The sequence below is a fragment of the Lycorma delicatula genome, chromosome 1 (genome assembly GCF_047948215.1).
Source record: "Lycorma delicatula isolate Av1 chromosome 1, ASM4794821v1, whole genome shotgun sequence".
Classification (NCBI taxonomy): Eukaryota; Metazoa; Arthropoda; class Insecta; order Hemiptera; family Fulgoridae; genus Lycorma; species Lycorma delicatula.
The window spans coordinates 67,419,223-67,491,311 of NC_134455.1; the positions used below are offsets into that span (position 1 = coordinate 67,419,223).

At 33.1% G+C, this 72,089-nt stretch overlaps 1 protein-coding gene across 1 annotated transcript; it reads right to left on the bottom strand.

Moving 5' to 3' along the window:
* Window positions 1-486: 486 nt before the first annotated feature.
* Window positions 487-35,429, bottom strand: LOC142318122 (DNA (cytosine-5)-methyltransferase 3A-like). Its single transcript, XM_075354663.1, has 6 exons — window positions 35,321-35,429; window positions 21,204-21,300; window positions 17,474-17,710; window positions 12,299-12,440; window positions 5,779-6,005; window positions 487-804 (listed from the first exon to the last, which is right to left on the bottom strand). Exons 2-6 carry the CDS (start codon window positions 21,298-21,300, stop codon window positions 575-577), a joined length of 933 nt encoding a protein of 310 aa, XP_075210778.1. The 5' UTR covers window positions 35,321-35,429; the 3' UTR covers window positions 487-574.
* Window positions 35,430-72,089: the final 36,660 nt, after the last annotated feature.

Here is a 72,089-nt window from a genome sequence, read left to right on the forward strand (position 1 = left end):
TAATAAAATTACAATTTTGTACGAATGAAGTTATAATTTCAGAGTTAAGCTTCACCATTGTACACAATATAATATAATTATTACATTGAATATTTATTAGTTATTATAATAACTAATAAAATGAACTAGTTTATGGATTACATTTATTAAAAATTCATTAAAAAATTGTTTTAATATCTAAAGTATAATTTTTTATCTTCTGAGATACCATCTTATTACTTCTTGCTCAGTTGTTCATAAAATGTATCACAAACAGGAAAATTAATCATTTTGTAAAGGTTATAGTTTTATTGAGGGGTAAATTAATTTTACATCAAGTGTATCATGTACACATTTGTCTGGTTAATTGTTTTGATTAAATATTTAGTAAATCTGTATTAAATATTTATGTGTTCTGATTCAGATCAGAATTACATAATTCTGAAATTGAAAGATAATTTTGTGTTAAAATCACACCAGAAAGAGATAAAATAATATGAAATTTATTCTTATTTTAAAAAAATACACTTCTGTAACCAGAACTCAAAACCAAAAGAACTGTCGAGAACATGTTAATCTAAATCCGCAAAAATAATCAATTCTTTTCACTATCAAGTTCATTACTGAAGTACTCAAGCAATGGCTTAAAAATAGATTCAACTACAGGAACACTCCATGATTTTCCAATCAACCGCTGGCGTCTACAAATTGAAAGATCTCCAACATCAGTATAATGAGATTTAAAACCAAAGATACTTTCCAATTCTGTAACCCATGGAACATCTCCTTCACCATCCATAAGAATAGGATCTTCTCGAGTCGGTCCTGAAATAATAATAAATTACAAATAGAAGAGATAAAAAGTTATGTAAAAGTGGCCTTTTACAAAAGAATTTTCATATATGTTCCTCAACTGTAGAGTTATAATTCAGTGATACCATATAAATTCTAAGCTCCTTTGATTTATTCTCCTGTAATACATGAAATGTTCTATCTTGATTAGTAACCCATTACCAGAAGCATTTCTCTAAGTCCACATAAACTGAATTATTTATAGATACTTTCTTAAATAGACTTCTGTTCTATTACATCTGATTAGTACAGTAATCCTTGTGTCAGTGTATGCAGGTTATATGCTTCAATACTTCCCAGACACATTAAAAACAACAAATAGCAGCAAGATTCTAAATGGTTGTAAAAATTATACTATGTGTCAGTAATAAAGTTTAATGGAATCTTACTGTAAAACATAATAAGAGACTGAATATTAAACATAGATTATTTAATAAAATATTAAAGGATTAGTCAAAATTTGTAGGTGACCTGTCAAAAAATTATTTTTTTCTTACTGCTTAAAACTAATACTTTTCCAGAAGGCATGGTCCCTGGAGATATTGTTTTTAAGTAGGAGGCCTCAAAGTAAAGAATTCAGGACATTTTTGATGAATATTACAGGATGTTAATAAGACACGCCTTTTCCATAACAAATAGCAAGTAGGAAGCCTAGGATCACAAAACTGATGAGAATCTTTTGTGTTTAACTGGAAAGAAAAACTAGACACTCAATATTTAACACTTTTCAGAATGCTACCTCAAAAAAACCTAAAAAAATGTGATTGTATTTAAGAATATACTGAAATATCAGAAAAAGTAAGAACCACTCCTACTAAAATAGGAAGGACAATTCAGAAATTTGGAATATGAGCTCAGACACACTATTTAATATGTAAAATAATAACGACTCTGGAGTGAAAAATAGCAAGGAAATAGTTTGGTTAACTAGTGAAATTTATGTAAACCAGTTGGGCAAAACCCTTAACATTAAAGACTTTTCGTTAAAACCTCATTTATTAATTAAATGAATGAACCTAACAAAAAAGATGTTATGAAGTTCTAAAATAAAGTTATTAAATTAAAGAGTTTGAAACTTTGGGAAGAATCTCTCCCAAAACTATTCTGTAGAAAGATGAGGCATTGATAAACAAAAATGATACACATCTTCTTTATTAATGTGGTCAGGACTGATGATAAACAAAAAAAAATTCATATAACCGAGATATAACCTTATCCAGGGAGTAAAATCTCAAAACATTTGCTGATAAAGTACATTAAAATTTACAAAAGGAAATAGGTTGTGGACCCAAAAAATATGGTTTTTTAATGTATATTAAATTATATAATTCAGGTTTAAAGCCCTAGAAATTCAAAACAAATTCTAAGAAACCTTACTAAGGCACACACTTTCCAAGGAGTATATTCCTGAATGTTGTTTATTCATAAAAGGAATGAACCGGTGAAAAAATTGCAGGAAACCATTGTTTACAGATTTTTGTAAAATGGTGATAAACTTTTGGTTTGAACAATTGAGGGTGGGAATGCAATCCCACCAAAACGTTTTATATATAATGACTGAGCCCTTGATTGGGCCATGATTAGAAATAAAAAAATAAAAGTAGAAGATAAAAACTAACTATTCTGGCTGGAGCACAGTCCAAAAAATTCCTGTAGTTCCCTCAGGTAATTTTTGATATGTAGAACTGTAAAAAAAAAGAATTGCAACAACTGTACATATCTGATGTTCTTGAAATCACTAAATCATTCTTTGTCCCTCTTATCAGATGGGCTTAAACAACCAAAAACCGATCTTTCACTAAAGAAACAGCTCTACACTTTATCACAAATGATGGAATGAACAATGCCAGAACTTAGACTATGAATTTCAACAAATGCCCAAATTTTTTTACATCTATCCTTGCTAATAAGATTAATGCCATTTTGTACAGTGTTAGTTAAAAGTTACATCAATCTTCTACTATGATAAAAATCTATACAGTTGTTCTGTCAGATTTAAACTGTGCTATCATCTGCTTATAAAGATTTGCATAATACACCCCTTTTTACCCATGAGTGAGTTCAGCCAATTTTACCTTCAAATATAATAAAAATACAATTATTTTTATAAAAATACAAGACACTTCAAATATAATAATCAGAAATCAAGTAGGGGCCTGAATTTTCTAATACAGAGGTTACATCAACTGATACTTTCTATATTAGGGCTGTCAACTTTAACATCAGACAGTTTCAGATTATTCTATTAAGTAGATAATGAAGAAAATATCAAAATTTCAGAATTTAATGTTATTAGCAAAATTGAAAAGTTATTAAAATATTTGTATTTTTATAATCAAAAACAAACTTGAACAACCCAAGTACAGAATTACAAAGTAAATGAAATGATATCTACCTAATTTTTTTTATTTCAAAAGCAGTTGTTATTTCTTATCAGTTGTATATAAGATATATTTATATAAAATTACATATCAGAGATAAAAATTTTTAAATTAAAATTAAAATTACAATCATATATACAAAAACATATGAAGTCAATTAAATAAAATATATATATATATATATATTTAAATATGAAATCATAATTAAAAAAATTAAAATTAAATATATATATATATATATATATATATATAGGTAAATCTAACAGATCTTTTAAAACTAGATTTTTAGAACACATTAGAAATTATAAAAATGGTATTTTGGGTGTATCTAATGTTGCTGACCACCTTATTAATAACAAACATACTGTAACTGATATTCGGACAAATTTGGAAATCAAGAAATTTAATTTGAATAATAATAGTAAAAGTTTGCAGATTTTGGAGAGATTTTATATACATAAATACAAAAGAATTTCCAAGTTGATCAACTTTCATATAGTATATGAAGGTGACACTCTTGTAAAAGCAGCAACAAATGGCAGCACGTTTTTAAGATAAATAGATATAATCATAATGTATATAAATAATTTAATTCAAATCCACTCAGTAATGTAACATTGGCTGGCCATGTTACATGGTATAAATTTTTTGTTTATTTAATTTTAATTTTTTAAATTATAATGTCATATATGTATATATAGTTATTTTATTTGACTTCATATGTTTTTGTATATATGATTGTAATTTTAATATTTTTATTTTATATAAATACGAGGGTAAGTCAATTATTATCCATAATTTAGTTATATTTTTGTTTATGTTGGTAGTACTGTCGTGTTGTATAGATAACGCATGTGTAGTTTAATTGTTGTTATTTCTGTCCAGGTTTGATGCTGCTAGGTTAGTTCTATTATTGCTACCCTTGCCATTAACCATGGCTGCTCTGCTTTCGGTTTGCACCAAAGAAGAGCAATGTTCAGTGATCTGTTTTTTGTGGTTGGAAGGTGTATCAGGGGCCGAAATTCATTAAATACTTTCGGTACAGTACGGAAACAGACTTTTGATGAAGTGGCACATTGTCTGCAAATTAGTCACGGTTCCGCCTATGAAATCATCCACAACAGATTTGGGTTTCATATAGTCTGTGCAAGATGGGTCCCAAAACAACTTGCACAGTTGCATAAACTAACATGCTTGGACATCTGCCAAAAACATTTGGATTGCTATGGTAATGAATGGGAATCTTCTTAGACAGAATCATCATTGGTGACGAAACATGGATCCATCATTACAAGCCAGAGAGTAAACAGCAGAGTATGGAATGCAACATCAAAATTCACCCTACAAAAAAAAGTTCAAGACCCAACCATCTGCAGGAAAACTGATGCTTACGGTTTTTGGGGACTCACAAGGCCCAGTACTGGAACATTATGAGGGAAGGGGCACGACAATAAACAGTGCGCATTACAGTGAGATGCTTACTGCCAAGCTGAAGCCTGCAATTTGAAGCAAACGCCAAGGACTGCTGTCAAAAGGTGTTGTGTTTTTGCACGACAATGCCCGTCCATATACTGCTGCACACATTGCTGAAACACTCCAGAAACTCATCTTTGAAGTTTACTGGCTCATCCTCCATATAGTCCTGATCTTGCCCCTTCTGACTACCACTTGTTTGGTCCACTCAAAGAGCCATTAAATGGCCGTCAATTTACCTTGGACAAAACAGTGAAAGAAGCGGTGCATTCCTGGGTCGCAGCTCAACTGAAAACCTTCTTTATGAGGGCATCAGGACGCTTGTGCAACGATGGACCAAGTGCGTTGAAATGCAAGGGGACTATGGTGAAAAATGATGTACATGTAAGTCTCCTATTGTATTGCAATAAAATTTATAACTACATTGCGGAAAATAATTGACTTGCCCTCGTATATCTTATATACAACTGATGTGAGATCCCAACAAAGTGATTTTGGAATAAAAAAAATAAGGTATGTATCATTTCATTCACTTTGTAATTCTGTACTTGGGTTGTTCAAGTTGGTTTTTGATTATAAAAACACAATATACTGATACAGAGGAAATGGGTCTTATAAGTATTGCCTTAAAAAAAAAAAAAAATATGTATATAAATTGGGTAATAAACACGTGAAAGATTCACAGGCAGGCTACAAAGAGATTATTTTAAATTAGCAAAAAAGAAAAAACAAAGCTTATCAGGCTTGTTACATTCACCATTACAAATAATGTAATTTATGAATCAATAATTCAAATACATTGTTCAATCACGTGAATAAATTTAATAGTAAAATTTTTTTTTTTAAAATATATCACTGTGAACAGATTGTAACCACCTGGTGTAAAGTTCAAAATTACTCTAATATTTCTTACTTAAAATGCTAATACATACTACTTAAAATATTGAAATGTTAAGCAAAAAGGTGCATACAGAATTTCTGACACCAATCAGCAACAAAATACAAAAAGTACTATGTCCTGCTTCCATAAAGTAATTAGGTCATGCAACAAAAGTTTATAGTAATGATAAGAAAAAAAACCTTAAAAAATTACCCTGTTTTAAAGAATTACGATTAGCTGTTACAGTTCTCAGTTTCCTGACAGCAGCAACTCTATTTAGATTTGATGTAAGATGATCATTCAAAGATGAAGAAAGATTGGAGTGTTTTAACACATCTGCTATCTTCTGAAGATTAGGTATATTGCCCCAAAAAAATCTTTGACGTTCTTGAGGTGAAATGTACTTTGCATTCAATATAACTGGAGGCATATTAAAAAATCTGAAAAATTTAATGTTAAGAAAAATTTACAAAGAATACTGTAACTTAAATATTAATACACTTAAATAACTTTTAGTTATAGTAAATAACTTAGTATTTATAAAGTAATTTGAAATTTTAAAATATATATTTAGCTCATTAAGTGCAATTCTATTTGAGGACGTTTACTCTTTGAATTGTGGAAACCAAATTCAATACTGTGGACAGTTTCAGCAGTTTCTAGCAGACAGTTCTGACTACATTTTGGACTATGTTTTTTTATATAAATAAGGCAAGGTACCATTTATCAGGGTATGTGCATGCATGGAACTTGTACATTTATGGTCTGCCAACAACCCAAATGCCATATATGAATTCCTCTACATGACGGGAAGATTGAGGTGTGGATTGCAATATCCAGAAGAAGAACAGTCGGCCCAATATTCTGTGCAGAAGCAATAAATTCAGCTTATTCCTGCAAAATTATTCACTAGTTCAAAACTATCCAAGGACAAAATTATTAATGCTTGGATTCAAAAAGTGCGACTGTGCATAGAGCTAGGCAGTCCTTGAAGTTATTACAAGAGGTTTTCAGAGGTTAAATCACTTCGATGGGCTTGTGACCAGTTCTATGTACTCAAGCCCACCAGATTTTTAGTTCTGAGATTATGTAAAAAGAAATGTTTATTGAGGAAGCCCCCTCAGCCTCCATATACTTCAAACTGTTATTCATGATTTCACCAGGAATATTCTAGATGAACAACTTGTGAGTGTTTTTGAGAGCAAGAAGAAACGTGTCTGGATGTTCATGGGACAACTTCAAACAACAACTGTACAGTAAGTCGATGATACATAGTGTTGTACTAGCGCATAACAGGGGTAGAGTTACTTAGTTACTTTTCAGATATATTGTTTTATAATGTACTAGCTGGGGAACAGAGCTCGCTTTGCTTGCCCTTCCTCTTTAGCCCTGGATCCTGCTGTGTTCATTATCCTCATGGTTGTGAGAATAATAGATAAATAACAATTAAAGCCTGAAAAGTTCTCTTTCCTCCCACGTTTTCCTTGTCCCTGACGTAAAAGCTCCTGCTGTAGGTGAACATCTTTAGGTTCCCACTTTTCTTTACCCTATATCCTGGGAAGGGATCAAAGGTAAAGAGCTGAAAATCTGATATTTTTTAAAACAGTCTATTTTCTTTACATAAAAAAAAATGAATCAAAAACTGTATTAAGTTGACATCAAAGATGAAAAAATCAAAACTTCATCCCCAAGGGGGCTAGAGCCTTTATCTCCAGCTTAAAATCTTCCTCGGGATAACACAAATGTATCCTGAAAATTTGAATACAATCTGTTGGTTGGTTCTTGCACGATGCTGTTACATACAAACAGAACTGCCACAAATTTCCACAATTATGTATTAGATGTATATTTTGAAGAAAAGTTGCTACAGAAATAATAATTATTTTAACTCTTAAAGCAATAGTTAGTTAATCTTTTTTTTGTTTTAGTAAAATTGGGTTATAAGAATTCCTCAAATTTTGAAAGAGGAAGGTCTGTCAGACGGATGGGTAACTGTCAATAAGATATATAAAACCATTAACCAAATTTTTCAATCTATACAGAATATCATAATAAGACTTCATTGGATAAATATATATTTAATGCAAAAATACAAACTACTCAAGTGCCCAGGAAGGCATCTTAGAGGTTTCCAATGCAAGCATTGGAAAAGGCAAGGAAGGAAATACAGTGGGTGAATACGGGCTGGGCAAAAGGAATGAAAGAGGGGACAAAAGAATGAAAGGAATGAAAGAGGGGACAAAGAGGGGACAAAGAGGGGACAAGAGGGGACAAATGGTAGAGTTTTGGCCGAAGGATAATTTATTAATTGCCAACACCCGGTTTAAAAATCATAATAGAAGAATATACATATGGAAAAAGCCAGGCGATACTGCAAGGAATCAGATAGATTATATCATGGTTAAGCAAAGATTTAGAAATCAACTCGTTGACTGCAAAACTTACCCTGGAGCAGACATTGATACCAATCATAATTTAGTGATAATGAAATGTAGATTGGGATTTAAAAACCTGAAGAAAACGTGTCAGATGAATCAGTGGAATTTAGAGAAGCTTGAGGAAGAGGAAGTAAAGAAGATTTTTTGAGGAGGCCATCCCAAGAGGTCTGAGTAAAAAAGATAAGGTAGAAAATGTAGAACGGGAGAATGTTAAAAAGGAAATTCTTAAATCACCAGAAGCGAACTTAGGCGGAGCAAAGAGAACTGGTAAAAAACCTTGGATTTCAGACGATATACTGCAGCTGATGGATGAACGTAGAAAATATAAGAATGCTAGTGATGAAGAAAGTAAAAGGAACTATCGACAATTAAGAAACAGGACGTGCAAAGTAGCCAAAGAAGAGTGGATTAAAGAAAAGTGTTCAGAAGTGGAAAGAGAAATGAACATTTGTAAAATAGACTGGGCATAGAGGAGAGTTAAGAAAAATTCTGGGATGCATAAATTAAAATCTAATAATGTGTTAAACAAAGATGGTACACCGATATATAATAGGAAAGACAAAGTCAATAGGTGGGTGGAATATATTGAAGAAAATGGGTGGAATACGAAGGCAATGAATTAGAAAATGGTGTAATAGAAGAAGAAGATGAAGTTGAAGAGAATGAAAGGAAAGAAACAATACAGAGATCTGAATTTAAGAGAGCATTAAAAGATTTGAATGGCAGAAAGGCTCCTGGAATAGACAGAATACCTTCAGAATTACTGCGCAGTGCAGGTGAGGAAGCAATAGATAGATTATATAAACTGGTGTGTAATACTTACGAAAAACGGGTAGTTCTGTCAGACTTCAAAAAGAGTGTTGTAGTTATGATACCAAAGAAAGCAGGGGCAGACAAATGTGAAGAATTCTGAACAATTAGCTTAACTAGTCTTGCACCAAAATTCTTAACTAGAATTCTGTACAGAAGAATTGATAGGAGAGTGGAAGAAGTGTTAGGAGAAGACCATTTTGGTTTCAGAAAAAGTATAGGGACACGGGAAGCAATTTTAGGCCTTAGATTAATAGTAGAAGGAAGATTAAAGAAAAACAAACCAACATACTTGGCATTTATAGACCTAGAAAAGGCATTCAATAACATAGACTGGAATAAAATGTTCAGAATTTTAAAACAATTAGGGTTCAAATACAGAGATAGAAGAACAATTGCTAACATTTACAGGAACCAAACAGCGTCAGTAATAATTGAAGAACATAAGAAAGAAACCGTAATAAGAAAGGAGTCTTGACAAGGATGTTCCCTATCCCCATTACTTTTTAATCCTTGCATAGAACTAGCACTTAATGATGTTAAACAACAATTTAGTTCCAGAGTAATAGTACAAGGTGAAAACATAAAGATGCTACGATTTGCTAATGATATAGTAATTCTAGCTGCGAGTAAAAAGGATTTAGAAAGAACAATGAACGGCATGGATGAAGTCCTACGCAAGAACTACTACATAAAAATAAACAAGAACAAAATGAAAATAATGAAATGTTGTAGAAACAACGAAGATGGAACACTGTGTGTGAAAATAGGAGGAGAAAAGATTATGGAGGAAGAAGAATTTTGTTATTTGGGAAGTGGAATTACTAAATATGGTCGAAGCAGGAGCAATATAAAATGCAGAATAGCACAGGAGAAACGAGTCTTCAGTCAGAAATATAATTTGTTTACGTCAAAAATTAATTTAAACATCAGGAAAAGATGTTTGAAAGTATATATTTGGAACATTGCTTTATATGGAAGTGAAACTTGGACAATTGGAATACCTGAGAAGAAAAGATTAGAAGCTTTTGAAATGTGGTGCTATAGGAGAATGTTAACTTGGACAATTGGAATACCTGAGAAGAAAAGATTAGAAGCTTTTGAAATGTGGTGCTATAGGAGAATGTTAAAACTGAGACGGGTGGATAAAGTGACAAATGAAGAGCTGTTGCGGCAAATTGAAGAAGAAAGAAGCATCTGGAAAAATATAGTTAAAAGAAGAGACAGATTTATAGGCCACATATTAAGGCATCCTGGAATAGTCGCTTTAATATTGGAGGGACAGGTAGAAGGAAAAAATTGTACAGGCAGGCAACGTTTGGAATATGTAAAACAAATTTTTAGGAATTTAGGATGTAGGGGGTATACTGAAATGAAACGACTAGCATTAGATAGGGAATTTTGGAGAGTTGCATCAATCCAGTCAAATGACTGAAGAAAAAAAAAACTTAAATTTCAGTTACATCTATTATGTAGAGTTATTGTAATTGCCTGTTTATAAATAAACTTCTGTCATGAGCATTTATACTTTTATTTTGCCTTTTTATTATTATCTCCATATTTCTGGTTATTGTAGCATTTGTTACTTTTTCATCATCCTATATTTTTATATAAGACACAAGTTGTCTCAACTAACTCGCCAGGTTGGTATAGTTGTAAACGCATCTTCCCAAATCATCTGATTTGGAAGTTGAGAGTTCCATCATACAAGGTAAAAGAAGTTACTCTTATACGGATTTGAATACTAGATTGTGGATACCGGTTTCCTTTGGTGGTTGGGTTTCAATTAACCACACATCTCAGGAATGGTCGAACTGAGACTGTACAAGACTACACTTCATTTACACTCATACATATCATCCTCATTCATCCTCTGAAGTAATACCTGAACGGTAATTCCCAGAAGCTAAACAAAAAAAATGACAAGTTATCTCAACTAAATACATAAAATAATATTTATTTTGTTTGTCAAGTGAAGGTGGATACTAAGTGTTCAGTTTACACTAAATTTTTCCAGTTTGTACTTTAAGTAAGTTAATAAAACTGAGTTCTGTAAAATCTTTGCATTCATTTACAGTCTGTGAAAAATGAAAAGTTATTTGCTTAGCTGAGGAAAACTGTAATCATACAGGTTACAAATATAAGAAATTATATGATATGGAGATACGGTATAAGAGAATGGAAGAAAAAAGAAGTTTATGGACAGTAGTAAATGTAGAAGAGCATTTCGCCATGAAATTTAGAAAAATTCTAATTTTAAATTTTAAATTCTAAATAGAAGAGCAGTTGTTTTCTTACATTCAAGACACATGAGCAAGGATTTGCTGTTTCAACAGATATGGCACAATTAAAAGCCTCACAAATCATGAGGGAACTTAAAATACTGAATTTAAAAAAAATTCTAGAATGGTTAAATCATTTTATTTATAGATATGAACTATCAATAAGAAAACTTACCTAATTTGTCAATATTTGCTGGACGTCTTAAAGAAAATTGGCGATTCAAAGACATGTAATTCAGTTAACGACAAGAAAATAACCTTTGGATGTGACAGTTAGGAAATACAGATTGAATACCATTTACCTTGACAAACCAACAGATTCAACAATTAATGCTATGGGAGATAAAGCTGTTTGCATGCGTACTTGTGATTATGAAAAATAGCGATGTATATCATGTTGAAAGTACTTGCAGATTGCAAAAAATTTTTATAATTTATTGTATTTAAAAGAAAAACCCTTCCAAAGAGTAAAAAATGCTGGCTAGTGTCATTGTTAGGTGCCAAGAAAAAGGATGAATGGATAACGTGCTAGTTTTAGAAAGGGTAAAATGTACATGGGAGTGGTGACCAGGTGTTCTTTTTAAATTGAAAAGTATGTTGGTAATGGCAGTTTCTTTGGACATTAGAAAAAAAACTTGAAAAAGATTGGAGAAAGTAAAACAATGCAAGCTTGTATCCCTACTGGAAAGATGTCATTACTCCACCCACTCAATGCTTGTTCAATTTAAAATGTGTTTTTCAAAAAAACTACACCATTATCTTTCGGGTGCATATCTTACAAGAGGAATTATAAATTATAGGACTTTAGGATTGGTACAAAAAATAACAGCATGAAAGTGATATTATTAAATTACATTTGAAAATAAAAAAATCTGATATTATTCAGGTATTACCTATTGGTCGCTAATTTTCAAATTAAGAAATATAGATTGAAGAAAAGAATAAATAAAAATATTTTATAACTTAGAACTGTTTTCCAAACACCCAGGAGAAGGCTTTCTACACAGAGTATACTTCATTTTTTGGTTGAATTTATAATATAGTGTGGAGTATTTATTGATTCTTTTAAACAAATAAACTACTTAGCGTGCTATTTCCAGGAAAACAAACCATACATAAAAGACAAATATTTACCCAAGGATTTGTTTTTAGATAAAAAAGTATATACGAACATAAATATCTAACCACATAAGTATAACTAACCTTGAAATGATTGATCTTGATGAGATATCCATGCTAGCAACATTTTCGAATAACCAAAATACATGATGATCTGGTTGTAATATCTGTATTTCTTTCAGTATTCTATAAAAGTCAAAGAATAGTATACCTGTTCCAGTAAAATCTAAACAAATAAAATATAAACATTATGCTACATGCAAACTGCATGATATATATATGTGTGCGTGTGTGTGTATGCTACATCAAATTTTAATCCTCTTTGCAGAGCTAGCCAATATACTGCTAAGGATTGACATTTCCAATGATGGTGTAGCACTTGTAACCAAAACAGACATTCTGTTAAGTAAGGGAATGGCCATAGCTTTTTTGCCAGTTTTTTCTATATACTGCAGCAGTATCATTTTTTATCATTGAAATTAGTTGCATCACATACTTTTTTTTCTTTTCTGAAATTAGTATATAGACATAAATTTTTATTTATGCATACATTTGTTTTCATTGATCTAACACTAATTATGTGTTTAGGATGATAACTTAAATCTAGATGAAAATGTTTGCTGTATTACATCCAGTGTTATGTTACTAGTGCATTCCATTTGTATCATCTTTAAGGCATATTCAGAAAATAAGTACCATTAATATTACAGCAAAAATAAGATTTATTTTTATTACATCAGCCATACATTAATTAAATTATTTTTCTAAATATCTGCCACATTACAAAAGTATTTATCATAATAGGATACCATTTTTTTATAGCTTCATTGCACAACAAACACCTGTAAAACAATAGAGTTCACATTGTTCTCTTACATTACAATCATTTCTGAAATACTGGATTAAAAGAAGCCTCTTCAGGCAGAAAAACAGATTGAAATTATTTGGGTGTAGTATAGGGATTATCAATTTGTTTCTAGCTATGTGATGAAGTGGTGCAAAAGAAACAGCTATGCATAATTTTTGAAATATTCAGCACCTAACATAAGCACAAACTTCCAATAGTTGGAATTGTCTATTATAATTTCATAATTCTTTGAAATTTATAAGAAAATACAAGGCATAGTATAAAATTAATCATCTGCTCTCATGAAGTTTTTAGTTGATTGAAAGCACTACATCATCGCTGCTGTGTATGACATCATGCACATTCTCAGAACATTTACTGAACTTTGAACCTATGTTTTCATCATTCCATCACGCATTCTGTTTTGATCATACACTTCAATTAAATGGCAATGAATTACAGTTAGGTTCATGTCGCATTTAACAAATTGATAATCTGTATTACTCAGTCTGCAGGTTCAATCAATTTCAATATTTTCAACCTGTAGAAGAATGTTTTACTCTAGTAATAATGTTAAAATTTTGCTAAATCATGAGGTACACTATGCAAGAGTAAAATTCTAACTGCGGAGTATTGATGAGCAAACACAAATAACATTTACTTTCAGAATAAGAATCATATTGTATTTCTACTATTATATGTCTGCTAGTTCGCTTTAAAAAATATCTTTTAAGCACTGATCACATTAAAAAAGTAGAAACAGGAAAAATTAGCTTTTATATCTCAAAATGACAGTCTGCTTTGATTTTCCCAATGCAGTAAACAGCCAGTTTTTTTTTTTTTCAGCGAACAGAAATATTTTAGTCAAGATAAAACCAGGTTTTACCTAAACGTTTTTCATACATTATAAGAAAATTTCAGTAATTCTAAAAATTCATCCATAAAATGGCTGGTTTTACATCTACTTAAACAGTTTTCATAAACAAAAACTTTTACTGTTGTATTTTATAATAAACAATGAGAAAAAATTTATATATATATATATATATATATAGACCAGATCATATGCAACATAAAACACTTGAAATATGCATGAAAAATGCTTAAAATATGCAACTTTAAATAATAAAAAAAATTGTAATTTTTAGTGTTTTTTAATTTCAAAATCAGCATACAATTAGTAATTAGTTGAATAACATATCGATAAATTCGATAATTAAAAATTATTTAACATTTTGTTACTTTTGTAAACATAAGCAATCAGAGGTACTGTTCTGCGGCTGCTAAGTGCGCTCCAAGAGCCATGCAGCTAATCTGTTTGGCCGGCTACAAAGTATGATTTCATTTATTAACAAGGTACCTTACTGAAAAATATTGTAAATATAGCAAAAATATGCATCATCACTAAGGAAAATATGCAATAACCGGTGAGAATGGGCTTAATATGTAAATATGCAATGCATATAATCCGGGGTCTCTCTCTCTCTATATCTATATATATATATATATAATATAATATAATGTACAGATAGAGAACTTTCCAGAAAGAAAAATGAAGAGAAAAGAAAAATCTAGAAGGAACAACAAAGGGATTCGTTCTAAAAAAGAAAAGTATAAAATGTACAGACAATAAAAATTATTACGCTTGATCAAGGGAAGGGGTTTGGTACTAGTGCTGCAAGTCAGGTGATATAAATATTGCCAGGGACCAGTGAATTGGCCATTAGCAGTTTTTCAAGTTTTAGTTCGTTGTAATTTGTAATGAAAGTTATATTTGGTAACACAACACGTGAAGAGTGTGTCATGAGTATTCCATTTTAGACAGTGGTTGAAAACAAGAAGCTGTTTGACAAGTTATTTATGAACAGGAGTGAAAGTGACAGTATTCTATTCATTCACAAAGTGCAGGGTAGTTCTTTTGTAAACACTAAAAGTAGATAATACTTGCAGAAAGTGAATTGTATGAACTTTTCTACTGATTGTTATCTTATTGTTAATTATTTTACATTACATAATAAAACATGAAATAAGTCACTATGCAAGAGTAAAATTCTAACTGCAGTAGTATTGATGAGCAAATATTCACAAATAACATTTACTTTCAGAATAAGAATGGTTCATATCAAATAATATTGATATTTTTAATTGGAGCCCAATTTCATTTATATCCTATTTTACCTCATAGTTATTAAAGAAACTAAGCTAAGATATATTCTAGCAGTTGTCTTCCTACTAAAGATAAGAATTACTAAAGATAAAGATAAGATTACTAAAGATAAGATTACTAAAGATAAGATTACTAAAGATTAATTAAAGATAAGAATACTAAACCATCCCTTTTTAAAAGTGACAATAATAACTCAAATCTCTCAACTATACATGAAAATTTTTGAAAATTGACAAAATTGATTCTGATGTTTTAGTTAATAAAACTTCTACAGGTGAAACACATTTCCAACTTAATAACCACTAGGAATAATCAAGGCAGACTTATAGTTTCGTTATCACGTAAATCTAACAAACTGCAGCTAGGTGATTCTTTCATCAATGCTAAAAATAGGTTCTTTTATCTGGAATGATGATTATGCAATAATTCTAATCTTAAAAGGGAATATTCTTGCCTTTATGCAAGAATACTTTGTTTAGGTCATATGTCATCACTCAATTCTGACGATTTATTAATGAATTAGACATATATTACTTACCTCACACCCAATATTTAAGCATACAAGTTTGATTAAAATGCAAGTTGTCCTCAACAACTGAGCTGAGACCTCTAATGGTTTATCTCCTAATGATGTACTATTGCACCTGTTGCACTATTGTTGGACCTGTTGTCCAACAGAATCTATTCTCTATAATCCTTAGATTTAAATTTTATTACTCCAGACAAAAATGTATCATCAAATATAAGTTAAACCTAATGATTCTAATTTACAATGCATACTGTGACGTGAATCTCCAGATCATGAATTAAAATATTTTGCACTTATTATAACCCCTGAATCCACTTGTGCATCATACTTAGGCACTAAATGCCTAGTTCAAACATCAAATGAAAATCAAAGGGATTTCCCATTAGCATGCATTAGGTCTCGATCGATCCTATTGTTTTCTATCATAAATACTTTACACAATCTTTATGGCAACTTAAAATTAGTTGGGATGAAAGATTACCCACAACAGTAATAACACAATGATATAAGTTATACAATTAGTTGCACTTAATCAAATTAAGAAAGTTGACCAATTAAATTTAACAATGGCGCTAAGGTTAACTCAATCCAAATACACAGATTTTCAGATGTCTCTATAAAAGGTTGTGGCTGTTGTATCTAAACTTGAACTTTATTTTTGAATCAAAAAATTTCTTATAACTTACTTTGTTCCAAATCAAGACATGCTTCTTTAAATAAAATAACACTACCAGCTTAAAATATCTGGTTATTTATTACTTGCATGTTTATTAGTGAAGGTAATCAATCAATGCTCTGAATATACATATTGATGAAATATATTTGTATTCAGATTCGACAATAGCATTGTCGAATGCTACAACTAGATCACTTACAATTTGTCATGGCAGGCAGAGGTTCAAAGCCTTAAGTGAATTTTATATTGTACTTTTTATATGCCTCAGTACTAAGGTGATTCATTTAGAATGTCCCTGATTTGACTAAAGTGCAACACTGCATTTCACGAAGAGGTATTTTTTCTACCCAATTTTTTTCCAATAATGGTTTCAACTTCCATTCAGCCAAGAATATTCTTTATGACTTATTTAAATTCTTAAATTCAGAAAATTTAAAATCAAACACTCATATGTCTTTTCATCCAAAAAAAATATCATCTACATCGTGTAATAGGACAAACGATCCTAAACTCTGAAGAATTGTATATGGTTTTGACAAAAGGTTGAAGCCTGTCTTAATCCTCATTCCACTTTCACAGTTTTTACGGATCATAAGGAACCAAAACCTCTATCGTCTGGACACTTATCGGCTGTCCACTTATGGGCTGTCCACTTATGTTGGTGCCTGAACCAGATTACCAAAAGATTTAAATTAATTGCCTAGGGCATTGGCATTTATCCAGAAATTCTTCCAATCCATTTGAAAACGATTGTCTAAGGGCTATGTTCATTATCTCCAGCGGAGAAATAAATGGCATTTTCCTTTGCATAATCTGTCTATTGAAAAACTCTTCACAAAAATTAAATCAATAGTCTCCATTCAGAAACCCGGTAGTCAATGTGGACAGAACAAAAAATTACAAATGGTGAAAAAATCTTAGAATCATTAGATTCCAGACAATTTTGCATTACAGACCTGTGTAATTAGTAAAAATTACAAAATTATTTTTAAAAATGAAAAATTAATATTAGGTAATTAAAATCATAAAAGTATATTTACCCAACAATCCTTTGCGAGCAGGATTGACCTTACTTAAATCAGTGCATGGTGAACCTCCAATAATCAAGTCAATAGGCAGTAAACTTTCTAAGTAATCTTTATTAAGTTTAGTAATATCACCAATCTGTATAATTTTATCACCAAAATTGAACTTTGAGACTCTAATAGCATCATCTTCTACTTCAGATGCATAATATGCATCGACCAAAAATTTTAATTTCCTCAGCACATATAATCCTGAAAACAAAGAAAGTACTTAAAAGCAGCAAAATTCTTCTATTAGGCAATTTCTATGATGGTGGTTAAATACTTTTCAGGGCCAGCCCTAGCATTTTAGCCACTGTAGGCAAACCCAAAAATGCTGCCTCGAAAGCTTTAAAAAAACTAAAATTAAAAAAAAAAACAGAATTATAAAAGAACCATGTTAACCAAAAAAAAGACAATTGAATTAAGATAGTAATACTAATACAGATTTACAGAAAATTTTATTGAAAAACAAAATTTACATTTTTAACGAGCTGATTACAACGAACTTACAAACTAAAACTAGTACCTACTATTTTTAGAGAAAATTTAAATATACTTTTAAAACAATAAACAAAACTAGTACAATAATATTATTATACTAACATACAGTAAATAATATTTTCTAGATTGAAGTAATCAAAATATATTTTTATGGGTTGTTTATTTTTTTTGTACTCTAGTTCAGGCGGTTTGACATTCCTAAATTTTGCCGCCATAGGCAGTTGCCTACCTTACCTTACTGCCTAGAGCTGGCCCTGTATTTTTATTAAAAAAGTGTAAAAGAAATAAAATTATTTACAGCTACACAAAGATTTTATTTTATTACTACAAGCTTATTCGCACTCCTATGCATATCAATCAGTTCATAAATACCTCTTCTGAAGTCAGTTAGTTTAAACTTTCATCATTCTCAATTATCTGCTCTATATAGAGTTTTATTATCTTTTTACATTATATATGGAGGTGGTAACTGAATTTTCTCTAACTGTACTTCCAACAACTGTAGATTGTAACAATACTATGTGCCACATTGGAAATTTATTACTTCCAAGCTATTTCTCTCAGTTTTCCAAGTACTCCCGCAAGTTTTCATCACAACTTTGTGACAATCTGATCAGCTGGGCTGCATAAAATTTATGTGAAACTTTGTAAATTGGCTATCAATACTGTCAGAATGGTTCATAGGGCTTTTATAGATTTGGTCAAATACAGGGTTTTTTTTTATAGATTTGTTTCGTTAAACACAGGTTTTTTTAAATGGAATGTTTTTTTTCAAGTCTGGTAGAATTTCATTCAAGAGATGACAGTTTGGGGGTTTAGCAAAACACTAGAAAATGTAGAAAAAATCATCCACGAGTCCCTCATCAATCCATAAATTGTGTAATATGGCTGGAACTGATTATAAGACCTGCCAAGAAATTTACTGAAAATTTAATGTCATGTTGCTGCAAAATTTTCGCTCTTCTCTTGACACTGAAAAATGCAGTGGTGTGTTGTGTTATAAGCTTCATGCCACAGCTAACAACAATCTTACTTTCACCTCTAGGGTCACAGAATCATAACCAGAGACAAAAATTTATGGCTACAATCCAGAGACAAAATAATAAATGTAACAGATTAGCTTACAGTCATTCAGACCAAATTCTTTGGTCTGCTACACCTGCTACATTTTTATTGTGTTTCCATAGGCAGAAGCACAATAAAATGCATACTGATCATTATTTTTGATATCAAAGGTATTATTCACTGACAATTTATTCCTGATATTATGTTGAATTCTAACTTTTATTTTACTATTTTAAGGTGGTTAAAATGTTTAGTGGAGTGGGGGAAAACAAATGTACTCATTAAACCTGACCTATATGTCAATATAAAATTTCTGACAGGCATCATTCGTCATGGTGAACCATATTTTTTTAGTTTACTTCTCTATCATATTGTAATAGTTTTTTACATTTACTTGAAGCAAAAATAAAATAATAAACTTAGCAAAGTAAAAAAAAATATTTTTTGTCAATACAGTGTTAGTGTGATTACTTTCCATTTGGTAATTATATTTTTGTTCATTATTTGATCAGCATAATCAAAATATTTTATAAATATTGGAGTATTTTAATATTTATATCAAAGAAACAAAGATAAACTTTAATAATCATAAGAAACATGGAAACCACAAGGATGAAATGAGTGAGCATTTTGAAATAACTAAGTTAAAAATTTGCTGATATAAAGATATCCATGATTTTAACTATAATATAAAACTACATTACAATTCTTTCTTTCTTTCTTTAAAAAATGAAAAGTTTTATTTTAACTATAAAATACTACTTTAACAATAGGACTATTTTTAGAATACAATTGAAAAAACTTTCTGAATGAAGCCACAACATGAACTAACTTAAGACAGCTAGCTACCTGAGCTTGAATAACAGCAATATAAAATCAAACATTTGATGCATCATGTTATCAGTTTCTTAGCAGAGTTCAGTATAATGCATAAATATTATGTTAGTGTTAAGAGAAAGTTGTATTAAGAGAAAATGTGCAGCAAAATAGACCAGAATTGTGGAAAAATGAAATTCGCAGTTGTAACATCATGACTGCATGAAATAATGCAGTTTTTAACAAAAAAAATTTATCCCATATCTTCTATACTCTCTGCATCTAGCTCCTTGTGATTTGGTTTGTTTCCTGAAATAAGATTGAATTGAAAGACTCCCACTTCAACACAACAGAACATATCTAAAAAAGAATCTCAGACAGTGCTGATCTATAAGCCTCCAGGGAATTTCCCGATGCATTAGTGGAATTGAAGGTGAAATCTTGGATGCTTCCAATTATACTATCTTAATGATTAGGCATTAGTAAAGAAAAGCAAATTAATTTTTTAAGATTAAAACATTTTCTGATACCATCTTTAATACACAAATTTGTTATAGAGTCTAACCTAATAATGTGATGTTTCAATTTTCAACAAAGGATAACACATTTAATCTTTTTTTAGTTTTCTACATGAATTCCTTTAAATAATTATCTACCTTTTTTTTTACTTTGCACCAAAAACTCTGGCTTTGAGTAATAATCAATAGCAGCTGTTGTTGCAGGATTAAATAAAAAAATTTTTGTAATTTTGTGGTTGCACTGCTATTCACAATTTTATAATTAAAACAGACTTAAATTTACCTAAATTAAACATAAAATTAAGTTCAAATCAGATCAGATTTGATCAAATCAAATCAATCTCATTAGGCGTGGAGAGATTGTGTATTGTTCACTAGTTGAACAGATTGCAGTATACATATTAGGAAATTTAACAAATTAAAAAAAAAAGAATCAGATTGTTAGGTCAACTTTAATACCATGTAATGCACATGGATGCACATGTGTGCACACACACCCATATATAATCTTAGAAAATTTTTATTTCAAATTTTATTTTTTTTAAATCAATAAATTTTTTTAAATACAGAAATTCAAAATTCATCAAAGGTTTACTTTTTTACTTATTTTATCATATTTTCCTTTACATAAAGGAGAAAAGAAAAGTTTGAACATACAACAATATTCAAACTGTAAATGCTGAAAATCTTGAAAAATTAAATCTAAATGAAACATCAAATCACAGTTTATAATGTATATATATATTATAAAAACCTTTACAAAGACTTCAGATTGTTTTTAATAAAGTTAAGAAAAAAATCACCTGTAGAAATTCCATCAAAAAGAGAAAGAACACGAATAGGTGTCTTACACTCTGGCACTGGTGGGACAAAATGACTAACTTTATTGTTAAAAATCATCTGAAATATAACCATAAAAATTAATAATCAATATAATAAAAGTGAGCAAGTGCATATTTATATTAACAGTACTGCCATTCTTCAAAACAAAAAATGAAACATTTCAGTAATAGTTTTATATGGATTATTGTGAAGATTAAAATTATGTTTTGTGATAATTGTAATGGTGTAGGTAGATCTGAAATTAGTTATATTCCAGAAAATAACATATGCTTGCTCAAGAATTAAAACCATCCTATGCTACAGTTATCCAAGGACCGTGAAGAGTAAAAATAGTTTTTCACAAGAGACTTCCTTCAGTTAGCATGTTCAACATGGATGAAATCACTTTGACATCGTAATGGCTTCGGCCATGAGCTAACAACATCATTGTGATGTCCCTTGTTTATGCTTTTCTGAAATAGTAGGAAATCAAGTAGCAATACTGAGCAGCAACAGGTCATTCACTAATGCCTCAAGGAAGGATTGAATTTCGTATTCACGGTTTAGTTCACCATTCTTTTCTTAAATATTTTTTCCGAATTTTAACTACTTTTGTTACAAGGTTTTATTTTATTGGGTTTTTTAATTTTTTTTACAAGAATTAAATAAGTCGAATATAGTAATATTGCTTCCTCTACAAATCATGAGACCTTGCCGATGGTGAGGGGGCTTGAGTGCTCAGTAAAACAGAGTAGCTGGATCGAAGGGGCAATCATATCAGAGGAGTATCTGTTGAGAGCCAGACTAAGGAATGATTCCTGAAAGAGAGCAGCAGCTCTTTCAGTAGTTGTTAAGAGCTTAGGTCAGGAGGACTTAATGGCCATATCAACACCACACAATCTTCTGAATACTGCGCAGCTAAAAGCAACAAAAAACTACAGCTGCTTTTTTTCCAAGAAAATGTAACTCTCTGCATTTTCATGTAACATGGAGGCACCTTCCTTGGTAAAATATTCCGAAGGTAAACTAGTCCTCTGTTCGATCTCCGGGTGGGAACTACTATGGAAGGGGTCACCAGAAAATTAAAAAATAACATTTTACAAGTTGGAGTGTGGAATGTTGGAAGCCTATAAAAGGTTGATAGGTTAGCAAATTTAAAGAGAGAAATGGATAGATTAAATGTAAATGTAGTAGGAATTAGTGAGGTTCAATGGGAAAAGGAAAACAACTTTTGGTCAGGTGATTTGAGAATAATTAACTAGCTTCAAATAAAGGCAGGCAGGCAGGAGTAGGTTTCATAATGAACAAGAAGACAGAGAAGAGAGTAGAGTATTTAAAAATGCATAGCAACAGAATCATTGTACTAAGGATAAAATCAAAACTTTTTTTTTTTTTCCTTTTTTCTCCCTACTTCCCCGGGCCGGGTATCCATTCAAGTATGCGCAGCCCAGGAAAGTGTCCTTTAAACTCAAAGGAGGCCTCCCCACCCACCAGCTGTACGTCCGGCACAGCAGGTCAGCCTCCCCGGTTGGATCTTTTGTTTTAATGTGCCTGCCTCAGCCCCCCGACAGAGAACCAGGCCTGACAAAGCCGTCCCTAGACCCCGCCGAGGGAACCGGGTCTTTGTCTTTTTATTACCCAGTTATTATGATCCCCAAACAAAGGAATGATCTTCTCCTCATAGCTGCTTGCCTTAACGAAAATATTAAACTACTAAGTTACCACGGGGCCTCAATGGCCTCTTAAAAGGGCTACATCATCTTTAGCCTTTAGCACTATCTTGGCAAACTCCTCCATTTTGTTCCAATTGTCAGTGGATCGCAGGAGAAAAAGAAGCAGATTCTCCGGATTTAATTCTTGCAGCCCTGCATGTCGTCTATGTATAGTCCATCTATTACAGTGGAACAGAGTATGTTCGGCAGTATCCGAATCCTGGCAGAACATGCAAATAGGTGCTGGTCTTCTATCGATGTAAATAATATTCGAAGCTACCATGCCCAGAAAGTATTTGAGTAAGATAATAACTAACCTCCCCATGTCCTCTACAAGCCACATGCCCAAGTCGGGTATCAATCTCCTGGTCCAGGTAGCTTTAGTGGAAAGATTCCATCTGTCCTGCCATATGCGCCTGATGTTGGCTTCGGCTTCTTGTTTTGGCATGCCACGATACCTAAGTGATCGCTCTTTAACTAAGAGGTCGATAGGGGGAACCGATGATAATACACAAGCCGCATCGTAAGAGATGGTGAGGTATGCAGAAGTGATGTTTATAAGAGCTTGCCTATGCAGAGTTCTAAGTCTTGTGACATTTCTTGCAACACAAGGTGCTTTTTCCCATATAGGTGCAGCATACAATAATACAGAGGTTAAAGTTGAGGCAATGACCCGCCGCCTAGATGCACGTGGATCTTCATGTCCAGCCAACAATCTTGTTAAAGCCTTTGCGGTATTCTCGACCTCTTTACATTTCTGTGCGAGAAGAGGACTAAACTTTAGAGCTGGGTCTATAATGACACCAAGATATTTTGTTACTGCCACACGGTCTAGTCTACGATCGCCCACGCATAGATTTAGGTCTCTGAGTCGCCTTCTTCCAGCCAGAAAAATATAGTGGCATTTATCTAAAGACAAAGATAGTTGTCGGTCCAAGAGCCAGTTATTAACCAATGTTAGCACTTCATTACCGGCAACTTCAAGGTCACGTTCAGTTTTGGCTTCAATTAATATAGCCAAATCATCGGCATAAGCAACTATTTCCGAGCCTTCAGGTAATCTCAGTCTGAGTATTCCATCAATTACTATTAGCCAAAGCAAGGGGTCTAACACAGACCCCTGTGGCACTCCTCCATGAAGCCGATATCTAAATTTACCTTCAAGTGCCTCGACCAAAGTCCACCTATCAGTCAGATATTCTCGTACTTGTCTTTTGATATAGGAACTAATCTGTTTGTCTGTGAGAGCTGCCATAATCGTATCCCACCTGACCGATCCAAAGGCATTTTTTATATCTAACAGAATAAGCAACGGGATTCTTCTGGTACGGCACGTACCAGATCTGACAGACAATACCCAGTTGGTAATTTTATCCAGAGCTTGCAGCGTGGATCTATGTTTCCTGAACCCAAATTGGTTATCACGAAGCCCGTCTTTGGACTCTAATTCTTGGATAAGTCTGTTCGCTACCAAGCGCTCGGCAACCTTTCCCATATTATTGATGAGACTCAACGGCCGATAGCTAATGATTTCTTGATTGCCGGACTTCTTAGGCAGGAAAACAGTCCATGCCTCCTTCCACTTGCAGGGAAAGTCTTGTTTTGTACTCCATAATTGGCCACGTCAGTGATTTCCCAGGGGATTAACTTCATTAATCCTTTGAGGAGGGCAGCCGGGATTCCATCCAGACCCGGACTTTTTTTATCCTTCAGACCAGAAACGCCAATAGCGACCTCGTTTTGTGTAAAGCGTTTAGCTTCACAGTCTATTATGTCCGTATGTCCCTCGCCATGAACAGGGAAGAGACTACGAAGATGCAGTCTGGCCGCTTCTGTAACTAGGACAGGCAAGCGGCGTCCTAGTCTCTTCATTACTATTTTGTATGCCCGTCCCTACGGGTCTGAATCCAAGTCAGCACACAACTGTTTCCAGCAGTTTCTTTTACTAGTCTTTATTAGATGATTCAAAGTACGCCTAGCTTGGACAAATCTTTCCTTCGCCTGGTCATATGGCGCACCGCCAGCGGGCCGCAGCCTTTGCTTTTTCCTACGCCAAAATTGTAACACTCTTTGCTGATCTGCAATTTCAGACATCCACCAGTATACTGGGTGACGGCCCCCTCCAAACTGCGGGACCCTAGACAGTTCTGTAATAATTGATTCTTGAAGGACTTGCGGCGTTACTATTCTTCCATCAGATAGGCTCCTGGCAATCTTGTTCACCACTACCTCAACTTGTCTTGGACTAAATCTAAATCGTGCAGTGGCTGTTGTTGAAGGTCTTGCACCTTCCATAACAAGCAAAGTTGCTAGGTGATCGCTTTCAGTTTGAGATTCAAGAATGCTCCAACTAAAGACGGAAGGATTCCATCTGCCGTCCACCAGCGTAAGATCCAGCACTGATCTATGGCCTCTTGCCTCGTAGGTATAAGTGCAGTCATTCAGGCAGATCAGCCCTGTGGTCATCATCATGTCAATGAAGATTCGTCCCCTTGCTTTGGTATAAGAGCTGCCAGTTAAAATGGACTTACAATTAAAGTCGCCTAAGAGTATAGGTCTACTAGGTGCCTGCTGCATGACTCATTGCAAATAGTTGATGTACTGCGCAAAGTCCCCGATATTAATGTTTGGACTTGCGTAACCGGCTATAAGGACAAAGTCCGGGAGTGCTACTGCCAAAATTCCCTCACCTCTATGAAGTAGGTGCCAGCCAAGACGGCCGGAGACATTACTGATAGCAACATCCCCAACCGCGTCAGCCCACCAATCACCTCTGGCCGCCGTTCTCAGGTTGGGCCCTGTGGTGACTATAAAGTCAACCTCAAGATCGTTCGCAGTCTCCCCCACCAGATCGTGGGAAAGAATGCTCCTGTTGGCGTTAGATAGTATTATTTTAGCCATTATTTAGGTAGTCCACACTGCACTCCTCCCGTGCGATGGTCCGTGCCGTTGCAGTCAAGGCATTTAGTGGCCTCCTTGCAGTCTCCTATCACATGGCCTTTCTGACCGCAGTTGTAACAAAGGGTTGACCTATCCGAACCCTTACATACCGTACTCGTGTGATCAGCGGCCCAGCATTTTTGACACCTCATATTATCAGTCCTGATATAAGCCCGGCAGTGAACCCAGCCAACCTTAATTCTACTGGAAATTAACTTAGTTGCAGCCCTCTGATTGGTTATTACTGTCGCATTTCGAGTATTTCCATAAGCCTGCCGTAATGAGGTAATTCTGAAAGACTCAGTGTCTCCAATAACAACCGTAATAGCCTCGCTTAATTCTTGCGCTGTGGTACTCTCTTCCATGTCTTTAACGTGTACCACTGCGTGTCGGTCGCCCTTAGTACGAAAATCCACTTGAAGGTCAGAAGCCCTGTCTCTCAATGTTGCGGTAAACTGAGCCGCATCTTTAGGATCTTTAATTCTGACTTCCAAGTCTTCATTTCTACCCTTGCGAAGGGACAGGATTTCCCCTGCCTCGTCTTTAAAGATCTTATCCTTTACAGTCCGGAGTAGATCAGCATACGACTTGCCCTGTGACCGGACAACCACCACTTTGCTGCCCTCCACAGGAGGTGTTGATCGCCGAGCAGAAGCGGATCTAGAACGCGTTCTACTCTCTTCAGTCTTTTTCGGCGCTACCATCAATGCAGGCGTCTCACTAGTCCTGAACAGATAGACAACCATCTTCTTAATCATGACACTAATGGGACCACTTGGCAGAATGAACGCCGCATTAGGGGCCCTTAGTAAGATCTTCTTGACCGCGCCTAGTATGCAGCAGTCCTGTCGCCCTCTGTCGAGTCGTAGAAAACATTGGTCTGAGTATCGTATTCGTCATCCATAATGACAGAAGTGTCTACAGCTATCATTCCAGGCTTCTTGCCCTCTGCCATTGCCCTTTTGGACTTGGTGATATCAATAAATTGACAGGTATCTGTAACGCTTTCTGCAGGCAAGGTAATTAATTTGGCTTTAGATATTGTCCAGGCCGACCATCTCTTAGCGGTCATATCCAGAAGTTCCTCATCAGTTAGTTCAAGACTTAATATGTCTTCCTGATCTGCACCAGGGAGCATATCAGTCTGTGTATATTACGAACTGGTCTCTGGAGTAGTCGTAGTCTCCTGCAGATGTTTTAAAGCAGTGTATATTTCTCTTAATTCTTTACTATGGTCATATATACAATTTAACATGTTTTTTCCCAGATGTTATTTGTAACGCATCATCGCTTGTCCTAGTCGAAGAGTAACCTCCTTTAAGCCACCAGTATAGACCTCTTCTTCAGAGGAGAATTGTCTAATTCGTTTTTTGCCCTTGGGATCAGTCGGTTTCAGCGGCAGAAGGCCTGAGGATCCCTGTCCACTAGCATAACTTTGTTCTGCTTTATCCGCCATGGATGATAAATAAACTCAACAACTATGTAGTAGTTGTGTTCTCCAAGTAATTCCCTTTAATTTAATACCCCACACGTGGGGTAGCCAAAAATAAGGGGGAGTCAATGGTCCCCCAAAATCGAAAAAAAATTAGGGGGATCAATCAATCGGGAATGACCCAATTCGTATAGATCCTAAACAGTTTTGGTCTACGACCAACAGGTAACAAGACATGAACGTTTAAAGTTACCCCTATAAAAGTCTGTAAACACTTTGAAAAAATTCAGTATACCTACTGTTATTAGTGAAAATTTTCCAAGTCCTTGGAAAAACCTTTTCAAAACCTAAGCCGACAATTGTTAACGTCTATATGCCTACAAGTGCCCATGATGATGATGAGGTAGAGTGTGTATACAAAGAAATTGACAAAGCAATTAAATACATAAAAGGGAATGAAAATTTAATAACAGTTGGAAATTGGAATGCAAGCATTTGAAATGGCAAAGAAGGAAATATTGTGGGTAAATATGGGTTGGGCAAAAGTAATGAAAGAGCAGAGGACCAACCACCAATAGTGTTTTGCACGAAGTATAATTTAGCAATTGCAAACACCCAGTTTAAAAATAATATTAGAAGAATATATACATGGAAAAAGCTAGATGATACTGCAAGGTATCAGATAGATTAAATCATGGTTAAGCAAAGAGTTAAAAAATCAACTCGTCTGACTACAAAGCTTACCCTGGAGCAGACATTGATAGCGACCATAATTTGGTGATAATGAAATGTAGATTGGGGTTTAAAAACCTGAAGAAAAGGTGTCAGATGAATCGGTGGAATTTAGAGAAGCTTGAGGAAGAGGAGGTAAAGAAGATTTTTGAGGAGGACATCGCAAGAGGTCTGAGTAAAAAAGATAAGGTAGAAAATGTAGAAGAAGAATGGGAGAATGTTAAAAACGAAATTTTTAAATCAGCAGAAGCAAACTTAGGCGGAATAAAGAGAACTGGTAGAAAACCTTGGGTTTCAGATGATATATTGCAGCTGATGGATGAACGTAGAAAATATAAGAATGCTAGTGATGAAGAAAGTAAAAGGAACTATCGACAATTAAGAAACAGGACGTGCAAAGTAGCCAAAGAAGAGTGGATTAAAGAAAAGTGTTCAGAAGTGGAAAGAGAAATGAACATCGGTAAAATAGACAGTTCATACAGGCAAGTTAAGGAAAATTTTAGGGTACATAAATTAAAATCAAATAATGTGTTAAACAAAGATGGTACATCGATTCAAAATAGAAAAGGAAACGACGTTAGGTGGGTGGAATATATTGAAGAGTTATATGGATGATATGAATTAGAAACTGGTGTTATAGAGGAAGAAGAGGAAGTCGAAGAGGATAAAAGGGGAGAAACAATACTGAGATCTGAATTTAAGAGAGCATTAAAAGATTTGAATGGCAGAAAGGCTCCTGGAATAGACAGAATACCTTCAGAATTACTGCGCAGTGCAGGTGAGGAAGCAATAGATAGATTATATAAACTGGTGTGTAATATTTACGAAAAACGGGTAGTTCTGTCAGACTTCAAAAAGAGTGTTGTAGTTACGATACCAAAGAAAGCAGGGGCAGACAAATGTGAAGAATACTGAACAATTAGCTTAACTAGTCTTGCACCAAAATTCTTAACTAGAATTCTGTACAGAAGAATTGATAGAAGAGTGGAAGAAGTGTTAGGAGAAGACCATTTTGGTTTCAGAAAAAGTATAGGGACACGGGAAGCAATTTTAGGCCTTAGATTAATAGTAGAAGGAAGATTAAAGAAAAACAAACCAACATACTTGGCATTTATAGACCTAGAAAAGGCATTCAATAACATAGGCTGGAATAAAATGTTCAGAATTTTAAAACAATTAGGGTTCAAATACAGAGATAGAAGAACAATTGCTAACATTTACAGGAACCAAACAGCGTCAGTAATAATTGAAGAACATAAGAAAGAAACCGTAATAAGAAAGGAGTCTTGACAAGGATGTTCCCTATCCCCATTACTTTTTAATCCTTACATAGAACTAGCACTTAATGATGTTAAACAACAATTTAGATCCAGAGTAATAGTACAAGGTGAAAACATAAAGATGCTACGATTTGCTAATGATATAGTAATTCTAGCTGCGAGTAAAAAGGATTTAGAAAGAACAATGAACAGCATGGATGAAGTCCTACGCAAGAACTACTACATAAAAATAAACAAGAACAAAATGAAAATAATGAAATGTAGTAGAAACAACGAAGATGGAACACTGTGTGTGAAAATAGGAGGAGAAAAGATTATGGAGGAAGAAGAATTTTGTTATTTGGGAAGTGGAATTACTAAATATGGTCGAAGCAGGAGCAATATAAAATGCAGAATAGCACAGGAGAAACGAGCCTTCAGTCAGAAATATAATTTGTTTACGTCAAAAATTAATTTAAACATCAGGAAAAGATGTTTGAAAGTATATATTTGGAACATTGCTTTATATGGAAGTGAAACTTGGACAATTGGAATAGCTGAGAAGAAAAGATTAGAAGCTTTTGAAATGTGGTGCTATAGGAGAATGTTAAAACTCAGACGGGTGGATAAAGTGACAAATGAAGAGCTGTTGCGGCAAATTGAAGAAGAAAGAAGCAGCTGGAAAAATATAGTTAAAAGAAGAGACAGATTTATAGGCCACATATTAAGGCATCCTGGAATAGTCGCTTGAATATTGGAGGGGCAGGTAGAAGGAAAAAATTGTACAGGCAGGCAACGTTTGGAATATGTAAAACAAATTGTTAGGAATTTAGGATGTAGGGGGTACACTGAAATGAAACGACTAGCATTAGATAGGGAATTTTGAAGAGTTGCATCAAAATAATAGTAATATTGAATATAAGTTCATTGAAAACAGTCCAGCAATGACATCATAAAGGGTAAGTTAAATCTTTTGATTGTATTTTTTGAATGATTATTTTATAGCATTATTATCATTTCTTTACTTGATTACCATTTTTAATACAAAATAGTTTTTAATCACTAGTTATGAACAGTTTTGAAAATTTACAAAAAATCTGTCATATAATGAGCATAGATCTTATTTTATGTCACACACATCATCAAGTACCTGATTTCAATTTCATCGAAAATGTTGCTTTATATTTATTGATTCATCAATTATACATATTTTTCTTTGAATTCATAGAGTGCTTTTCACTTTTTCAAATCGTTTATAATCATTTCTTATAAAAATCTATAAAATTATTTTCATGGCAACCTGTCCATTACTGCAGAAGAAAGAATCTTTCATTGGAAGTAGTATTTAATTTCCAAATGAATTCAGATATTAAAGCTTCTGAAGATGAATACGAAACTTCTTCTGACAGCAAAGAAGAGGAAGACTATCAATTTTGTTTAATTATTATATATTAATAATTATCAATTCTGATACTTGTGTTTTTATTTCACATTCTATATAACAATTTACACTATGTTTTGTCTATAAAGTTCATAATATCTAAAATGTTTCTATTATAGTAGATTGTACAGTACGAATAAAACTAATGAAAAAAGATAACAATAATTATTTTGCTTGCTAGTTATCATGTTCTATGTAATAACCTAACATGAAAATTTATATCCAAATATAAACAAGCTTATACTTTGATAAAGAATATAAATTATATTGATGAGATAAATATTTCATTTTTACAAATAGCAGCTTGTACGGTGGAAGAACAGATGATATTTAGTCAGAAAATGCATTAGGTCTGTATTTTGTGGTGGGTGACATCATTGTGGTGTCTTAAAATATTTTGTCTGTTTCTGCCCAAAAGACAGTTATTAAGTTTAAAAAATCAAATATTGTTATTGATAAAGGTCCTAAGGATATGAATTTAAAAAAGGAAATCATCAGCCACATTTATTGGTTTTTTTGTTAACACAGTAACATTGAATATGTTAATAACATAATATCAATGAAAATTACCATAACAGGCCTGCAAAAATTCATGAAATAAATAACTCTACAAATGACACCTTGTATAGCCAAAAGCCTTGTAAAGCTCTGGCTAATATCTATTTTCTATCACGCATTTTAAAAGCATCACAGCTATTAATCATCATACTCTAAAGCATCAGAACATCAAATCTATGATTGGGACAGATTATGCACAATGCTGTTTTCTGTACTTAACACATCCTGGTATTCATAAATTAAATTTAGAATCTTTTGCCACAGTCATTTCCAAATACATTTGACACATAATGTATATAATCATATATATATATATATATAATGATTACACTGATAAACATAATTTTTGTTTGCTAACATGCGATACATGATTTCAATCTGTTTTTGATGCTGAAAACAAATCTTTCTATCACCCACCATTTTTGGAAAATTTTGAAATTTTAATTAAAGGATTTTTTTTCATTTTTCAACATATAGTTAGCATTTTAAGCTCCCATATTGTATTTTTCTAGTTCATTTTTTATTGTTTAACTTTGTTAACATAATTTGTAAGTTATAAATAAACAACACTAGACAGAGAATTAAATCATATCATAGTCACATATTATGATACATCTAATACTGAAGAGTGAGCCTTCATGGACAAGATTAATAATGTCTGTGCAGGTCAAAATATGTAGCTGAAAACACAGCTATGTTGTTTGTATTAAGTAGTAGATTTAGGAATGAATTAATTTTGTTCAGTCTTATTGCTTTCTTAAGTTTGTTAACAGTGCAGTGTCATAATGCCTCAAAATTTTGTAAATGATGTGGATGCCTTTTATTATGTATGTGGTGAGTTTACCGTAAAAGCAAATAGAAAAAGCATTACACCTTTAATTAAAAAAGCATATCATTTGTACTTTCAGTGTAAAATTGGTGATCAGGATAAGACATGGGCTCCTCATATAGTATGCACGAATTGTTCTGTATATTTAAGAGGATGGCTAAAAGGTAACGGAAGGCTTTGCCATTTGGTGTACCTATGGTTTGGCATGAGCCAAAGGATCATGTAAGTAACTACCTTTACTAGGACTTTAAACTAGTAAAGGTAGTTACTAACGCTGGAACTTTCAACTTCCAAATTAGCTGATTTGGGAAGATGCGTTTACCACTAGATCAACCTGGCGGGTTTATACGTGATAACTGGAAAGAGGATATCACAAGATAATCCAAAATCATAGCAAAATCATGGTTGATCTAAAAATATTTAATAAAGTAATATGTGTTAAAATAACCTGATAATGTACAGCAGTTCAGTATTTACATGCACTATTATATTAAAGTATAGTGGTAAATAATAAAATAATATTCACTACACACTATACTATTCCATTCCTGGTAAAAAGTAAAGTTTATTTTATATAAACTTTTGTAATAACATACATATTAACATATAAAAATTTTCTCTATCATTAGATGTAAATATTTTATACATACTGTAATGTATGTACTATGTAATACATTAACAAACACTTATTAAAACTACAATAGCTAATGAGAAAAGAAATGCATACATTAAAAAAAATAATAATAATAATATATTGTAAATTATTATTATTAATTAATAATTTATATATACTCTGTCAGACTTTTTTTTAAATAAGATGCGATTGATTGTTTTAGTGAATGAATCTTTTAACTGAAATTCATTGTTTGCATAGCATAATATTGCATAATGAACTATTCCTAACATATCCACAATGAACTATAGTACAGGATTATCAAATGATTATCAAAACAAACACATATTCAAGTAGCAAATGAATTTAGTAAAACCTAGCACAGAACAATGAAAAATTTTAATTTTTAGCTTTTTAATTTTTCAGAGAGGTATCATAGTTAAGCCACAACGTGGTTAAACCCCTCACATATAATCAGGTGTTGACTATATAAACATGTTTAACAGTATAAAATAAATGCACTCATATATATTTTTTTCATATGTATTTAATTTATCAATTGGGCTAGACTAATGCACAATGGAATGTAATGGTTGGACAAAATACTACAAAAAGTGAAAGGAACTGTAATCTTGTAGTTTTAGTCCCCTACTACTATTATTCCAAAATCCACACACTTATTCTGTCACCATTATTATAGAGTATATTTATTGAGTCTTGTATCTGCTAAGTAAATGCATTCAAAACAATATGCAGTGATTTGCAATAAAAAGTTTTTTGCAGTAGGAAAAAAATGAATGCTAGTATGACTTATCAGTCTAAAAGCCATTTATGATGAAGAAACTATTGATTGAATTACTATAAGTGAACAAAAAAATTTTGTGCATCAGAAGCTGATAAAGTGAATATTAAGGATGAATCTCGCAATGATAGATCAGTTTCAATGACGGATGAGAAGCATTAAAAGGAGGATTAAATAGTAGATGAATTAAACCAAAATTACCACTGTATTATGCAACAATGCATTGCCAACCAGATAAAGATATTGAAATAAAAAGTAGGATTCATTGCACAATGGGCTACCACAAAATCTGTTCACAATGCATACCATGCAGATTCTCACAGAAATGAACAAATGACAAATGAGAAAGTGTGCGTGCTCCTGTTCAAACCACCTCATCTTATCCTTTGGGCCATAGCAGAAAAGCTAAACACACTGGTAAAGACATGGTACATACAATTCTTACAGAAAAAATGAACTGCCAAAAGGTGTGCTCTTGTTTCTTTCCACACTTCTTGATCAAGAAGAAAAACATGTGTCTTTCTTGTGCTCAAGACTTCGTTGCAACTGCTGATAGCAACCTGATTTTTTTGCAAACAATTGCAATTGGGAATGAAAGCTGGTGTTTCATGTATGATCCGCAAAAAAGCGTTGCTGCTTGGTTGAGTCCTGGAGCACAATGACTGGTGAAAGTCAGGCAGCAAAAATCAAGAGTGAAAACTATGTTGATTGCATTCTTCGATCAAAGGGCCTGATGGGTCCCAATTGATCACACTATGAAATCTAAATTCTATTTGGAAGTAATGAAACGCCTGATGCATCGCATTCATTGAATCCAACCCGAGTACCAGAATCCAGACAGTTGGACTCTAGCATGACAATGCCCAGATACACATGGCAACAGTTTTAACATGTTATTATAACGTAAATCAAATCACCATTTTATCCCACCCACCCTATTCACCTGACTTTGTTCCAGCATACTATTTTCTATTCCCAAACTAAAGCTGAAGATGAAAGGCAACTTTTTCGACAACATTCCAGCCATTCAAAGGGCTACATTCCAGCCATTCAAAGGGCTAGCACTAAGCAGCTGAAGGCAATCACATAAAGAGATTTTTCCAAAGCATTTGATGGACTCTACTGGCACTGCAACGCGTGTATAACTAGAGAAGGGTTCTATGAAGAGGGCTGTTGTGAGTAAATTCATTTATCTTTAAATCTGTATTTTTAATTACTTTAGTTTGGAAACTTTTCAGACATACTATGTACACTTACACTAAATGGGGTAGAAGGCTTAATTAGAAAACTAACACATTAAGTTTGCAACAATATCTTTATAAAAATCAAATTCACCCCTTTCTAAAAACCTTATCTTAGTTTTGATTACTTGAAATAATCTAATAATTCAAGAACTATTATTCCAAATTTTCGGTTATGTTATTTAGTGAGGAGATAACTGCAAATAGGAATGATTGTTACAGCTTACATTATTCAGCAGGGAATTTATCTATCTGAAACTATGTTCCTATGAAGAAAAACTAAAGTTGTTTAAAGTAAGGTCACAGTTGAATAAAATGTCAAGAAGCAAAGAAAAAAAACACTGTTACCACTTGTCTCTAATTATTAAATGATCCTCTTTAATAAATAAACAGTAAACTAAATGACCATCAAACGTAAAATAACTTTGGCAAATTGACCTAGACGATAATGACTGCAAGTTTTGAAAAAAAAACATAAAAAATATATTCCAAAATATTAATTATTAAAATCTATTTATTAATAAACAAAAATTACTCACAATTTCATTTCTAGCCTCTGAAGGTTTAGGTTTTAGTAAACCTGTTAATGAGTGACAATGATCAATACAAAGAAAACATGTAAACTTCTTTGTAAGTTTTTTCAAGGCACTTTGACCACAATAAAAATAAATACATTCTTTGCAATAATTTCTGAAATAAATAAAAAAATATTACATCGGTGCCAATACACCAGCTACTCCTAAACATAAAATATAACCAATTGCTTTTTTGCAAAAACAATGCTATTTCTTATCCAAATTGTATTTTTTTGATTTGAATTCAAAAACCTTATGATATTATTAAGCCTATTTTTTTTATGATTTATGCTATTATTAATAGCAAACCGCTACTTCTAGAATAATGAATATCATTATATCTCATCTTACCTTTTTTCTTTGGAAGCAGTTGAAGTGAAAAGTATATAAGAAAATAAGCTATTTTGCTATTTAGAAAATTTAGAAAAAGATATTTTGAAAAATTTTAAATGTAGCTTATTCCAAAATGGAGCAAAATTGGAAGCTCCCATTTTGGATTTAAAGTAGGAACCCCTCCCTTCATATTACTCTGCAAAAAACATCAATAAACTCAATTGTAAAGAGACCACCTGCCCTTGTTAGCACTAAGGATAATAATGTAATTAAAGTTTTTGCGCATAAATGAAATTGTTCTGTATATGTAAGCCAATCGCTATCCAGTAATCTTTATGTACTATAATAATGTTAAAAAATCTTCACATAATTTTTAATATAAGCAGAACAAGTTAAATAATGCTATCACATCAGTTGCTGCCAAAAACTTGGTGGCTTTAAAGTCAAACAATATGCAAGATTTCAGCAGGTATTGAATGCTGAACGCAGTAATTCGCAGTGCTGTGGAGTTATACAAATAAAAAAAATGTGAGCATTCCAAAATTCAGTTCAATGGTAAATGCTCAATGGTCTATTAAAGCATCAAGTTGAATATCTTTGTCAAGATCATTAAATTGAATTTTAAAAGTTAAAATAAGAAATTCAATGATGCAACATCAATCAATAAATAAACTGGTGAAGATTTCATCATTAGTCAAATTCAAAAGTGATTTGAATGTTTACGTAATATATTATATGCATTATATATATATATATATACAGCGTAATCACATTCCATTTGGTAATTATTTTTTAAGCTTATAAACTGAAACAAAAGAATTATATATAAATACAAAACAAGATAAATAAAAAATAAATACTTTTAAGAGAAATGATATTTTTTTATATATATTTTAAGGCACTTCGTAACACAAAGGAATGATTTTCTGGACACTTCAGAAGCAGTGTCTTTCTTAGTTTTTGTCATATACTCTGCAGCATTTTCTAAATCTGATTAGTTTTCCAAATATTAGGACGTGTAACAGCTATAGCACAGGTGCAGGATGTGGAATCTGCTGTTGGTTGGTGGAGGTTTGTGAGATAGAGGAATGGGGATTTTTAGTTAATTGAAAATGAGTAGGATGGAAGAGCTAGGGATATATTTATAGATGCATGGTACACATGTAAAGAGGATTATTGAGAGGAGAATTTTTTTATAGAGGAAGTTTACATTGATGAGTGTTATTTGGAAAATGTGGATACCCAGCTACTTTTAAGGTTTTAAAGTTTTTCTTTTGATTAGATAGTAAGCCATAAGTGTGGTCAAAATAGCATTTTATATTTATATTATTTTAATATTTTTATAATAAAAAAACTAAGAGAAACTTGAAATAATCACAAGAAATAAAGAAACCTTAACGGCACTTTAAAAAAAAGTTAAAAATTGCAGGCAAGACAACAGACTACTTCAATCATAGCATTGTCAAAACCTTTCTGAGTGATAGCACAACATTAACTTACTTGAGCTTGAATAACAGCAATATAAAATATCATAAAACATTTAATACTCAAATTCATTATCAGTTCTTGGCAGAGTTCAATAAGTCATATCCACTAGTCAGCACATTTTACATGTTAGCACTCAACATGTTAATTTATCATTATTAACAATATATGATGAAAAATTCAGATATCTAATATTTAACGCACATGGTAGATCCAGTGACTTGACTATCCAGCCCGGACTACCATAAAACGTTGTGGTAGATTTTAGAGCAAGTATGGACTGTATTTGATGACGAAGAAATGAAACAACTCCTTGTTGCCTTTGAATTGTTATATTTAATATGTCATTACTCTTGACATAATAACTAACATGACAAACTAAATTGAAAATAATAAATGCTAACATAACTAGACTTGAACATTATCAAGTATACTACTAAGTAACACTAATTGTCAATCTGGACAAAATGAAAAATGTGACTGCTCTTTGCAGGGTTTGAGCGCTGAATGAATACAGGTTACTTATACGATCATGACCACTCCTTGCGGCATCATGACGTAGAACATCATATCATCAGAGCTTGCTGGGAAGCTCTAGCTCTCTCTAGGCAGCAGCACTAGACGACTAAAGGTGGAACGTAACAGCACATAACATGGATTCTCTATAACACTGTTATAACTTTTCTGATTTTGAAACAGTTAATAATGTTATGATTTTACTTTTAACTTAAATAAAATTAAAACAAAATATTCTTTTATTTTATTAGGAATTATAGGTACCAATTTACTAAAACTATCATCTGAAAATCATTAGTAAGACTTCCAGACACACTAATGATTTCTTAAATTTATACTTGTAGTCAAAAATTATAATCCAAAAATTTATTCAAAAGTTTAATTTATTCAAAAGTTTAATTTATTTAACTAGTTTAATTACACTTTATTTAAATCACCTTCACACAGAATTATCATTTGAATCATTATTATAACTAAAATCACAATCAATTTATTATCACTTTCAGTAAATATACTGTTTCAAACAGAGTAAATCTAATACTCAACAAAAGCATCAACCATTTTAACAACTGAATTCAGGCTAGCAGGCATTTTTACTATGTAATGGACACTGACAATTGGCAGTTGCTGAATTGTACACAATCTGTGCATATTCGTTAAGAAAGTTGTATTTTATCTTAAATATTTGTGTTTACCTCAAGTACTTGTTCCTACATAATATTACACATTTTAATTTTACTGTTATATAACTAATTACCATTTTTATAAGAAAAATCCCTTTCATATCTCTCAAAATATTGTTACAAATTTGCATCATGTCGTCATTATGATCATCTTTGGCATGCTTTTGTTATTTTTACTTTCTTCCATAGTTTATTTTAGCAAGTTTCAATTATATTTTACAAATTTTATGTATAAGCTTATGAGTAGTGCACACTACTTGAAAATGAGCAGAAAATGGCTGTCAGTGAAAACAAAAAAATTTTGACTAATGTTGAACATGAACTGCATAACAATAACACTACTGACTTTTTCTCATGTAAGATTTTAACTTTAAGGGTTTAAAAGTTAAAATTATTTTTGTAAGGTAAAATTATTTTATTATTTTTGTAAGGTTTTAACTTTAAGGGTTACAGAAAGACAGTTATTAGGTTAACAGGATACAATCTGTAGTGTTGTATTTTACAGGATTTTAAAATTAACTGTGTAGAAAATTTAACTTAATTTAACTGTATAGAATATATGAGTAAAAAGTCAGGAATATTTTAATATAATATAATAAAACTTATAGTTTATAATTTTATATGCTACTGTTATATGAAAGATGAAAATAAAGTTCAATGATTTTTTTTTATAAAGAAGCTAAGAAAGTACTTGCCATTAATAGAATCATAAATAGAACATTTAAAAAAATTTATATCAAAATATTTTCAAATGCTCTTGTGGCAATCTTCCATGAATGATGCTGCTTTCCCTGTGGTAGCATTAACTTATATTACTTCTGGCATTGTATATTTAGTAGAAATATGAACGGCGGCCGAAATTTAATGCAAACTGGAGTGTGATAGAAGAACAAAATATTGAACAGTGTCAGTTGTTGCAATATTGCAGTTTCATTACTCTACTATTAATATACCAAAAGTCTTGGACCAATAACCTCTCATTTTCTCTCAGCTGCCATTGTTATGACGTCAAGCATGCCTGCTATATCAATATATCTAAAGCAATGGGCAGGTAGAATTTTTAACAATAGAAAAATTGAATGTTAGTGACATTCATTGTTGTTTAAAAGCTGATTATGGTGATTGAAATGTTGATCAAAGCTCTGCAAGTAGATGGGTGGGTAATAAATTTTTATGCTTTATAAATTATAAAGCAAACCTTGGGGGTGAACCTTGGAGTGGTCGCCACTTTCTGGTAACCATCACAAATGAGATGAATGAATAAATTTACAATGACAACTGCATCACACAACACACTGTCTCTCAGATATTCATCAAAAGAATGAATAGGACAGTTATTGCACAAATGTGCTATCATAAAATCTGTTGGCAGTGGGTGTCATGTAAACTCGCAGAAAATAACAACAAAAGGAATGTTGTCAACAGTTATCATGATGAGGAAGAGGAGTCCATTTTCAATTCTGAGTAGTTAAAACTCCAGTGTATCATTAAGACCCAGAAGAAACTTGGCAGACCATGGAATACTAGCACCACAGTTTGCCATAATAATTCTGAACACAAGCCTCTGCAAAAAAAATTATTTTGATAGTGTTCTGTGATTCCCAACATATATGTGTGACTTACTAACTAGAACCTGATTTTGCAGAAACTTCCATGCTGTAAATATATCAAAAGACCTTAGGAAACTGTATGTGTCTTGTTCAACAATCCACAGTATCGATAATTCTGCAATGCGATAATACTTAGCCACAAACATGGTGTGCAACTGCCAAGGCAGTTGGATTTTCAACTACTTGTGGAGTTGAAATCTGAACTATTATAACAATTTCATACTCACCACATTTGGTGTCCTGTGATGTCCATACCTTTCTACAGATGAAGAGGAATATTAATGCAGTTGACATTGTGGATCAAGGAAAGACTGCCAGCATTTTTTTCATTAATGGAATGAGAAAACTGGTTTAACTTTGGAAGAAATGTGTAGCACTAAATAGTGACTATATGGAAAAATGTAAATTTTTATAGCAAATAAAATGCACTTTTATGCTTCATTATTTCATTTGACTATCTTTTCATTTACAAGTTATGCAAATTAACAAAATGTAATTTTGTAACTGTGCATTACATTTCAGCACGCACCCATCGAGTTTAGAATGTAGCCAAAAAATATGTTGATTTATATTACAGCTGTTCACTTAGTTTATTATTCTATATTAATGCACTCTACTTTCATGTGCATTCATATATAAACTTGTTTTTAAATATTTCATGAAAATATGCATAAATTAATAGCATGCTTTTATTTGAAAATAGTTGGAAGGAATTTTGAGTAAATTAGGAAAATCTACAGTTTAAATACTAAGTAGGCTTTGTCAAAGAATGTCTCAAAAGAATAATTATTATAAAAGACATGTATTTATCAAGCAAAAATATACTTAAAATAAGAACAAAATTCCATATTAAAATTTACTTTATAAAAAAAAGCATGACATGAGTAAAATAATTATTACTTTAAAATTTAACACAACTTAAAAATTAGACGACTCATATTTAAGTATTTTTCAATGTTTGTTAACTAAAATTTGGACTAAACACTACCAGTTTCTTAAGAAGAAAGTATAATATAAAATCTCCTCTTGTGATTCATGTGATGCATTTTCCAAAATGTATAATCTACTGCATCATTTAAATTGTTTTATATACCAAATTTCTTGAAGCTATTTATTACCGTTTTACATTTCACTTACTTCCAGTTATTTACAACCTATTCCAATGTAAGTAGACCTGGAGGTTTTAATCACATTTGTGAATGTACGATTCACAATTGAACATCTACTGTACAAGGATATCTCTAAAGTAAAGACTGCTGGGAAATTTCTTTACTTAAGATTGGCGAACCTATGTTGTTCATAGCCATGCTAGTAATGTACACACTGCATTGCTGTTTGTAAGTTGTCGCATTGTAGTATCTTTGATTTCATATGAGTTATTGCATTATAAAATGAATAAGAAAATCAATGTTGCTACTGACTGTGAAATATGTCAATTCATATGTTTTTTAAACCATCAAAACGTTAAGTCGGCTAAAATTCTAAGGCAGTTGGTTGCTGTGTATGGTGATAATGTAATCAATGAAAGAAACATTCAATGTGTGTGAAAGGTTTAGAAATAACAGAATAAATGTGCATGATAAAGAATGTTCAGGGAGGCCCTCAATAATCACCAAGGACTTGACTTGTTGAAACACATCGATGATGAAATCAGAAAAGATCATTGCTCAGCGATTTCCAACCTGGCCCTTCTTTTTCCAGATGTTTCAAGAGTTGTTATTGGTTGCACTGTTGATGACCATTTAGACTTCAGAAAGGTTTGTGTGCACTGGGTGCCGCATGTCTTAACGGAACGTCACAAAAAAATCTAAATGGGATCTGCTTTGAAATTTTTTATGCGCTACACAGAAAAAGGCGATGAGTTCCTTAATTCAATTGTTACTGGCAATGAAACATGGATTTCATATTACACATCAGAGAGAAAATGGCAGTCAAGTGAATGGCATCATTCTCAATCACCAACCAGACAAAAAAAGCCACAGCCATTTGGATGCAAACTGATGGCCGCAATCTTTTGGGATCGGTTTGGCATACTGCTGACTGATTTCATTCCTAATAGAACGACTATAAATGCAGAAGCCTACTGCAAAACTCTACGTAAGTTATGGCACGCCATTCAAAATTGGTCTTGCTGCACTTTGTCCTGCTGAACGATAATGCACGCCCACACGTTACACATCAGACATGTTATTTACTGAGAACATTTAAACTGGAAATTTACAATCACCCACCATATAATCCGGACTTAGCTCCTTCTGATTACCGGTTGTTTGAAAAATTTAAAGAATTTTTGAGTGGTAAGCAATTTGCAGATGACGAACTTAAAAATGCTGTTTCAGTGGATATAGAAACTCTCTCAAGCTACTTCAGCAACCGAACCGTCGTTCTTCGCAAAAGCGGTTTGTAAGTAGGAAAGATGCTGTCAAAAGGATGTACACAGGGCAGTGTTTTAGGTCCCCTCATGTGGATTGTCGAATTCAACTCTCTGATGCTGTTGAGATTGCCCAGAGGCTGCAGCATGATCACTTATGCTGATGATGGGTTGCTGCTGGTCGAAGGAAACTCGAGGAATGAGATAGAATGCCAAGCAACACAGACATGCAAGGTACTAAGGTCGTGGAGCCTTCAGCATAAGATAGTCTTTAGCCCAGAAAAGAACACTATGATGATTTTGAAAGGCCACCTAGTCGTGATTCATCATCACACGAGTCATAATGGGCAGCCTTCCCATAAGGTATGACACCATTCAGAAACATCTGGGTGTAATCCTTGATAAGAAACTTCAATTCAAGGAGCACCTACAGTATGTCGCAAGGAAGTGAATTGTTGCTTTCTTTGGTGTTCGTAGGGCAATCCACTCTGATTGAGAGTTGAATTTCCGTACCATGCGGATTCTTTATAAAGGTATCTGTGAGGCCATAATGTTGTACGCTGCACCCATCTGGGCTCATTGTATACAATTTCAGTGTTACAGGGATATTTTATTGCGAGCCCAGCGTTTTCTATTGCTAGCTGTTATCGAGGACTGCAGAACTGTCTCGTGAGAGGTAGTCTCTAATCACTGGCAATAAACCCATAGATATTCTGGTTATGGAACACAGCAAGAGGTATGTGTTGAGGAAGGAAGGCCTTCTACTCCCAGGGCGTATGCAAGAATTGAAGACAAAGGTTTTGACTCTTGGCAAGGTTAACTGGAATAAATCTTTTATTGGTCGATATACGCATGGTATATTTCCAGATTTTAGAGAATTGAGAGCGGTTAAGTGGGTTTCCCCCAATCGAAACATAACACAATTTCAATCAGGACATAGTGCATTTAGGGACAGTTTTCTTAGGTTTGGTTTGGTCGATTCGGGCCTTTGCCTGGATTGTGGAGTTGATGACACTGCGGACCATGTCTTTTATGTTTGTCCCAGGTACGAGGCTGAACTAGATTGATCGGAGGTCGGTGCATTGGTATCACATCTCGATTCCCCCCCGAGGGGAGAAGATCCCTGCCTCGTAGCATGTCAGGGTGCTACACCACCCCCTCCGTTCCTAGCCAGCAGTGGCTTTAACGGAGGACATCTTCTTGCCCTCAAACTGTAACACATTCCACAGTGTACAGCACAGCCACGGGGAGATGCCACCGATGCAGATGCCCCGAGGGACATCTACATCGGTAATTCGTCACGAGAGATAGTATGAGTTCCGTCTTCCGAAGAAGACGGCTGACACCTAACGCTACCACGTTGCCCTCAAGAACTAAGTAAAAGCTTAAGAAAACCACGGAGAAGAAGACCCCGCGCCTACCACAATCAGCCTAATTTATTCCATACCGCAAATGCCTCAAGTACGCCACGACAGCGTATCTATCAGCGAAATTAATTCGGTAACCGCAACGGATCGTAAGAGTTTAAGCGATTGGAGCACAGCCGCTAGATAAACAATAAATAAAGTCCCAGAGGTCCTAAAGTTTGGTCTGTCGGGAGCTGAGTATAACCTCTAATCTCCCACTGCAGCTACGGTTAGGAGGGCCTCTCTGAATACACCCTGGTCGATCGCAACCAATTTAACCCAATAACTCCATTAGGTGTGCACTCCAATTCGACAAATCGCCATGCTAAAGTTAATAATCGTGCACGGGGAGCGAACCCCCTGAACACAACCTCCATTAATACTATTCTAACCGAGGCCGGTGCCAAAGCGCCTACCTCCGGCCAGTTAACTGCCTGGGCGGTACCCTAGCCACCCGGAAGTCCTACGGGACAAGGCCCCGCAAGCGCCAACACAGTACGAGAAGCCAAGACTAGTCAGTTATACAGCAGCATAAGCTGCAAGGGACCTACACTCTGCCAGGCCGACACCATTAAGAAAGAAATTACCACTGCCCAGACAAGTCTGGGACTTAAAAGCCTACCACCAAATCCACCCATTTCCAATGCAGAATCCGCTCTGCAAGCAGAGCAACACAAACAGAAACCCGCGGTCGAGAAATAACTGCCAAAGAAGCGATTTGGCATCGCAGTAAAAATACAGCCTTCCGCATCAGAAAATGAGGTGGATCATTTTAAAAGAGCAACTTAACGACCTGGCAGATCGCCCAACTACATGAGTGGTGTTGAAAAACAACCCCAAGACTCCAACAACAACTATCCTAACTGTGTGCAAACACAATGCCAAAAAGAAGGATACTAACTATCCAAGGAATTGAAGTACAATTCTACCGCACGTAAGTAACAGCCGCGTACCGTACGGTGTCAGGGGAGGCCCTGACGGTGATTGCAGGGGTGAAACCCCTGGATATATCAGCATGGGAAAGGGCGGAAAAGTACCGCTTGAGAAGGTCTGGTCAGTGGACGGCTGATAGTGCAAGAGGTGTCGAGCTTGCCGGATTTGAGGAATGGCAGCGGCGGTGGGATGCCGCCACAGTGGGGCGGCATACCTACACGATATTCCCAGACGTTCGGCGTCGTTGTGTGAGTTGCCGGGTGCAACCGGACCATGTAATGACACAGGTGCTCTCTGGGCACGGTGATTTCCGTGCGAAGCTGTACTCCTTTCGGCTGGTGGAAGATCCGAATTGCTCGGAATGTGGTTTGCCGGAGACTGTGACACATGTTTTGTGTGATTGTGTGCGGTACGCTTTTGCCAGGGACAGATTACTCCGTGACCTCCAGCGACTTGGGTTGGACTTTCATATTCCGACCTTGTTGTTTTCGGCAGCTGGCTTAGATGCCTTTCGGCGATTTGTTGGTCGCGTCTTTCGGGATAGGTAGCTCGGACAGCCCGGCGCCCGGGTCATGTCTCCTGTTTGAGCCGGCCGGGACTCCGCATAGGGTAGGGCGGCCCACGGTTGAAGATTTGATTGAGATTGTGAACAGGGCATGCAGGTGTTTCGTGGATCGTCTGTGCTAGGACGTTTGAGGCTGTTCGGACGGCGATCACGTTGAAAGAGACGACCGGGTTGGCATTTGTGTGCCGGTCCGAGAATCTCCCGATGAGGCCGGAGGGATACCGAGGATGGCTGAGGGGGGGACATCTTAGCCTGGCGAATGCCTTTTGGCATTCGCCAGGCTAATGGCGAATGGCTAATGGCTAATGGCGAATGCCTTTCGCCATTCGCTTGCGCCCAGGCCAAACTACCAGCTGGTCATCTAAACTGGCCAGAGATACCCTAGCCTGCCTACTACTACCGGGTCTAGACATACTCGCTGTCTTCCTTCTACAAAATACACTGGGCGAACCCACTAATGTGACTACTGCCCACAGCGAGCCACGGACAGCTGGGGACCTTCTTTATTCCCCTGTCACTCTTTGCACCTTTTAGCCGCTTCTGGATCGATTGAGTGCAATACGGAGCACGTACAGCACAAAACCATGGACAACGGCAATCGCTCTGAAAAGAGCGCAAGCAGGACTAGGGAAAGCCTAAAAATATTCCCTTGCTTGTTACGGGGACTTACAACCAGAAGTCGTTGCCACCCTTCAGCCTTGATGAGGCAGGTACGCGTCGTATAAAACTACTCCAGTCACCTTCCGAAGAGAGTGAGATGATGAGACTAAATCGGAAAGTACTTACTGCAGTCGCAATTTCTCTATTCAGCTAGACTGAAACCACTGGAAGGTCCACACTCGACCAGCAGCCAAAAACACCAAATAGCAATCTAACCACAGCACTCTGGACGCACTTCAGGAGACCAGAGTATTAGGCATTGGTATCACACCTCAATAAGTTAGAAGTTTACTGGGATTATGTAAAGAATAAGCTGTCAGCAGGATAGCAACTGCACTGCTGAGGGCATGATTAGCCATGTAGCTGTGAGGTTAGCGCCATATTGATGAGGGTGGTTAATAAATCAGTAACAATATAGCTGTCAGCGGGATGGTGACTGCACTGCTGAGGGCATGGGTATCCATGCAGCTGTGGGATGTAGCGCCATCTCGATGATGGTTGTTTTAGGTGATGAAGTAAATGTTACATGGGACTCTGCGATTGAGACGAGTGGGAGTCGGCAGTCTATCCACCTCTCCCTGGTAGACCAGACTGGAGTTCCTAGTTGAAATCTAATTGAAAGCTTAGATCAGAAAGAGATGAGAACATTAAGGGAAATAGGAATAAATTCCATTGTTGTGATCAACATTGCTGGTGGTACGCATTATATTTACTAAATAGACTTGTACAATATGAGACATTTACAATCACAAGTAGCTTATTTAAATGTAGAACTAGGCACGGGTTCGTGCTTCCATGAACTCTGTTAGCTAGTTCAGAGGGCAACAATGTAGGACAGTCAAGATGTCTGGAACAGCCCTGCAGCGAAGGCAAAAACTTAGTTAAAAATCACTGATGTAAATGTCTGCAGAGGCATTTACACCAGTGATATCCCAACCAAACCCTGGCTTATTACTGTGAGGTGTAATCAGTTAGAGGGTCTGAAGACGACTCCCGTTAAAGCTAATCAGGGCTAGAAACAGGGGGGGGGGGGATGACAACTGAAATCATCACAAGGTGGGTGTCTTCCCCTACAGGTTGGGATGTTAATCAGTGGCTAAATGGACTGGTGACAGAAGAATACAACAAGGATATATTGAAGCTGGTATATTACAACGATAAATGTCTTAATTCATTTGGCAATTATGTAGAGAAGTAGTGTAAGGTATGTAGTTTAAGATGAATAAAAAATATTTATAAAGTTTTCAAAATAATTTTTTTTACAATTAAGCGGTCTTTACTTTAGAGAAAACCTCTCGTACATACTGTTTTCTAAAACAGCTTTTGGTCAGAAATGTTTATTGACAGACATCTAGAGGCTAAAATACAGATTACATTGTTTGTGGCAGGAACCATTGCCAAAACTGTTTTTATTTTTTAAGCCTTCCTCCTACTAACAAGTTTTTCTTTTTGTCTATTCCAAACTGTTTCAATCCAATCTAAAAGCATTTTTTTTCTATCTACCCTATTATGTCTGTGGAAACTTTTCTTTGGGTAAGTTTTTAGTTTGAGAACCACATATGGAGGTAATCTGTGTTCATTAGCAGTAATTGAGAACTACATATGGAGATAATCTGTGTTCATTAGCAGTAATAGGAGTCATAAATATGCCTTTGCTTGTCATATCCTATTGATCTGATGAGTACAGCTCCTTTATTATCTATAAAAATTAGCTAGCTTTTTCCATTCCTGAACATTAGTTCCCAAAATTATAAATTTTGTAACATAAATTTATGGTACTGTGAAAATTGAATAGTATATTCTATCACTCATTATGAAAAAATATAGATTTTCACAGCACAAATGAAAACTAATGTAAAACAAGACTAATAACAATGGAATGTGATCAAACTGATCTCTGTACATAGCTTGCACTTTACTAGTGATATAAAAGTCATTAAGTAGTCCACTTCCTACTTATATGTATGTTTTCATAAACATACACTCAGTAATGCATTTGTACAATTTGGGTTGTAATTATATTATTTCTGAGTAATACGTACTCATATTTTTGTAAAGAAAATCTTGAGGAAAAAGTGTGCATGATATTCATGAAAATAGAGTATTTCACAAGTATTTGAGTGTTAAGATGAAATCAGATTTTGTTTGCTAGAAAAATATAAAGTCTGTCAATGTTGATATATTTGTATCTTTGAGATGATTGATAGTATGTTCACTATGTGTCTGTGAGGGGAGCTCTTACTGCAACTTTTTTTGAAACTCTGTCCTATCTGACCAATGTAAAAAATTGTGAAGCTGGATTAGTTCAGTTTATATATTTCAAAATCATTGTGTTTCGTAATCTGTTCTGTATGAAATGATTTGTTTTTATGTTCTGATAACCATATGTGATACTATTTTATTAAATTCCTGAATACTTGATGTAGTCCTGAGAACTCTTATGTTTACTTGATTTATTTTTTTATTTGTTTACTTTTACTTATTATAGTAGAGCAGTGGGTAACTGATAAAACTGGAAGTATGATTATAAGAAAATTTGTGCAAAGTTTAAGGAATAATCAGTCATATTATCAATCTGACAATATAAACCATTGTAAAGGAACCATTCAGTTTAAAAGCTAATGTCAATAAGATGGGCAATTAATGGTCACATACGAGTATGTTATTGACATAAAAACATAATAGTTAACAAAAGTTAATTGCTGATAAATTTATTGGTTTATTTCTGTACACCCCAAGAAAATGGTTATGCAGGAGTGTGTAAATAAAACCTTTGAATATAAGAAGATCTGAAAAGATTGGAGCTAAACAACAGAAACACCATTCTGAAAAATGTTTACCATTTCAAGAAATAATATACACACTATTAAAAATAAATAATTAAGGTTGAGCAGAAATAGGTCATATTAACAGTAATAATGGTAGTTAAAAAAAAATAATCAGCTTTAAAAAGGAATACTCACAGATTACAATCTTTCTGACTGCAAACAAGATGTTGTTCAATTCTTTGTGTACACAAAACACACATGTCCTGTTAATAACCAAAACATGAAGTATAAGAATAATGTATAAATCGATAAATAAATAATTTGCAATTTATGTAGAAAATGACTTACCAAATCTGTGGGATTGCTTGCTGCTGCAATTATAATTTCCTGGAAGAAAAAAATTGTCTTAAGTTCATTTTTAAAAATATGAATAAGATTTTAAGTTTGACATTTGTCCAAAAGAAAATCAAAATTCTATTTTATTTATTTGTATAATATTACCAGATTTATCACACTTTTGATATAGTGCTCTACAATCTTAATACACATCCACTAATCTTTTTTCATTGTTGGGATGTATTTCTTGGAATTTCCTGCAGGTGAAATTTCTTTCTCTTTGGAAACACCTCCTTTAGTGGAAGCTTTCTTCATTTTTGAAAAAAAAAAGAAGTCTGAAGGTGCAAAATTCTGTCTTGTTTTCACAAAACAATTTATTCTTTCTTTCTTTTTCTGTTTAGCCTCTGGAATCACTGTAATGTATTACTTCAGAGAATCAATGAGAATGATATGTATGATTGTAAATGAAGTGTAATCTTGTACAGTCTCAGGTCAACCATTCCTAAGATATGTGATTAATTGAAACCCAACCATCAAGAACATCGGTATCCATGATCTACTATTCAAATCTGTAAAATAATTCAGTCAGCTCATATTGAGTGGCTGTCACCCTAAAAATGTATGATTTTCATCATAATCTGTTAATATGGATTTTGAGTAGGATCCATAATATGGTGCTCTTACAATACAAATGGTGGGGGGAGGAAGAAAAACACTACTGCTGAGTACCTGCGAACTTTCAGTCTGAAACTATATCACTGTAAATTAGGTACTATAATCTTGTCAAAAAAAAGATAGTTTGTTAAGCAGTTTAGACTCATTTATTGTTTTAAAAAACTTAAAAATTAATTGGGTTTTTGAAAGCTCTAAAATTCCAATAGTTTCATAATAATTTTACAAAACTTCACGGCAAAACTAAAAAACAATAAAAGTAAAATTTCACTTTACTAAAGAAAAGAAGTAGTATAACAAATTAAAAAAAGGAACATAGCACAGTTTAGAGTGATAAGCCTAACAGAAGACTGGCAGAACAGTGCATTAGTATGTAAAGATTCAAAAGTGTATATAATGATTGTGGCAGTTTCATCACTCAAAGGTTACTGGCAGAGGAACTGTCAGTCATGTCTTGCACAATATTACATTGCAAATTTTATCAGTGGTAACTAAACATTCTGGTTATAAATTGAACATAGTGCACAATAGGCATTATGTTACATTTATCAAACTTTCTGGAAGCAGGATTCCAGATGTTTAAAAAATGATTATGATTTTTATAACATAAATTTTGATTAGCCACCTACTATTTCAAACTTCACACCGAAATCAAGAAATTGAATGAAAGTGTGAGAGAGTGTATGTAAAAAAAACTTTTGATTTATTTGTTTTCTTACATATCATATGAATAAAACTATTTTTTGCTCAATTTTGTTGAAGGTGTAATAATAACCTTTAAAAATATTAATGAATTTAACTGTTAAGCTTGTTTTTACAATATGATCTGCTATTGATACCACAGATATAATAATAGGGGCATTATAATTTAGAGTAAAAATAAGCAAAATTATTGAATAAATTAATCTAAATTTTCAGTTGCAATAATTTTTTATCACATGATTATTCTATGCAAGTATTGAAATAATAACATTAAAAAATGTACCCTATAAAACTGAAATATAACCAAATAATCTGAATTTTTTTTAACTTTTGAATGGAAAAGTTTTCAAAATAAATTTAAAAAAAGATATGTTCTTAAACATTTACTAGTATAGCATTATTATCTATTAACAAAATAAAAATAAGAAAAATCTAATAACTGAATCACACAACTGAAGAAATGAAATTATATATATATAATATACTCTGTATATATATTTAAGATATTTAAGTATGGAAACATCTTTATACTGCCTATCTGAGAGATAAATGGAGGCAGAAAGAAATAGGGTTCTACATAGTTAAAACAAATCTGCATTATGGTGGGTTTTTAATTTTTGTCCACCATCTTGGATCCATCATATTGAATCAAACATAATTTTTTCAAATAACTAGGTGGATACATCACACATGATTTCAATTAAAAATTTTATAAGAAAAACAATCATAAAACCTTGTTTTACTGTTAATGACTTTGTTATAGAGTTATAAACATTCAAATTTACAATGACGGAAAAATCGTGTTAACAATAAAACAAGGTAAAACACACTACATGAACAATTTTCTTATATTTCACATTCATAATGATTACAATAATAAACTTTAAACAGTGCTATAATATTGATAATAATAAACAATAACTAATATTAACAACAACAAACTAATGGCTATTATTAACTGATATTATTTTCTAAATAAAAATTAACTTCCAGTGTTAATATCAGCTGATGTTTTTTTACTTATCAGCTGTTAATTTACAACAATGACGTTTGTATTATGCTGAAACAATGCAACTTATTAACTTCTCATTTCACTTTTTTATTTCAACATACTTAATAATAAATAATAATGGTAAATAATAATAATAATAAATAATAATGGTAGTGCTAGTAAAAATTAAGTTGTAGGCCTAGCGGTTCAAATTTGTTTTTTGGTTAAAGCTTTATTATTATTGTTCTCATTCATTTATTTAGTTTTATTAAATATCAAATCTTTATGTAACACTGACTTCTTTAGGTGAAGCTAAAAGAATAACTCTGTTGATGATGTACAGGTATGATAACAGAATGCGGCCTTTAGAAGAGATATGTAATTTATTTAACATTAGATATCCAATCAGAGAAGCAATAAGTAAATTGACTGTGATCACGATAGTACAGCAATTTGAAGAAACTGGTAATACAAAGAATCGTCCTTGCACTGGTAGACCAAGAACTGTCACAACTGATGCAAAGTCAATAGATGTATTGCAGACCTTCATTGAAGACCCTCATTCGTAGATTCTAAAAGCTGTTATCCAACATGACCATCAGTTATTTTTCAATTCAAAAAATTCTTAAATAAATTTCACACTTATAAGCCTTGTACCTAGTGCAAGAACTTTTGAAAGTTGAACACCGAATTGAGTGTTGTGAATTATAATGCAAAAATTAGACATAGATGCAAATTTTTCTAATTCAATAATATTTTCTGATGTAGCGACTTAGATTGTACTGTAGGGCATTTATTTTAGATGACAATCTTACAGGCGATGCTTACTGCAACTTGTTACCCGGTAGGATTTTACCAAATATCCGGGAAAATGTCAGACAAGAATTAAATAACATTGGTTTCAGCAGGATTGGGGGGGGACACCACCACACTATTATCTAAGAGCACGGCAAATTTTAAATGAACAATTTCTGAATCACTGGATAGGTCATAGAGGAGCCATAGAATGGACCTGCCTAGTCCCAGGCCTGCCTTCTCTGGATTTTTTTTGGGGCTATATGAAACATAATGTTTACAAAACAAAACCTGCATACACGAACAAATTGAAAAGAAGAATAATTGAAGAATCTGCTTTTGTACCACCAGACATGATACAACAAATTATAAACGGATATTACTTAAGGTTAGCTGCAGACAGGAAGCATTTTGAACATTTATTGTAAAATGGTATGATTTCAAAATTAATTTCATTAGTAATTTAGACTGAAAACTTAACTTAAAATTTTAAAATAAATACTGTAATATTTAAAATAAATAATCACTTGATATACTCATATAATATTTTGTTGTACTGCTAATTATTAGTTACTGTTTATTATTTCAATATTATAGCACAGTTTAAAGTTCCTTATTGTGTGCATTATGAATGTAAAATGCAATAAAATTGTTAATGCAGTGCGTTTTACCTTGCTTAATTCAGTCATTGCAACTTTGAATGCTTAAACTTGATAAAGTTATCATTAAAGATTAGAGAAGTTATAATTAAATACATACGTCTCAAAAATGTGAGAGAAAAGGTGGAGGAGGAAAAATGTAGGGGATTTTCATCAACAAAAAACTAAATGTACTTTTAACAGAATAAGATACTTTAAAATTGCTGGGAATAAATTATACAGTTTAAGAAATTATAACAACATACATTTCTATTTAGTGAGTGGATGTTGATAAATATCCACTGGTTAAGTTAAGACACTGGTTAAGACAACAGTGGAATGGATATTAACACACACATTCAACACAGCATGCAGGAAAAGTTCTTCACCAAGTCAAATTTACCATTTTGTTTCAGCTTGTAACTGAATATGATAATCAGCCATAAAAGAATCCCTTTATCACAGAGGGGATATTATTATGAAGACATATGGCTACATTTTATTTAATGTTATTAAATATTAACATATATCACGGAATGATATCGTAATTAATATTAATCTGATTTTAAAATTAAATTTTTAATTGTAACAAAATTAATCACAAGCTGTGCCTACTAATCACAATTTTAATAAATCATAATTTCCACTTATTCAATTTTTCAGTATATTTTGCTGTTAGGTAATTTGAAATTTTAATAAAAAAAATACTCACATGACAAATCTCACAAAGGTGTGCTTCAAATAGAGGGTGATCTTTTTGAGACTCTTCATTAATCTGCATATGACAACACATGCAATAAGCACAGCTTAATTCATTTATTTTACCACTAAAATTTAAAGCTGAAATTAAAAAAGAAATATATTTTAATAATATTGTCTCTTCTTAGATATTTAATTATTAACTTAAAATAATTACAGCACAGTGACACTGAGAATTACTCCATGATGAAAGATAACTATATTTACCAGTTAATATATTTTCCAGTAATGAATTATTTAGAAAAATAGTAAGTGATAACTCGGAGATTATTAAAAGGATAATTATATACAAAAAAATGTAGTAATCCCTAATATAAGAGTGCGTACATGCATACGTACACATGTTGGCATAGTGTACTACTATACAACAAGTAGACGCACATTGTTCCATACAGAAGGGCAACTGAACACATTTTCAATTTTAAAAAAAACTCATTTGACACATCCTGTTCCTGTGTGAACACTAGGGATGCATTGAATTCAATTTAAATACTTTCATACACCTAATAAATGGCAGACCTATATGAGAAGATTGGTTTATCAAATTTTACGTAGCTATACATGTTGGAACAAAATTACAGGAATGAAAAAATCAAAGTTTACAATTAAAAAAATTCCTTTCAGCACACCGGAAGGCAGAGGTAGATTTCACCAGTGCTAAGTAGGGGATAAAAAAGATTTCCACCTTGAAGTTAATAAAAACTTCAAATTTACTCAATATGACAATGGTTGCATGTGAAAAAGATTCACATGTTTAGCATACGACAAGCCCCCCCATCTACTTACAATTCCAGCAACATTTTGGTCATCCCTTGCCGTAAGGGCTGGTCATATCAAAAATTGTTTTTCATACAAAAGGTTTAGGTAATGTTTACAGGACTAACAAACACATTAAACCGATTAGATACTGTACCTATTAAGGGCTTTTTTGTCTTCAAAACCCCATTTTTTCAATCTCCTGGGCCAATGGTTGGTAATATAAAAAAAATTTACTTAGATAAGTTTTAGGCCCTTATCCAAAGAATAGTAGGAACTTTAAATGAATTCCATATTTTACTTAAGAAAGTTATAGCAACATTGTTTTTTCAAAAAAGTTCTCCCATTTCCATCCCCATGGTCCAATTTTGGCCATTAACAAACTTCCTCACAGATATTGGGACGAGTTATTTTTAAGGAACAATTTGAAAGTGATGGCCCAAAATTACGGCAGTTATCGTGCCCTCAAGAAAGTGAAATATAATATTTGAACTGTCGGTGGTTTTGGGGTCTGGGGAATGTGACACATGAAGATATATTGAAATTTTCCAGAAGTTGAATCATAGTACCCCATTACAATAGGGTTAGCTTTCTTATGAAATCTACCTAAAAATCATTATAAAACAAAATACAAAAAAAAACATTGCCTTAATAAGTAAAGTATTAATCGATTGAATTTTAATAAAATTTAGCAATTTTCCTCTGAGAAGTTTGTGAAAACTGCTCTCCAGGTATAAAGGTAGCTGAAATACATTATAATGCTTTAAATAGATTATAATATATTATACATTATAATATTTTATCAGTCTGACAGATCAGTAAATCATCCATATATATATATATATATATATATATATATATATATATATGTATGTATGGACAAAATGATTCCGGAACCGATTTAAACTTTCTCCATACTTAAAATCTCAATTAAAAAAAATCGGTTTGCGCCTCCACGTTGGTTCGTCTGGATAACCAGTTAGAAACGTGGAGATTTCTACTGGTGAACTAAATCGGAATCACCTCTCTGGATCACATCCAGAGTTGTAACTCGGGAATTTATTCCCACCCAAGGCTGACTTGCCTTTGAAAGTCAAATATGGAAGGTCTTTTAAGAAAAAATCCACCGTCTGGTAAATACCAGAGAAGGCTGCACTCGGATCCGGTGGGCAGCTGCTTTAAAGATAACAATGAATCTGAGCGTTTGGAAACACCCAAAAACAACACAACTTCAAAATTGAGGATAAGACACAAGCAAATAAACTACATTGCCACTCACAACATTAATTCTCTAACTCAACCCGGCAAACTAAAAACTCTAACAGACATAATGGACAAACAAAATATCCTAATCGCAGGACTTCAAGAAATGAGAAACACCGATCGAGAGCCGTTTGAATCTCAGGGTTACAGAATTTACAAAGGAATCCCCGGGAAACATGTGATGAAGAATTGCTCACAGTTCGGAACAGGATTTGCAATACCGATCGAGAGCCGTTTGAATCTCAGGGTTACAGAATTTACAAAGGAATCCCCGGGAAACGTGTGATGAAGAATTGCTCACAGTTCGGAACAGGATTTGCAATCAATCTTAAAATACTTGACTCAGTCGTAGAATTTAAGTCTTACTCCCCCAGGATTTCAACCTTAACCCTAAAATCAGCCAATAAATCAGCCAATAAATTCTACACCATAATAAATGTCCATGCTCCCACCAATGACAAAAACAATCTTAAAAAAGATAGAGAAGAAGTGGACAAATTCTGGGAACTTCTTGACCAAACTGCAAACAACATAAATAAGACCCACACGAAGATTTTAATATGGGACTTTAATGCCCAACTTGGTAAAGAACGAAGATATCGTGATATTATCGGAAAATGGCCTGCCCAAAAGAAAACTAACAAGAACGGCCAAAGACTTGTCGAATTTTGCAGAAACCATAATATGATCTCAAAATCCACCTATTTTATGAGAAAACCAAACAAATTGAAGACTTGGAAACACTCAGATTGGAAAAAAGGAGAATGGCAACTGGATCATGTTTGCATGGACCGGAATTATCACAAGGAGATTTATAATGTAAAAGTCCTGAGAAGAACGGATACTGAATCGGACCATTACTTAATTAAAGTTAAAATAAAATTCACCCCGCATAAAAAGAAAAAATCCCAACCTAAAAACAAAAGAGCTTATGATCCACATAAATTAATAAACAATGCCATCTTTGAAGAAACAAAAAAAATCAAATTAACTAATAATTTAAAAGAACTGACATCCCAACTGAAAGAAATAGCTGAAGAACTAGCCCCTATAAACCCAAGAAAAAAACACCAATGGTGGAATGAAGAATGTGACAAAGCAGTCAAAGACCGACACCGGGCTTGGATCAACCACCAAACCCAGAAAACTGAAGAATCTAACCATGAATTCACCAAACAAAGGAAAATAACTCAGAAAATTATAAGAGGAACCAAACGACAAGCCCAAAAAAACTTGATTCAGCAAATAGAAGAAAGTTCCAAGAAAACTAATTTCCGAGACTATTATAAAATTTTTGGTCAGGCTCTTCAAAGATATGAACCACCCACCCTTATGCTGAGAGGAAAAAAAGGAAATATGGCCCACACCAATAAAGAAAATGCTGAAATTTTGGCAGAAACCTTCAATAGACTCCTCAACTGTGACGACCCTCCAGAGCTTTTTGAGATTGACACTGAAACTCCAGTTAAAACTTCACCGGTAAATATCAACCCGCCAACAATTCAAGAAGTTCTCGCAGCCTTAAATGAAATAAAAAACTACAAAGCAAGTGGAGAAGACCAGCTTTTCGCAGAACTATGGAAACACTCATCAGTTTATTCAGTCAAAACTTCCCTACATCTATGCCTCGTGAAAATATGGAACGAAGAAAAACTTCCAGAACACTGGACCACAGCCCTCATTCATCAATTACATAAAAAAGGGGATAAAACTAATCCGGAAAACTACAGAGGCATATCTCTCCTGGATTGCACATACAAAATCCTGTCGAGAATCATATACAACCGATGCAAAGACCAACTTGAACTGGAACTTGGGGAATCCCAAGGGGGATTTAGGCCATGGAGAGGTTGCCCGGAGCAAATAATATCCCTAAAACTTATGATGGACTTATATAAAAGACGGAAAAAACAACTAATAATCACCTTCGTCGACTTTAAAAGGGCCTATGATTGTATACACCGACCATCCATGCTGAATATTCTGAGAAACCTGGGCCTTCACCCTAAACTCGTAAACATGATAAAATTAACTTTAACCAATACCCAGTCCAGAGTGAAATTCAGAGCTGAACTCCCTTCTACATAAAAACTGGGTTGAGGCAAGGAGACGGCCTCTCACCACTCCTTTTTAACTGCGCCCTCGAATTTGTCATGAGAAAATGGTATGAAATAAATCCCAAAAATATACAAATGGGTACTAAGAAAAACTACATCACACTAAATTACCTAGGATTTGCAGATGACCTCGCTCTTTTAGCAAATAATATTCAAGAAGCCAAAACACAAATCATGAGCCTTCAAAACCTAGCACAAAAGATAGGACTTCATATCTCTTTCGAAAAAACTGAACTAATGGCCATAGATCCTCTGGTAATAGAGCACATTACGGTAAACAATCAGAAAATTAAAATAGTAAAACAATTTAAATATCTAGGGGAAATAATAACTTATAATTTAAATGAAAAAGTGACATGGCAAAACAGGACAAATAAAATGATTAAATCCCAAAAATTAACTTGGTCAACATATAACAAAAAATGCCTTTCTGCTAAAACAAAACTTAAACATTATAAAACTGTAGTACAGCCAGAAGTCACTTACGGAAGCGAGACCCTTTTCAAAATCACTCAGAAAAACCGAATATAAAAATTCTGAAAATAGGGAGGAGAATTGTCAGAACGTGTATCAATAAAAAACACCAAAAAGAAGGCCAATGGTGGATTGTGCCAAATGAGGTGGTGTATCGAGAAATAGAGCCTGTTACTGATACTATGCGGAAAAAAAGAATCTCTTTCTTTGGTCATCTCATAAGGACACCGGAAACAAGACTGTCAAGAAATATCATTGAAAAGCTCTGGTTCCAAAAGCTAGAAGTAGGATGGATCAAAGAAATTAGAGAAGATATGAAAGAATTGGGAATTTCCCTGACCGACCTACAGAATAAAACTGGAAAAATTACAAAGCTAAAAGATAAAAGCATTAGATTTAAACAAAAGACAGACAAACGACAAAATACAATGAAGAGGGTGTTTACGGATGAAGAAAAGAAAGCAAGATCTGAACGGATGAAGAAATACTGGGCAGCTCGAAAGAGTAAAATAACACACTTTTCTCAGAAAAGATCCAACTAAAATTGACTTAAGTGGTCCCATGTTGGCCGTAAAAGCATAATAATAATAATAATATAATAATATGTATGTATATATAACAGCACAAAAATACTACTTTTATGATTATAAAGGGTCTTCCTACCCTTTTTTAAATAAATTATATTTGAGCCAGGTATCTGACAGTCAGTTTGAAAACTCATAAAGAATGGAGCAAAGTTACTGGCTACTGGCTTTCTTAGATTTCTGGCCCTGAAGAGGTTTGATGTTTTAATAGTTTTTGAGTAGCAGCTTGGGCAGCTAGGAACCCACTTGGGCCCTTATTTCACAAAAATAGGTGTTTTGGCATCGAGCCCTGGTTAGTTTAGATGATTGAATTAACTTATTTTTTATTGTTATTATTATGGAGCTATACATGGAAATGTGAAGACACTGACCTTTCTTCAGAGAGCAGACCAAACTGAAGGATGTAAGCTAATTAAATCATTGTTAGGAAAGTCTGTGATAGAGCTGCAATGCGGGAGGGGTAAGGCATTGACCTCACTCCTGAAAGCGGATCAGATTGGCAATTTAATTTGTTAAAGGCAGTGTGAATCTACTTTGAATGACTGAACATTTGTGGAAAGAGTTCCCACATTATTTCTTTATGTAACTGTTACGTCCAATAATTTAATTGCAAGTAATTAATTGTGCAACTGGGGCAATAGTAGGTCAAAATTACCACTGTGTTCATGTTATATGGTACGAGAGCAAGATCTCTTGATATTATCATATTCAAAATAATGTAGAATTTTTGTTACTGTTGTCTAGCTTTTTTAAAGTTTGATAAATAATTAATGAGTATTATTTGGTGTTAAAGTAAGGCATCAGGATCGTGCTTCCAACTACCCAGTTAAATAGTTGTGAGGGCTACAAAGTAGGTCAGAAGAGCAAAGATGTCTGAAGTAGTAGCTTATTGTGAAGTTAAAAGCAAAGTTAAAACACAGATGGAAAGGACTTAAGAGGTATTTACATCAGTGGTATCCTGGCAGAGGCCTAGCTGATGACTATGATATGTAATCAGTGTTTGAGAGTCAATAAGATGACCTCTAAGTAAAGCCCATCAGTCTAGGAACAAGGGGGTGATGTGGCTACAAATTGTCACAAGGGATGGTTTCCCCACCTTAAGAAATCGGGTATCTGTACCAGAAGGACATAGTCTAGATATATGACTGATCTTCAGATGACTGTTCACAAAAATAGTTACGTCCTCACTCACTTTCTCAAATCACTTCTACAGGTAAGATTACTTCTCTTATTACCACTCCACAACAGTTCTGTAGCTTATCAGAGGAGCTGAATTTACAGCCTGTTTCTAACTCGGATCAATAAATTATTGTCTACCTTCTAATCCTCCATCTATAGTTTTATTTTCAGTAAAAATTTACAAAGATTTGTGAATACTAAACACTCAGCTTGTTTGTATTTAAAACTAGACTTAGTAGTAATGCAGAAGTTTCAAACACTACTTACAATTGTTAATTTGTTTTTAAGTTCTTTTGTGTATGAAATATTTTGAAGTAGGTGGCTGTGTACAGCCTTTGTCATACTCTACATACACTCTTGTGTTGCACAGTGTTTAGTTGTGCAACATATAACACATTTTCTTGAGACATATTTTCCCTTTACTGTGGTTTTTACAAAGTTAAAGTGACATTTCTTTAACCCCAATGGGTCTTTTTCTATAGAGGCCTTATTTTCTTGATGAAGTGTTTGTCAACAATTGCTTTGACTATGACTAAAGCCTCTCTAAAGATTAGAAATGTGTACTTTCCTTCACACTTCCCATGTAAAACATTAGCATTGAAAATACATATAATTAAAAATTCTGAATTATTTCTTGTATCAAATTGTGTTTGAATTCTTTCTCATACCAAATCTCTACAGGTTTATGTTTAAGTGCCCCTTTGTGCTTGTTCTTTCTTGCACCAAATCTTCTCCCACTTATTTTGAAGAAGCTATGTCCCAAGGCTATGATCAATATTGCTGAATCCTCCCATGTAAATATTATAGTCATTTATAACAGATTAAACAACAATATTTCAACCCATCTTCTTTACTTAAACTGAAGAAACTTCAAAAACAGTTGACACACACAGCACCTCTTATCGCATGATTTTTAAAGCATTATTTTTCCTAACTTTTCACTGATCACTATCATTTCATCAAAAAACATACATTTTGATACCAAATCTAGCCAGTTTGATTGTAATAAATTTAGAAGCTCAATCAAACTGAAAGGATATAGTGCTCAAGAGTCAAACTAGAAACAGGGAAAATATCAATGAGCAGAATTTTTGTTGTTTCAAAACAAAATGTAGCTTTCAATAGTTTTACTTAGAACTCATTACTAGTCATAATGTGCATCATAATATTATAGAAATACGGAAAAATTCCTGCAATATGATGACTTCACCTTTCTTATCTTGTCATTTTAATTTTTACTGATATATCAGTTACTTCTATTCACAAGAACAGAAAGTAGTTCCTTTCTTTATTTTTCACCATGATGTTCGTCTTAATATTCTAATGAGAAACTTATTGGCAAATAATTTTAAACAAAAACTAAACTAATTAGCCTAAAAATACTAGACAAAATCCTGCAGTATTTGATTTTAAACAGTTCCTTTTCAGTTTAGAATCTTCTTCATTTACAAATTCCACTTCTCCATCAACAAAATAATATTTTGATTTAATTTGGTTAATCCCTTCACTGAAACCAGTAAAATTACTTACTTGTAACTCTTTCACAATTTAGCATACTTCTTTTTCTGTCAGCAAATTTTCCAATGGCAGGTATAAGATTATTGATAGAACTATTTAAAACTTGATAAAACTATACTTTCCAGTTTGTCAAACTTTCCTGTTTTATTCACTTTCTTTTGGTTCCTCATTGCACTATATCCCTTCTCTTCAATTTCCTTCCTATTTTTAAAACTGTCTAATGTTGAACTAAGACTTAAGATAATTCGGTATACGTATTTTATTTTTGAATTTGCACTTTCCATAATAATCATTTTTAACTTATTAATTGATGCATTTTATTATTTTCCTTAAATAAATTGTGGGGAAGTTCATGTAATGTAGTAGTAAGTAATTCTAATTGATGTTCAAAATTACAATTAATAAAAGCTTTAACAATATGGTAAACAGAATGATTTACTGTTATAGTGGCTCTATAAAGTGACAAAACTATAGAATTATTCCTCAATTGTGACTATTGATAGAGTTAGAAGAACTATATTAGAAAAGATACCTTTCTTTCTTTTTCCTGTTTAGCCTCCGGTAACTACAGTTTTAGATAATACTTCAGAGGATGAATGAGGAAGATGTGTATGAGTGTAAATGAACTGTAGTCTTGTACATTCTCAGTTTGGCCATATCTGAGATGTGTGGTTAATTGAAACCCAACCACCAAAGAACACCGGTATCCACGATCTAGTATTCAAATCCGTATAAAAATAGCTGGCTTTACTAGGACTTGAACGCTGGAACTCTCGACTTCCAAATCAGCTGATCTGGGAAGACGCGTTCACCACTAGACCAACCCGGTGGCTCTAGAAAACATACCTACATCTCAGAATGCAAGTTCAACACACAACACCTTATTGGTAGTCGTATTTTTAGTTGGCTCCAAACGGATGTATTTAATTGTGTGGTTTCAGTATTACTTTTGTGAATTTTGTTCTTTAATTGTTAGGAAGGTAACAAGTAAAGTAAATCTTTGTAATTGGTTGTTTTGTTCTTGCTTGGATGGTCTTTAGACTATCTGGGTTATAAGATAGTTGGGTAGTTTAATTTATTTAAGTCACTCTTCTGGGTGGCTTTTCTTTTTGTTTTAGTGTATTCTGTGATAAAATACTGTTGTTTTAGCGGTTTGTTTGAACTTAATATAATTCTAATAAATTTGTTAATTAATCAGTTGTGATTTTGTTTACGTTTGCAACGACCATATTGGTTCTTTGTGATTGGTCATTGTGTTTGGCAGCAGCCGTCTTGGAATTGATCTGATTGGTCTTTCCTTTGTTTACATTGCCATCTGATTTACTGGACTTGTTATTGACAGTGAACAGCTTTAAATTAATTTAATATTGTTTGTTTGTTTTTACTCAATTAGTACTGAGTAAGTCTGATAAAGGGGGTAAGAAGGGTAAGTCCAGGCAGGCAAAATCTGCTCCTGTTAAAGTACTACCTGAAGTGTGGCCTGATAATACCTCCTCATCAGAATATGATGAGTCACGGGCTGGGGTATTTGGTATCTCTACCCGGGTTAAGGATTTATTGCAGGATTTTGTTCAAGCGATAGGGCATGTGGGGAGTTCTGCTCTGCTTGTGAGGGAATTTAATGAGCAATATGAAATGCTTTAAACGCTATGAAAACGCCAGGCAGTTTTTAGAGAGTTGCAGGAGCAATTCAGCTAACGTATGTGAAAAGGTTATCCCCAGAATGAGAGAATTCAAATCAATTATTTCTACCATCGTGGAAGGGTGATAAGCTGGTTGAGACGCCTCCAGAGGTGCGTGAGGTAATTGTAAAAGAAACTGTTTCTGTTCCAGTTGTGATAAGCCTTATACTCGGGTATTGAAAAAGAAACAGGAGGCCAGTCAGTCTCGAAAGTAGCCTGAGGTTGTTTTTGTAAATTTAAAGGATGAGGTATCAGTGAAATTTCAGGTAGTCCATCGACAGAAGAGGTTGACCCTGAGAATTCTAAATATATGTGTGATGAGGAAGGAGCTAGTTGTCCTTGCCAATAAGAAACAAAGAAACAGACAGTTATTTCTGACTCCCTCGAGGTCGGTAAAACAGACATGAAGGTCGCTCCAAGAAGGAAGAGGCATCCTAAGGTCAATATATATGATACTGATCAACATCTATCTGAGGAGCAATTAATGACTCATACAAGAGCAGAATATTCAGATGGCTGAGACGGCCTTCAAGGCTGATTGTTATTCAAAACGAGTAGGTGCAAGGTAGACTGTTACCATAGTGTCTTCAAGCTGATACCAGTCCAATCCTTATTGGTGTGGATGTGACGCTAAGTCACTTTTGTGACATAGCGGCTTCACCAATGATAGGAGGTGAATTAATTGAAGACTTTTTAAGGCCAATATGGTCTGCAAGTATATAATGTGCACCTGGTGAGTTGCCCACCTATGCAGGTAATACAGACTGGCATTGGCTTTTTGGTGGAACAAACATTGACATTGCACATAGGGGTATTTGATTCAAAAACCTGGCCAAAAGTTAACTTCACAGAATTACCCCTATCATAAAATAACCTTACACCTGAGATACTTGAATAGATGGTAAAGAGCCAATCCTTTTTCATCCCCTTACCACCCCATTTGGTAGCGCTCTTAGTCAGAATTCAATCATTACTCATTGTATAAGCGTTTGTTGCAGTAGTAAATACATCAGTGATTTTTTACATTTTAATGAAGTGTTAACCAGTTATTGACTATGGATGTTTCAGAGGCAAGCATGAACAGTACTACATTAAACTAATTTTGATAGTAATACATCATAATGTATTATGAAAGATATAATTTTTAAAAACTAGTTTTTAATATTTTTGTCTGACTTTACTTTTTAAACATTAAGGGTTTTACTTTGCTTCTGGACGAGTCGTGGTCATGATTTATATCTCAATGTAGAAACAGATATCCTCTAATCATCCTACTTAAAAATGTTTCCAACTTCATTCAACTTCCAAAGTAATCTCACTCTCACTAGTACATATTTAGCAAAATTAAAACAAAAATAATTTTATAACACAAACTTTTAATTTTTAGGTCCCTCCGGTGTCAAAATTATGACTGAAACATTTCTATAACAAAATGAGAGAGGACCCGAGTGAAGATATAAACAAAAAATTGGAGCATGCTGAATCTTCTTTGTTGGATTCCCAAGATAACACAAAGGACCAACTAGAAGAGATGAAGCACAAATTATCATACACAAAATCAGAAACAAAATGAGATGGATCACTTTACATTACAAGAAGATCTTTTTCTTACAAGAAATGACAGTTGGCTTCAAGGGACATTTAAAATACCACAAACAAGAACTCGACCAGGCATTCGCAGAAGGCTTTTAGTGAAGCCAGTGAACAAAGCAAAAGAAGAAAAATAGAAGCTCTTGGAAATGAAGTGAGCTCTGAAGAATTAACTGTGGCTTATGAACACATTATTAACTGTGCATTTATATGAAGTTACGCTATGAGAGCAAGATGGATGCTTCAAATGTGATAAAAGATTTAACACAATCTCCAACACGGCCAAAAAAATATAGAAAATTGTTCATTGAAACTTTAAAAAAGAAGGAACAAAAGCAGTGATTAACATCGTTAGAAGCATTGTTCATGAAGCTGGGCTATCAAGGAAACAGTATGAAATTATAAGGAACTCCAATAAAAATTTCTATCCATGCTATACAGCTCCTACAAAAGGCCAAAAAAGACTTATCCTGTGCAAGAATCATTTAGAATTACAGGCACTTGTGCTGAAGTCAATCTCCAAGATCTTTTAAATCACACTGCTTTGTGGCTTTTGTTCTGTTTGGCTGAAATTGTTCAGCATTTGAATATTGAAGAAAGAACCACATTAACTTTAGTGCACAAATGGGGATGTGACAGGTCTCAAGCAAGCAACATTTAAGCAAAAATTTGAAAACAATTCAGACTCAGGTGCCAACATTTTTCAAAAGTTCATTTGTCCTGTTGCAATTGTCTTGTAGTTGTCTTTGTAAGAAAATAAGATGGCATAATCCATTGCTTCATCTTGACAACTTTATAGACCAATTTGAATAAGATTTGTAAAAGAAACAGCAGATAACAAGAAGGAAGAATTTAGTTATGTACAAAATAACAAAACGTTTTTGGTAAAACATGTCATGATGCTGACAATGGTTGACGCTAAAGTACGCAATGCCAAGACAAACACTAAATCAACGATGAAATGCTACATCTGTGGAGCTTTGTCCAAGGATTTTAATGATTTAATAATGACAAAACAGATAAATGAAGGTTCTTTAAAATTCATCTTATTGATACTGCATGCCAGAATAAGATTGTTTGAAGGATTGCTTCGTCTTCCATATAAATTGCCAGTAAAAAAATAGCAAATACAAAATCAAAGTGATAAGCAAATCGTTCAAAAAATAAAAATTGAGAACAAAAAGAATTTTAAATAATTGGGTTTAATAGTAGATGTTCCTAAAGCAGGATTTGGAAATAGAAATAACAGAAACACAAGTAGAAGATTTTTTTATGGATTGTGAGCTATCAGCAGCAATAACTGGCATAGATTATAGACTAATATATTGTCAAAAAGTAATTTTAGAGCTACATATAGTGGCCATAAAATAGACATTGATAAATTCAACGTCTTTTGTTTAGACATGGCAAAATTGTATGTGGAATTATATTCATGGCAGCCAATGACACCTACTCTTCATAAAATATTAATTTATGGATCTATCGAAATTGAAAAGGCTTTATTATCCATAGGAATGATCTTAAAAAAGGCTGCTGAGGCTCAAAACAAACACTTTCGCTCATACTGTCAAGATTTTGCTCGAAAGTTCAGCAAAGAGTTCTGCAATCTAGATGTTATAAATAGATTGTTGCTTAGCTCAGATCCCATAACAACAAGCTCCTCTGAAAAAATGAGAAAACCATTCCTCAAAGAAACGTCAAAATGCTTCTTCCTGCTGAAACAGGGGCTCAATCAGATTTATCTGATGATGAAGACCTTGCAGAAGGGGCACAAGAATCTTTAGATGAACCATGGATGTCATCATAGGATTAATGCCATTTTTTGTTTGTTATTTAATATGCATTCATTTATAATTATTGTACCTATTTGATATTATTTTCAAATCTAGTGTTTTGTTTAAAAAAAAATATTTTTTTATAAGTTCCTCATAGTTCCGGTCAAGAGAGGCTCGCTCCATGGTGGAGCAGGGAATTGACTGTTATGAAACAGGCTGTCCGTCGTTCGCGGAGAGCTTCTCAGCATGAGTGATCCAGAACGGTGAGTGATCCTTGTTGGCGAATAGAGATCTTTGATCTCAATATTTTCACAAAGTTCAGACAGCAAAGAGGGATTCCTGGTGTTCCTTTGTGTATGAAGAGGGGAACAGAGATCCCTGGGGGGTTGTGTATAGAGTCTTTGGACAAACGACAAAAGGAGATTCTTCTGTCTGCTCTCTCGACCCACCTTCGGGTAATTTCAGACATATCATAAATTTTGCACAGACTACTTGACAGTTTGCGCATGATTATACTGACTCGTTTTTTACCTTTCAGGTAGGTAGAGTTCAGTTTCTTTATTTTTAGAAAGTCATTCAGTCTTGTTTGAGACTTATGTCGCAAACAAGACATGTGTTTTGTTTGGAGTTTATGTTAGTAGAACATTAATGGGAATGTTGCTTGTGGCATTTGCATTGATGGCATCCTGGCTGAGGCTGACTGAAAGATGTCATTGCCGAGATACTGAAGATGACCTCCAGTGAAGCCCATAAGGGTTGATGGCATGGCGACCAAAACTGTCACATGGCAGATGTCTTCTCCTATGATGTCAGGATCTCAGAATGCATATGCCTTCTATGCCCTCACTACTTTCTGCTGCACAGCTAATTCAATGAGGGATAGTATTTCACCTTATTGGTAAACACATTATTAAACTATTGCACTGAAATATAGCATCACTATTGTGTTATTAGAATTTTAAAATTGTGCTTTATACTTTGCATACTAAAAACAAGCATTTTTAGTCAAATTCAAATTAAAAAAAAAATATATTAAGCAGGAAACTGAAAATGTATTATACCATAAATCAATTTGCATATTTTTCATCAAAAATATTTATAAATAATACTTACAATTAAAGGTATCCTCCTCCATATCATTTAATTTAAGTTTTTTTTGTAACTTTTTAATTTTAATAATTTCTTTAATAACAAAACTTGGCAATTTATTGGCTGAAAATAAAATTATTACATTAAATAATTATTTTAAACATAATACTAATTGTTTTTTATCTTCACAGATAATTTTTTAACTGTCATTACATTACTGTCATAATATTGTAACATTAGCCCTTTGAGATCATGTAAAGTATTTTGGTATAAATTAAATACAAAAGATTGCCTGACCTTTAATAAGCTCTACCTATATTATTTGACTATTTTTTTATTCTACAGTGATTTATTTATGATTAACAGTATTTTAAATAAAAATTTGGTAATAAATTTTTAAATTTGCATAAAAATAATCATGTTTACTTTCCCGTTTAGCAAATAGCTTTAGAAGGGAAAGAGGAGTATTGTAATCTGTCCAATTTGGGCAAATGTGATTTTCACAGACTCTTGACGTTTTGACACTTAAGGAACCCAAAAATCATAAAAACCGGATGGAAATTTTCCAGATATTCATATGTACATATGTGTGTTCAGTGTCTCCCTCTAAATCATCTTATATTTCCAAAACTACTTGCCAGATTTTGACCAAACTTGATCAGATTACTTCCATATACAGGCACTGATGCCATCAAATTTTCAACTTAAAAGGTCAAGGGGTTGAGGCTGTTGAGTCAGGTCACCTTCAGTATCTTGATTTCAACTAATTTCTTTATTTTTCTTAGGCACTTTTTTAACATTTAAAAATAAAATTTTTGCAAAACCACATCCCCATACCAAAAAATGCTCTAAATAACTAGTAGCTAAGTGGATATACTGTGTCAATAGTATCCCCTCTTACCACAAGGAGTGCTGGTGTAGCACTGACATGCAGTTGCTGTAGTCATCTGTTATGTTGTGATGTCACAGGCGAGCAGCAGAATTAAATGAATGGATAATATTAGAGTGTAAAAAGTATTTAAAGTGGCCGCTAAAATCGCCACACCCGCGTGAATGAAATACAGTATGCGCATATACTTTAGATAGAATCACTGAATTAAATAAATAGAAAATATTATTTAAACAAATATAAAATTATAATAAATATAAATGTAAAACAAAATAAATTAAAATATTATTTAAATAAAATTATAAATATTTTAAATTAAGTTGTGTGTGTAAGCTGTACATTAGAAAAAAGTCATATGATGGGAAAATACTACAACTGTATTTTCAACTTTTTTAATTGTACCCTGTCCAATACATTGACTGTCATGCAATACAAGGTGAACAAAAATGGATATCAGAGTTTTAATATCTTATATCTCTCGAGGTTTACAGTGTTAATTTAGGGCTAGAATCATAGAGCAAAAAAACAGTGTTAGGCACATGCATGGCTTTAGATTGATCCACTATCTTTCCACTTGACAGAGCCACTGCAAAACTGGCAACTCCTGAACAGAAAGCCTTGCAGTTCTAGCAAACTACAAAAAAACACAATACATGTGTTACAGTACTACATGTGTTCTGTAGAAAGTTTAAGTTTGATCCTTGCAGAGACAATAATATTCAATGATGGCATAATCAGTTTGAAACCACCAGATAGATATCTGTGTAAAAAGAAGAGTACAAGATGACCAAGCATGTCTGAAGATAATTTTAAACGTGTCTGGGAGTCTTTCCTACATAGTCCTAAATAATTTGTTAGAAACTGCTGCATACATGGCTCTTTCCTCTGTAATAATATTAACTGCAGAAAGAGAATAGATATCTTAAATATACTACTATTTAAATGAAACACCATGTACTGAGAATTGTATTATGTCACAGAGTCAAATAGGATCTAGTTTAATAGTTTTCCCTATATATTAAATTTCTGTTATTGAAAAATTTAGTATTTATCATATGTTAAAACTATATCAACAAATTAAAGTATAAAATAATTATGTACTTTTAAACTGATCATTATATTCTCTGATCTTGTATATATAACTGAAGTAAAATTTATGATGAATTGGCTTACTTATCAATTTCACATTACAATTAAAAATTTAAGAAGCATACTTACTTTTTATTTCTTCATATTTTTTGTATTCTTTCATTAGTCTGTTCACTTCAGATGCCTGCAGCCAGTTGAAGTTATCAGGAAGTTTATAATTCAGTCTGACTGCTACCACCTTCAACGATACATTAATAGTTATCAGATCTTAAAACATAAGATGATATTCAAGGCCTAACAACCAAGAAAAATAAGACACTTTTGTAACAATCAAGATTTGAATCTAAAAATGGCTAATATTAATTTTATAAATATTGTACATTAAACAAACTAAAACTTCAGTACTAAGTTTATCACCTGGTTTTAAAGCCCTGGAAGACTGGGGTATTTTTATACAAATATTAATTAATTGTTATGTAAATGTTACTATTATCGGTATGTAAATATTACCCATCACACTTAAATTGTATAAAACTATCTATAATTTTAAAAACATATTTTCTTTTATGATATACTGTAAATAAGTGTAAAATTTCAAAGCAAATATATTTACTTTTTTTTAATATAAATATCACATATTTTTTCCCTGGGGATTAAAATTTTGCAAAATTTTGAAAGTATGCTTTTACTAATAGATGAGTTTTTTAAAAGTGTCCCTAAAATTTTCTCTGAATTTGTAAGTAAATTTGTAGATGTTGATGTTCAAATGATAAACCTCCTGAAAATTAATTTGGTAGCTAGATTTTTTGTAAAATTTGTTTGGCTAGATTTATTTTGAATTTTGTGAAGTTTCTTTCATTAAATATTTATGAAAAAGTCTTTATGCCAGAACTGATGAGCTTTAAAAAGAACTGAATGAATGAAAACAATTTATCCCTAAATGCCATTATTTTTATCAATGCAAACCTGTTTTCCTGGAGAATAGATTATTTTTTTTTAAAGCAAGCACAAATAACTATAAGAGATTTCTAATTTTTAAGCTTATCTTCTTCTAAAACAAAAGATATCATGAAAATTGTAGATTTCATGAAATTATTTTGAAAATTTCATAGGTCATTATTTCACCAAAATTGGGATGGTGAATCACTCTCTTAGTGGAGCAATTACTCATTTATTTAAGCTTTTGTATTTGAGATAAAATAATTATTGAAGAAAAAAGCCCTTAGCTCATCTACTGAAACATTTATCCAGTTTACATTTGTATTATTAACAGGTAAGAATCGTATCATCTGTATATTAATTTGTTTCATCATACTAAACCCAAAACAAATACGCATAAAAACTGATTCCAAGCAACCAATTTAATAGATTGTGATGATAGCAGTCATCAAATAAGATTTATTTCACAATTATCAGTAAAATTTATATTTTTTACTGTGTCTTATCTGAACACCACTTTCAATCGTCTTGAGAAGTAATTCATATCTTCACGTTTACTTTTATCACTTTCCCAATCATTTTCACTCTACTTTCTCACACCAACTTTCAAACAATGGGTTTGTTAGTTCAACAACTGAACTATGTGAATTTTCTAAAATTATCCGAGATACTGTAATCATATTTGGTAAACGAACAGATGCATAATTTACTGACCGACAAATTTCTAATGATATTAAAAACTCAAAATTAAAATGGATAACATGATTAAAAAAATAAAAGAACTAATACTTACTGAGATAAATACACAACATTCTCTTACTGAAGATGTAAACATTGACACACTTTTTTGAGGACAAGCAATGCCCGTCTTTCCAATTGATTAATTTGAAAACTATACACAATAATTTTAAAAAAAATTTAACTACACTTTTCAATTACATGTAGGATAATTAATTTGGGAATGGGAATTAATTAATGGGAATGAAAAAATTGAAATTAGTAGTAAATAAAAAATAAATGCCTAACCAGGGTTCAAACCTGAGCCTCCAGATGAAAAACCTAGACACTATCATGTTTAATAAAAATATTGGTAACAATTTTAAAAACTGCACAATAGTTTTACTTATCAAATATAAAAATTATTCATGAAATAGAAACTTTATAATGATTATACAGTTTTGTTATGCAAAGTTAAATATGAAGTTTACTGTACTAGAAGCAAAGTTACATAAAATTTATAACTTTCAGTAAAAATGATCTCTCTGAATGGGTTTAGAAGTATATGGTTAAAGTTAATTCATAGATTAAAGTAAGAGTTACAAGTGAATTCTGCTACTAGAAAATTAAATTATAAGCAGTTTATGAATGTACTTTTAAAACATTGCCACAGTTTTCTTCTTTTTTTTTAATTGTAAAAAATTAAGAAGATAATGCCTACATGAATTCTATATATACTTAACTAACTTTGTAAATATTTATATTAAAGACCATATGTAGAAAAGAAATGTATTTTACATGGTAAAAGTTTAACTGCTATAAATCTTGTCATTTATGAAATTAAAATTG

What these genes read in the sequence shown, in the direction of transcription:
- LOC142318122 (XM_075354663.1), bottom strand. Translation starts at nt 21,300, where the DNA reads ATGATTTTTAACAATAAAGTTAGTCATTTTGTCCCACCAGTGCCAGAG. An exon ending in TGCTCGCAAAGGATTGTTGG is followed by an intron (nt 12,441 to 17,473) that starts GTAAATATACTT and finishes TTATTTGTTTAG; the next exon opens with ATTTTACTGGAACAGGTATA. An exon ending in TCAAGATCAATCATTTCAAG is followed by an intron (nt 6,006 to 12,298) that starts GTTAGTTATACT and finishes TAAATTTTTCAG; the next exon opens with ATTTTTTAATATGCCTCCAG.